The sequence below is a fragment of the Equus przewalskii genome, chromosome 1 (genome assembly GCF_037783145.1).
Source record: "Equus przewalskii isolate Varuska chromosome 1, EquPr2, whole genome shotgun sequence".
In the NCBI taxonomy this organism is placed as follows: domain Eukaryota; kingdom Metazoa; phylum Chordata; class Mammalia; order Perissodactyla; family Equidae; genus Equus; species Equus przewalskii.
In genome coordinates, this window is record NC_091831.1 from 53,011,583 (window position 1) to 53,083,671 (window position 72,089).

General features: G+C 41.4%; 2 pseudogenes; both read right to left on the bottom strand.

Annotated features, from left to right (window-relative positions):
• Window positions 1–12,421: 12,421 nt before the first annotated feature.
• Window positions 12,422–15,079, bottom strand: LOC103551079 (UDP-N-acetylglucosamine transferase subunit ALG13 pseudogene; annotated as a pseudogene).
• Window positions 15,080–15,587: 508 nt separating this feature from the next.
• Window positions 15,588–15,932, bottom strand: LOC139083475 (mitochondrial import inner membrane translocase subunit Tim9 pseudogene; annotated as a pseudogene).
• Between the last annotated feature and the right edge of the window lie 56,157 nt (window positions 15,933–72,089).

Sequence of the window (72,089 nt, forward strand, 5' to 3'; positions counted from 1 at the left end):
TCTCTTCAAATCTATTTCAAAGATAAATGCCTCCTACAAGTCTTGTCATCAAATACTACTCAATAGATTCATGTGTGCCTGGGGCATTTTGAGGGATGTTTGGGGTGGGTAGAGTTTTTATTTTTCTTTTGTGTTCTCTTCTCTCCTAACCGTGGTGGTGGGTGGTGGGTGGATTAGCAGGTAGTGACTCTCTCCTCCCCCAGGACTGGACACAGAGAAGGTGAATGCTGTCTCCACAGAACCCCCTTCTTTAAAAAGTGCACAGCCCCTTCTTTTCAGGGGAAGAAGTAGGGGAAAAACAAAATAACAGAACACAGCCAGCATCCTTCATAATTGTTTATATTGGATGTGTGTGAAATAATAGGAAATATGTATATTGGTCTCTGCCCCAAGCTCCTGACACAGAGCTCCTAAAACCCTTGTAAAGAGGGATGCTGGGAGAATCTCTTTTTCTAACATTAAGTCTTTAAGCCCAGTTACTGACACCGAGCTCCTAAGCCCTAGGAATTTCCTGGGTGATAGCAGGGGTGTCTTTTGTTCTAATAAGGTGACTCTAGGTAGGCTCCTGGATGGGGATTGTCACCAGAAGGACCAAGCTATGATTAGAAGCTTGGAATTTTCAGCCTCACCTCCCATTCACAAGAGAGAAGAGAGGGGCTGGAAACGGAGTTAATAATTGATTGTGCCTACTGTGATGAAGCCTCCATAAAAATCCTAATAGCATGGAGTTTGGGGAGCTTCCAGTTTGGTGGACACATCCATGAACTGGAACGGTGGTGCACCCCAACTCCATGGGGACAGTAGCTCCTGTGCTCAGGGCTCTTTCAGTCCTCAGCCTATGCACCTCTTCATCTGGCTCTTCATCTGTATCCTTTACGACATCCTTTATTGTACAATAACCTGGTAAACATAAGTGTTTCCCTGAGTTCTGTCATCTGTTCTAGCAAATGAACAAATCCGAGGAGGAGCATCATGGGAACTTCTGCTTGAAACCAAATTGGACAGAAGTTGTGGGAAACCTGGGGCCTCCTAACTGTGATCGGCTGAAGTGGGAGACAGCCTTGTGGGACAGAGCCTTTAGCTTGTGGGGTCTGTGCTAACTCCGATTAGTTGTAGAACTGAATTGAATTGTAGGACACCCAGCTGGTGTTGTGGAATTGTTTGATGTGTGGAAAACCCACACATCTGGTGTCAGAAGTGTTGTTAGTGTGGTAATATTGTGAGAGTAAACACAGGAGGAGTGTGTCTTTCTGATGCAATATGTGATCGTTCTATTCCACTTGATGTTTTCTGCAGAGTTTGACTATTAAATAAAATATTTCCTTTGGAAGAAGTGATTATGAGATGTGTTGAATGTCATTGTCTCCATCATTTTGTCCTTTCTTAAGCAATCTGATTTCTTACCTGAATTGCTGTTTTCTGCATAATGAAATGTATAAATAAGTAAAGATCAAGTAAAACTTACTTTCACCCCAGACTACAGGTGACTAAAAGTTCGTATTTCATAAAAATGAATGTAGTTTTAAATCTTGGTTGGAAATCATGCTTTTCTCTTTTCTTCTTTCTGGTAAAATTGACTGACACTTTTGCTACAACAAAGACAAGAAGCAAATAATTAAACTCAAATGAGAACTTAGCCAAGAAAAGACTTTTTTAACAGGCTCAAAAATAAAAATTGTCCAACAATCTAACTTCCGTGTTGCACTTCTGCTTAGCAAGATAAAGTGTACTGATGACAAATACTGAAAAAACTGTGGCCAAAAGAAAAGTTTTTTCAGTAGAAGGAATTTCCCTAGAGGCAGGGACACAATCTTAGTCTGAGATAAAAAATATCATCATAAAATAGACTCCCTCTATTTTCACAGAAATTGATGATTATCAAAAGAATTTTCGAATTGCTAAGAAAAACTTATGCCAATAGACCTGAGGATGGGGAAAGGGCAGATACTTAACTAAATTCCTTTACTTGGGTCATTTGAAGGTCTGGAAGAATTGATTTGTTACATTTGTCTTTAAACTCTCTCTCTTCCTCTTTCTCACATTGCCTTAAATTTTCTGTCCTTGTGTTTTTGGCAGCTGTTAAGAATGAATGAGCTTGGTTGATAGTTAGGCTACATGATTCTTCCTTGGGTGTCATTAATCAACAATGCCACATTTGTGGTAGAAGGACTCAGTCCAAAAGAACTTTTTTGAATTCCCTGAAAGACAGGCTCCCGTGTCTGTTGAAGGTGATTGAAGAAGAAAGCCTGGCTATTCGGAATGCTTCAGTGCTGTGTGCAAGAAATGTGAAAAACTGCCTAGAAGGGGTAGAAAGAGTGGAATGGAGTACATGTCTATCTTTTCTGCTCAGTGAATGTAAAGTACATCTCTTATTTTTCTATGCAGCATCCATGTTTTAGGAGATTTGCCCCTCCTCCACTCTATGTCATTCTGGTGGGGCTCTAGGTCATGGGACCTCACCCATGACCATTATGAAGCGGGGCATAGGTGGTAGGCACCTGACTCAAGCTAAGCCAATCAACATCTTCTTCTGGAAGTTTGAATCATTAGAGAGGATACCAGATAGAATGTGGTTTGGAACTGGGTCACCCATGGTTGGAGCCAAAGCAGCTATGCCTGAATCACCATTCCTCAGGTGCCTGGCGTGACCCTGCTTCTTGTTCTGGTGGCTGTGGTGTTCAGGTCTTCCTTCAGAATGCTGAGCTACCCCAGAATATTTCCAATAAACCCCTTTTTCTTGCTGAATACGGAAGGATCAATTCCCATTGTTTACCACAAAAGAACACAAGCCCAACTAATACTTTAAGGTATAAAAACAATTTCTGGATTAGAAATTAAATTTAGTACCTGCATGAGAGAAAGAAACTATACAGTACAATGGCTCCAAATCCTAAGTAGCTGATCTGCAGGCCTGGGCCGACATTCTGCCACCAGCAGGTTCTACATCAAGTGGTTTTTGTAACTCCCAGAGCTCAGTTAGTGCAACCAGAGAAGCTAGTGGGCAGCGAGGGCTAGTGCAGTGTTTCCTAGTGTGTTCTGAAGAACACCAACCCCTTGAGAAACTCTGTAAACAAACAAACAAACAAAAGCATTGGGTAGCCAAATAAGATGGAGAAGCAACTCACCTAGTATGTGTTTTATGCAGATTTATGCTGCTCATAAACATGGAAAAGGCTCTGATGAGTTGAGTGGGAAAGGAAACTGTTTAACTTTGTCTAACCCAGCATTTCCCAAACTGGCTTGAGTATAAAATCCTTTTCCCATAGACTGCCTATTAATATCTCTTGCAACTAGAATTTTGTGAAATATATTGGGGTAAACAGGTGTAGAGGAATTAGAAAAGCTAGGTTTTAGATAGATAAACATTTATTGGGTGGAGCGAAAATGGATGAAGTTTTACTTTATTGCCTATTTCCTAAAACAGTATTTCATCTGTAATCATGTGTTTCTTTGGGATGTTGATTTGGAGTATTTTACTGGGATCTTATTTGGGTCATTGAAATGGATATTTAATAAAATGGCTATTATGATTTCAGATACGCAAACATTAACTCCTCATTTCCTGAAAGAGATAAGATAAATTCTTTCCAAGATCATTAACCAAAAGAAAACAAGCTGCAATTTTATTAATCTGTGTATGTATTTTAAACCTGGGACTTTGAGTGAGTTTATTACTTCTTAATGGAGAAAACTAACGTATATCAGTTAGAGCAATGATTCTCAACCTGGGGCTATTTTGTCCCCCAGAGGACAAGTGGTAAGGTCTGTAGATGTTTTTTGGTTGTCACAACTGGGTTGGGGGGAATGCCACTGGCATCTAGTGGGTAGAAGGGATGCTCTAAACATTCTATAAGAGGGTGACAGCCCCTGGCAACAAAGAGTTGTCTAGGCCAAAATGTTAGTAATAGTGCTGAGGCTGAGAAAACTTGAGTAATGCAAGTGCTCCTTGAGAAGAAACAGTCTCACCTCAAACTTCGATCAAGATGGAAATAGAGAGCCCTTTAAGGCATTACTATATTCCTAAACCACTAGGTTTAATGGCATACTCCCCATAGGCTCTGTGTCTTTATGTTTGACAAGTTAAGTCTAGACTTGTCATTAACTGAAATTTGACCTGTGCAAGTAATGTGGGGTCTCAGTTTCTTTTCTTGGAAAAATAAAAGATTAGATGAGATGATTGAGAGGTTTCTTGTGATGTTACAATTCATGAAGAATAATCCTAAATCTTGAATACCTGTAATGTAAGATAAACAACATTGGGCTTAGGCATTGGGGACATTTAACTGCGTAGAGAAGATCTGAATCCAATGATGTTGCCTCCCTGTGCCTGGACATACCTGGTACAGTCATGTAGTGATCATGAGCTAGGAGATGAATGATTCGTTGTGTCTCCTGGAGAGCCTCATTGATGCCTACTGCTCCACTCATCCCTTAAATGAAAGCTCTGATCTCAGCCTTCTCCTCAAACTATACCCATCTTTTGGCCACCTTGTTCTCTTTTATTACACTCAGCCCTCATCGCTATGTTAATGTAAAACTCCTCAAACTCATCTTTCTCATGAGCACTGATTTCCAACAGTCTTTTAGGCATCTCGACATGGAGGATGAAGATAATAATAATCGTAAAAATAGCTAACAGTATTGACTTCCTGCTATGAGCTAGGTATTGTGTTAAGCTCTTTCATTAGTTTATTTAACCCTCAGAGGCACTCAGGTTAAGTAACTTGTTAAAGATCAATTAATATATGGTAGATCTGGGACTCAAAATTCCACGTGTCCCTAGTGGATCGATCAGCTTCTCTCTTACACAGTTCCTCTTGCTGTGTTCGCTGAGAGATGCCATCAACTCTACTGGAGTTCTTAGATTCTTCTCTCATATTCTTACATTTATAACCAATCAGTTTCCAAGATTTTAACATCAAATCCATGTTTTCTTTCCCGAACCACTCCTACTGTCATTGTCTCCACTGCAGATCTTCATCACTCACCATTTGACATGTTACAATAACCGCCTAATAAAACGACCTACTTATAAACTTTTCCTTTCTATTATTTATTCTGCGACCTTATTTTTCCTTATATAACAGAAATCTATCACTTCATGCCATTCTCAAGAACTTGTAATGGTCTTTCCTTGCTTATAGAATAAAGAATGCAGTCCTTACTCTGGCACTCAACATCCTCCATGACTGAGGCCCAGCTGTGACATCAGCCACAACATCCACCAAGTAGTTTTCATTATTCCTTTGGTTATATCATGTACTTTTTTCCAATTATTTTATTGAGGTCATAATGGTTTATAATATTGTACAATTTCAGGTGCACATTGTTACTTACCAGTTTCTGTATAGACTGCTTTGTGCTCACCATCAATAGTCTAATTTTTATGTCACCATATATATATGCCCCTTTACCTCTCTCACCCACCCCCCACCCCCCTTCCCCTCTGGTAACCACTAATCTGTTCTCTGTATCCATGTGTTTGTTTATCTTCCACATATGAGTGAAATCATGTAGTATTTGTTGTTCTCTGTCTGGCTTATTTTGCTTAACGTTATACCTTCAAGGTTCATATATGTTGTTGCAAATGGGACGATTTTGCCTTTTTTTTTAATGGCTGAGTAGTATTTCATTGTATATATATATATATATAAATCTCTTTGTATTGTTGATTTCATGTTCTTTGGATAAATACCCAGTAGTGGGATAGCTGGGTCATATGGTATTTTTATTTTTTTTTAAAAATATTGGCACCTCAGCAAACAACTGTTGATAATCTTCTTTATTTTTTTAATTGCTTTTTCTCCCCAGATCCCCCTGGTATATAGCTGTATATTTTAGCTGTGGGTCCTTCTAGTTGTAGCGTGTGGGACACTGCCTCAACATGGCCTGATAAGTGGTGCCATGTCCATGCCCAGGATCCAAACAGCCAAAACCATGGGCTGCCGAAGCACAGCACGAAACTAAACCCCTTGGCCACGCGGTCAGCGCCCTGGTATTTCTATTTCTATTTTTATTTTTTTGAGGAAGATTAGCCCTGAGCTAACATCTGTCCCCATCTTCCTCTATTTTATATGTAGGATGCTTGCCACAGCATGGCTTGATAAACAGCGTGTAGGTCTGCGCCTGGGATCAAAACTGGTGAACGTTGGGCCACTGAAGCAGAGCGTGCGAACTTAACTGCTATGCCACTGGGCTGGCCCTTATTTTTAATTTTTTGAGAAATCTCCATGCTATTTTCTACAGTGGCCGCACCAGTTTGCATTCCCACCAGTAGTGTATGAGGGCTCCCTTTTCTCCACATCCTCTCCACATTTGTTATTTTTTGTCTTGGTAATTATAGCCATTCTGACAGGTGTGAGGTGATCTCATGTAGTTTTGATTTGCATTTCCCTAATAATTAGTGATGTCGAACATCTTTTCATGTGCCTGTAGGCCATCTGTATATCTTCTTTGTAAAAATGTCTGTTCAAATCCTCTGCCTACTTTTTGATTGGGTTGTTTGTTTTGTGTTGTTGAGTTGTATGAGTTCTTTGTATATTTTGGAAATTAATCTCTTGTTGGATATATGATTTGCAAATATTTTCTCCCAGTTGGTGCATTGTCTTTTTGTTTTGTTTATGATTTACTTTCCCTTGCAGAAGCTTTTTAGTCTGATGTAGTCCCATTTGTTTATTTTTTGTTTTGTTTTCCTTGCCTGAGTAGACATGGTATTTGAAAAGATCCTGCTAAGACCATTGTCAAAGAGTGTACTGCCTATATTTTCTTCTAGGAGTTTTATGGTTTCAGGTTTTACATTCAAGTCTTTAATTCATTTTGAGTTAATTTTTGTGTATGGTGTAAGATCACAGTCTGCTTCCATTCTATTGCACGTGGCTGTCCAGTTTTCCCAGCACCATTTATTGAAGAGACTTTGCTTACTCCATTGTATCTTATTGGCTCCTTTGTCAAAGATTAACTGTCCATAGATGTGTGATTTTATTTCTGGGCTTTCAATTCTGTCCCACTGATCTGTGTATCCATTTTTGTTTCAGTACCATGCTGTTTTGATTACTACAGCTTTGCAGTATGTTTTGAAGTCAGGGATTGTGATGCTTCCAACTTTATTTTTTTTTCTCAGGATTGCTTTGGCTATTCGGGATCTTTTGTTGTTCCATATACATTTTAGGATTCTTTGTTCTATTTCCATAAATAGTGTCATTGGGATTCTAATTGGGATTCCATTGAATCTATAGATTGCTTTAGGTAATATGGACATTTTAACTATGTTTACTTTTCCAATCCATGATCATAGAATATCTCTTCCTTTCTTTATGTCTTCTTCAATTTCTTTCAACAATGTCTTACAGTTTTCAGTGTATAGTCTTTCACCTCTGTGATTAAGTTTATTCCTAGATATTTCAGTCTTTTTGTTGTGATTGTAAATGGGATTGTATTCTTGACTTCTCTTTCTGCTGGTTAGTATTTAGTGTATAGAAATGCAACCGATTTTTCTAAGTTGATTTTGTACCCTGCAACTTTGCTGTAGTTTTTAATTATTTCTAATAGTTTTCTGATGGATTCTTTAGGGTTTTCTAGTTACACAATCATGTCATTTGCAAACAGCAGGAGTTTCACTTCCTCCTTTCCAATTTGGGTACCTTGTTATTTCTTTTTCTTGCCTAATTGCTCTTGCCAAAACCTCCAGCACTATGTTGAATAGGAGTAGTAAGAGTGGGCATCCTTGTCTTGTTCCTGTTCTCCGAGGGATGGTTTTTAGTTTTTCACCATTAAATATGATGTTGGCTGTGGGTTTGTCATACATGGTCTTTATTATATTGAGGTACTTTCCTTCTATACCCATTTTATTGAGAATTTTTATCATAAATTGATGTTGGATCTTGTCAAATGCTTTCCCTGCCTCTATTGAGATGATCATGTGAGTTTTATTCCTCATTTTGTTAATGTGGTGTATTGCATTGATTGATTTGCAGATATTGAACCATCCCTGCATCCCTGGTATAAATCTCACTTGATCATGGTGTGTGATCCTTTTGGTGTATCATTGTATATGGTTTTCCAATGTTTTGTTGAGGATTTTTTTGCATCTATGTTCATCAGTGATATTGGCCTGGAATTTCCCTTCTTTGTGTAGTTCTTTCCTGGTTTTGGCATCAAGGTAATGTTGACCTCATAAAATGAGTAAGGAAGCATTCTGTCTTCTTAAAATTTTGCAATAGTTTGAGAAGGATAGGTATTAAATCTTCTTTGAATGTTTGGTAGAATTCTCCTGAGAAGCCATCTGGTCCTGGACTTTTGTTTTTTGGGAGGTTTTTGATTACTGTTTCCAACTCTTTACTTGTGATTGATCTATTCAGATTCTCTATTTCTTCTTCTTCTTCTTTTTTTTTTTTGGTGAGGAAGATTGGACCTGAGCTAACATCTGTGCCAATCTTCCTCTACCTTGTATGTGGGATGCCACAACAGCATGGCTCGATGAGCGGTGTGGAGGTCTGTGCCAAGGATCTGAACCAGAGAACCACAGGCAACTGAAGCAGAATGTGCGAACTTAACCACTATGCTACTGGGCCAGCCCCAAGATTCTCTATTTTTTCTTGATTCAGTTTTGGGAGGTTGTATGAGTCTGAGAATTTATCCATTTTTTTCTAGGTTATCGAATTTGTTGGCATATAGTTTTTCATAGTATTATCTTATAATCCTTTGCATTTCTGTGGTATTTGTTGTAATTTCTCCTCTTTTATTTCTAATTTTATTTATTTGAGACTTTTTTTCTTAGTGAGTCTGGCTGAGGATTTGTCAATTTTCTTTATCTTCTCAAAGAACCAGTTCTTAGCTTCATTGATCCTTTGTACTGTCTTTTTGGTCTCTGTTTCATTTATTTCTCCTCTAATTTTTATTATTTCTCTCCTTCTGCTAAATTAGGGCTTTGTTTGTTCTTCTTTTTCTAGTTCTGTTTGGTGTAGTTTAAGAGTACTTTTTGAGATTTTTGTTGTTTGTTGAGGTGGGCCTGTATTGCTATGAATTTCTCTCTTAAAATCACTTTTACTGCATCCCACAAAAGTTGGTATGTTATATTTTCATTTTTGTTTGTCTTCAGGTATTTTAAAATTTCTCCTTTAATTTCTTCATTGATCCAATTGTTGTTCAGTAGTATGTTGTTTAGTCTCCACATATTTGTGACTTTCCCAGCTTTTTTCTTGTAGTTTATTTCTAGTTTCATAGCACTGTGGTCAGAAAAGATGCTTGATATGATTTCAGTCCTCTTAAATTTATTGAGGCTTGCCTTGTCTATCTTTGAGAATGTTCTATGTGCACTTGAGAAGAATGTGTATTCTGCTGTTTTTGGATGGAATACTCTCTCTATATCTATTATCTATATCTATTAAGTTCATCTGATCAAGCATTTCATTTAAATCCACCAATTTTTTTTATTGATTGGCACCTGAGCTAACAACTGTTGACAATCTTTTTTTTTCTTTCTTTCTTCTTCTTCTTCTCCCCAAAGCTCCCCCCACCCCAGTACATAGTTGTATATTCTTGTTGTGAGTGCCTCTGGTTGTGCTATGTGGGATGCCATCTCAGCATGGCCTGATGAGCAGTGCCATGTCCACATTCAAGATCTGAACCAGTGAAACCCTGGGCCACCAAAGTGGAGTGCGTGAACTCAACCACTCGGCCACAGGGCCGGCCCCCCTAAACCTACACTTTCTTTGTTGATTTTCTGTCTGGATGATCTATCCATTGACGTAAGTGGGGTGTTAAGGGTCCCTACTATTATTGTGTTGCTGTCAATTTCTCCCTTTAGTTCTGTTAATAGTTGCTTTATATACTTTGGTGCTCCTGTGTTAGGTACATATATATTCATAAGTGTTATGTCCTCTTGACAGAAAGTTCCTTTTATCATTATATACTGCCCTTCTTTGTCTCTCATTGTCTTTAGTATCTTGAAGTCTGCTTTGTCTAATATAAGTATGGTAACACCTGCTTTCTTTTGTTTGCCATTTGCTTGGAGTATCATCTTCTGTCCCTTCACTCTGAGTTTATGTTTGTTTTTAGAGCTAAGATGTGTTTCCTGGAGGCAGCATATTGTTGGGTCTTGTTTTTTAATCCATCCAGCTACTCTGTGTCTTTTGATTGGAGAATTCAATCCATTTACATTTAGAGCTATTATTGATATATGAGGGCTTAATATTGCTATTTTATTTCGTTTTCCAGTTGTTCCATATTCCCATTGTTTCTCTTCCCTTGTATTTCTGACTGCCATTTCAGTTTGGTGGTTTTCTGTGGTGGTTTTCTCAATTTTCTTTTTATTTGTGAATTGTGGCTCTGCTCTAATTTTTTGTTTAGTGGTTACTGTGAAGTTTATATAAAAGATCTCATGGGTGAGATAGTCCATTTTCTGATAGTCTTTTATCTCCTTAGCTTAAGCAGGTTCCATCCCTTCCCTCTTCTCCTTCTGAGTTATTGTTTTCACAAATTGTTTTTTTCTGTGCTCTGAGTTTGTGACTAAATTGAAGTGTTTATAGTTATTTATGATGCTTTCCTTCCTTTATCTTTTATATCAGAATTAAGTGTTTGCTAACCTGTTCTGATAGAGAGCTACAGCTTTCTGATTTTGTCTGTCTACTTGTCTCCTTGCTCAAAACTTTGCAGACCTTTGCCTTTTTGTTTCAGGTATGAGGGCTTCCTTTATCTTTTCTTGTAAGGGAGATCTAGTGGTGATGAACTGCCTCAGCTTTTGTTTATCTGGGAAAGCATTTATTTCTCCATCATATCTGAAGGATAGTTGCACTGGATAGAGTATTCTTGCCTGAAAGTTTTCATCTTTCAGAATTTTGAATATATCATTCCATTCTCTCCTAGCCTGTAAGATTTCTGCCAAAAAATCCACTGAAAGCCTGATAGAGGGTCTTTTGTAGATTATTTTCTTCTGCCTTGCTGCCTTTAATATTTTTTCTTTGTTATCAACTTTTGCCAGTTTCACTATAATGTGCCTTGGAGAAGGTCTGTTTACAATGATGTAATTAGGAGTTCTATTAACTTAATGTATTTGTAAGTCCAGTTCTGTTCCCAGATTTGAGAAGTTCTCACCTATTATTTCTTTGAACAAGCTCTCTGCTCTTTTCTCCCTGTCTTCTCCCTCTTGAATACCTATAATCTTTATGTTGCTTTTCCTAATTGAATTGGATATTTCTTGAAGAATTCCTTCATTTAAAAAAAATCTTAGTTCTCTCTCCTCCTCCATTTAAAGCATGTTTATATTTCTATCCTCAAAATCGCTAATTCTGTCCTCCATAATGTCAGCTTTTAAGTATTCTAGATTATTTTTTATCTCATTAATTATGTTGTTCATACTCAGAATTTTTTTTATAGTTTCAATCTCTTTGGTGAAGTATTCCTTATGCTCATTAATTTTATTCCTGAGCTCATTGAACTGTCTTTCTGAGTTTTCTTGTAACTCGTTGAGTTTCCTTATGACAGCTACTTTGAATTTGCTGTCATTTAGATTGTAAATTTCTGTGCCTTCAGGGTTGCTTTCTGGAGACTTGTCATTTTCCTTCTGCTCTGAATTGTTACTGTAGTTTTTCATGGTGTTTGATGAACTAATCCTTTGCTGGCACATTTGCGGCAGTATCAGCTTGCAGATTCCATCTGCTACTGCTGGTGGGAAGCAGGAGCTGTGTTGCTTTCTTTTTTGCTTTTTTCTTTTTTAAAGATTTTATTTTTCCTTTTTCTACCCAAAGCCCCCCAGCACATAGTTGTATATTTTTAGTTGTGGGTCCTTCTAGTTGTGGCATGTAGGATGCTGCCTCAGCATGGCTTGATGAGCAGTGCCATGTCTGCGCCCAGGATCTGAACTGGTGGAACCCTGGGCCACCGAAGCAGAGTGCGTGAACTTAACCACTCAGCCACGGGGCCAACCCCTCTTTCTTTTTCTCTTTTTAGGTAATTATTTAACTTTTTATTTCACAGAACACAATTCATCATTTTTTGTTCTTTTTTGTTTTTTAAAATTTCGTTCCTTGGGTTATGAAGCTAAAGATGCTCTCAATTTTTTTTACAAGTTGGTAGTTTCATTTTTTTTTTATTCTAAGGAACATCAAACTAACTATGTTTGAGGTTCTTGTAAATATTTTCAAATTTAATTCATTTTTTCATGATTCCAAATCCACTTGAGATTCTAGGATAAAAACTATGAATGCTCACTACACACTTCTTTTACTAAATTTGAAGGTTAAGAAAAAACCTAATGAATTTACTAAATTGCAATTAGAATTTGGGCTCAAATGCTTATATTCACAGCATAAAATTTTCTATACATTCTATAGATGTATGAAGTTTATCAACATATTATTCTGCAAATCTATATTATATATTTAATTTGAGTTAACCACATTCCATAGGTTGCATTTAAGGGGTGTTTTTCAAGTGTTGACATTTTAATGTTTAATTTTGTAATCCAACAACTTTATCCAAAAATGAAAAAAATTTTTCTGGCTGGCCAAGAAGAAAACATTTCAGTGTTGATAAGTCCATTGACAGTAACTGCCCCGGCGAGTGCTGCAGGTTCAGTAGAAGAGATGCCCATTTTGTGTAGCTGCTTTGCCAATTCCAGCTGATGATTGTTCATCAACTTTTCATTTATAACCACAACAAGTGGCTTTCTTTTTTCCAGAGTCTCCAAATGGCTTCCTGCATCTGTGTGACTAACAACATGATCTGCTTTCTGAAGGTCTTTCAATGAATCCTTGTACCTGTAAAGATCTAGGGTTAATGACTCAGTACTGAGTGGTTCAGGTACCATCTTCGCTCCACCTATTTGTAGGACAAGTCAGCTCTTGAGTATTTGAGGTAAAGCTTAGGGAGTTTCTTTCTGAGTGCTGCAGTCAGGCAGGGTTACTGAGGCTGGTGGTAAGGCTGGCAGTGGTGAGTGGCAAGCAAAACACAGGGAGCCAAGCCACTGCCTGCCCACCCACCACCCATACTCACTTACAGAGTGTTGTGCACTGATATACATGCAGTGAGGTCATCAAAGCTGGTGGTCCCTACCAGGAGCTGTGTTTCTGATCCCACTCCATCTGCTGGAAGTTATGTGGGTATGGTGGGTGCTCCCCCAGGCCAGGAAAGCCTTCGCGTGTGGGCAGGACTGCCACTGCCTCTTCTTAGAGTTGTGCTGAGGCACGTTCCCTCTGGTGGGGCTGCAGTGACATGGTAGGTGCTCCTACAGGCTGGGAAAGTGTGCATGTGTGTAGGGCTGCTGCTGCTGCTTCTTACAGTCCTGCCAAGGTGCATCCCCTCTGGTGGGGCTGTGGTGGCACAGCGTGCTCTCCTGTGGGCCAGGATTGTATTTGCCTGCAGTTTGGGTTGATCCTGCCTGCTTTTAGAGCAGCGCTGTCTGCTGTGAGAGGGGCTGTGATCTGGCTCCCTGCTGCTGGGGAGCAGTGGGGGAGTGCTCATCTATTTCCAATGCTTCCTGGGGATCCAGGCCATCCACCTTCAGGTGTATAGCTGCATGGGTTTCTCAGGCATCCAATTGTGCTGTGTGGGTATCCTCTGTTGGTCAATGAATGTCTGTTTAGTTGTACTTTAGAGGGAAGAAACAAAGGGAACAACTCACTACACCATGTTGCTGATTTCACTCCTCTCCATATCATGTACTTTTACATCTTAAATTTCTTGAGGGTAGCGGCTATATCTTCTTACTTGTAATTCCAGAGCATAGTTCTCTTTGTTGAGAAAAGCAAGCTTGCCTTTCCCTTGCACTCCTCAGGGCAACGCATTGACTCTGTTTAGAGGGCATAGACAGGCTTCTTGAGGTTCTCAGAATGGATCTGCTTTCCTTTCTTTATTCATGCTTCATTACCCTAGAATGTCTGACCTCAGCCTTCACCATTTCTCTGACCACCAAAAATCTTTCAAAGCCCAGATTTAAGGCTTCTTCCAGTTAACTTTCTCTGATATACCCTCCTCAAGTCAGAAGTATTTATTCCTTCTATGATCCCAAAGAATATTTTAATGTTTGTTATCCCTACATATTGTAAGCTTCTTGAGCAGGGACACGGTGACATATTCATTTTTGTATTTCCTGATCTATCATCCATTACAGGGTGATATGGATGTACTGCTGACATGTAGAAAGGGCTCAGTGAATGTTTGATAATAAAATAATATTCTTGAAGTTCATTTCAGTTCTGTGATTATAAAATTATCATTCATTATTTATTTCTTTAAACATTTTATTGCATTAGGATAAATAGTTCTCCCTGAGGGTAGAAATACATTAGAGTTAATCTGCAAACTAAAAGCAAATAAAGATTTTAATCACGGTATAATTAAGACTTAGGGTTTTATGGAAATGCCAGTGAGTTTTACCACAAAAGAATAATCAGCTCCTTTCTCATGAAAACAATATATTCTGTGAAGCATTTCTTTTAAAGAAAGTGAGAATTGTGCTTGAAAATTGTCAATTTTATTACCATGGCAATTAAAAATTTTTTATTTTGTCTTTATTTACTGTACGAAACTAACCTACACGAGATATTGGTTAAGCATGAAGTCAGGACTCAAGATATCCCACGTATTTATTTTAGGTTGTTCGTATTGGTAACTTCAATATGTACTTAGAGGAGAGAAAATGAAAGTTAGTAGTGCAGAAGCTGGCCCTGTGGCCGAGTGGTTAAGTGTGAGTGCTCTGCTTTGGCGACCCAGGGTTTCACCAGTTCATATCCTGGGCGCAGACATGGCAGCGCTCATCAGGCCATGCTGAGGTGGTGTCCCACATGCCACAACCAGAAGGACCCACAACTAAAAATATACAACTATGTACTGGGGGGCTTTGGGGAGAAAAAGGAAAAATAAAATCTTTAAAAAAAAAGTTAGTAGTGCAAACTAATATCCAGTTCTCCTTTCTTTCTTGGGAATACAGGGCTACAATTTCCAGGCCACTTGTACCTAAGTGGAGCCATGTGATAGTTCTGGCCAAGAAAATATGAATGGGAGTGGTACATGGCATTGGAAAAGGCAACACTTTTTTCCCATTCTCTTCTCCTGCCTTAGCAATCATGGAGGAGCGCCACATGTTGAGAGCCATACGTTAAAGCAGCCTGAATTTTTGTTTTTTTTTTTTTAAGCAAGTAACTATTTTATGTATTAACTAGCAATTTGAGGCAGACATAAATGAACAGGAATACTTGGAACATGATCCCTATTGAAAAACATTTCAACGTATCCAGTCTAGTCAGAATATTATGGTACTATAAGTATAACCAACTACTCAGTGATATTTCCATTTATTTCACTGTGAGTAGTAAAAAAATTTTTCTTTTTCATACATAGTTGAACACATATTTTGCTTTAAAATTAATAGTCACAATTGAAAAAACAATGGTTTATTTTTCTAAACAAGTGACCAAGCTGTTGAATCTTAAGCCTTCAACAAATGTTGCATCTTATTATTTGCATTGAACAATAAGACCTTCTATTTTGATTATTCCTGGTAAATAGCTATTCTGTTTCTCCAGCGGTTTCCATTTGCCAAACAGTCATGACAGACAGTTTCACACAGCAGCTACTGCTTTCAGGGGATTCTATAAGATGAACCCATGTTTCCAATGCAACAGATGTTGGCAAGCCTTCATTGAAAGTCCGTCCATCAGGACCTCTCTATTTTGATTGGCCACGAGCCCTTATTTGGCTGCCAGGGCTTCATTCTCCTGTCTGTGATATTCCTGAAATCTCATGGATATTCTTTGCATCGTTTAAAAATATTTCTGTAAGGAATGTTCTGAACAGGTGGTCTCCTCAGGTTTTACTTTTGATGTTGTGAAGTCTTGAACACAGTCCAAAAAGCAGGTTTCTCTAAGTTTATTGTAGATTCTAAGAAATTACTTAGACTGTTTTATCTGGTCAGATTCTGGTCTTTGTGCAGCCATATTCTTTGGTATGTCTATTAGTCACCTTTTCTTAAATTTTTTTTTTGAGGAAGATTAGCCCTGAGCTAACTGCTGCCGATCCTCCTTTTTTTGCTGAGGAAGACTGGTCCTGAGCTAACATCTGTGCCCATCTTCCTCTACTTTAAATGTGGGACGCCTGCCACAGCACGGCATGCCAAGCGGTGCCATGTCCGCACCCGGGATCTGAACAGGTGAACCCTGGGCATTAGTCACCTTTTCTGATGCATGAGTTTCCTTTCTGTTCTGGAAAAGCAGTTGTTCAACCTTTGCTTGAAGGTTTCCAGTGAGGCCTCATTTCTTACTTAAGCATAGGCTCTCCCATCCAACTCCAGTATGAAGCTGGGAGGCTGTGCTGACAGTTGAGTCTGAAGGTAGAGGATTGGGGTCAGGTGGGCGCCAGGCTGCTAGATGGCAGAGACTAAAGCAACCTGAATTATTGAGTCACCACATGGGGGCAGCTGCCCTGGAGTGTTGCTAGGATGTGCAGTGGTCTTTGCTTGAGTGAGAAACAACTTTTATGTGTTTAAGCCAGTGAGATTTTGGATTAATTTGTTAGTAAAGAATCTCTTGGCCTAATCTGACTAATACAGGAGACATCAATAATTGTGGTTATTAGAGATAAGAGAAGAAAACCAATAATAGCAATAGCTAACCTTTATTGAGCACTGAGTCTCCAGGCTTTCTCCTATTTATTTGAATGAATTATCTTGTTCAACTCCCACAATAAGCCACTTAACAGATGAGGAGCCTGAAGCATAGAGAAATTTAATAACTCACCTAGGGTCAAAGAGTTCATAAGGTTTAAAGCTGGGATTCAAACCTATGTCGGATCTGATACCAAAGTTCCTCTACTTCCTGAGTATGCTCTGGAGTCATTTGGTTTATTCACATGGTTGTAACTTTCTAAGTAAATGCAAAAGTAGAGCTGGGTTCTAACATGTCAAGTATGAAGTTTTTTAGAGGAGCATGGTAGATTTTATCTTCTGGGAAATTCCTCAGGATTTATGGAAATTTTATTTCCTTTGGGGCAAAAGGGGAGATTTCTGGTTCACATGTCCTACTTTGTTTTTATAGCATCCATATGTTGGGCACAGAGTAGGATTAGAGCGAAGTCCTTTCATGATTTAGGATTGCTGATGTGATTGCTATATCCTGATTTAACAGTGATGACAGCGTAGAACAATTAGCAACTTAATAAGTTAAACTGCGTTTCTATGTCTTCTGGGAAGGACTCTTGGTCAGATTAAGCATAGCTCTGTGCCTTGATTGCCTCTGAAGTTATGAACTGAGCCTGGCTCTCCCCTGTGAGGGTCAAATCCCAAAGTCCTGGCTTTACTCACCCATCATTTCTTTGACTCCTTAGGGATTATAACTTTAATGAATACAAATCCTATTACTTTAAACTTCTATTCTTGATAACAAAAATCCAACCAGGACCCTAAGAAATGAACTGGCAAATTATTTTACTATACCTTGTTAAAGATATTTCTTGGTATTGGTGGCTTTTGGGACATTTTATTATACATTTTTTGTAGAAATATAAGAAATACTGATTCTTCAGGGCTTCCTCAAGAATCTAGGAGCAGTCTGCAGGAAGGGAAAATATGAGATGAACTGAGACATCTTGTTGGACGAGAAAGTAAGGGAAATACTCACAGACTAATGGGGGTGTGTGTCAAAAGAAGATTCAAGTCAGCTTGAAGGGGCTCCTATTGGCAAACCAAGGGACTATTTGAACATAAAAAAGAATAGTGACTGTGACATTGTAGAAAGAGAAGAGGAGACTTTTATAGGTATCTTAAACTTAAGGGGAACAATTTACTGTAGAAACAGTGTATGCAGGTTAAGAGCTTGGTCTGGGTTTGAATCCTGACTCCGTCACCTCTTTTGCTGTTAAGTTCTTAAAACTTTCTATGCCTCAGTTTCTACACATGTAAAATTGGGATAATAATAATAATAATAATAATACCTACCTCAGAGGGGTGGTAAGAGGATTAACTAAGTAAAGTGCTTGTAACAGTCCCTGGCACACAACATGTGCTAAATAATTGTTATTTGTTATTATTACTTTTTTATTATTGTCTATAATACCCATCACCCATTAGGGAGCTGCCATACCAGCCCTACACTTTTTTGTGTGTATGTGGAAAATTGTTGAATTTGTTTTACAGCTTTATTGAGATATAATTGACATATAATGTTGTGTAGGTTTAAGGTGTACAACATATTGACTTGATACACTTGTATATTCTGAAATGATTATCACAGTAGTGTTAGTTAACACCTCCATCACTTTACATAATTACCATTTCCTTTTTGTGGTTAGAACTTTTAAGATCTTCTCTTAACAACTTTCAAGTATGCAATACAGTATTGTTAACTGTAGTCACCATGGTGTACATTAGATTCCCAGAACTTATTCATCTTATAACTGGAAGTTTGTACCCTTGGACCAACCTCTCCCCATTCCCCCATCCTCTAGGCCCTGGCAACCACCATTCTACTCTCTTTTCTCATAATGTCTTTATCTGCCTTTGGTATCAGGGTAACGCTGGACTCACAAAATGTGTTTGGGAGTGTTCCTTACTCTGCAGTTTTTTGGAAGAGTTTGAGAAGGACTGGTATTAATTTTTCTTTAAATGTTTGGTAGAATTCACCAGGGAAACCATCTGGTCTTGGGCTTTTCTTTGTTGGGAGATTTTTGATTACTGACTCAATCTCCTTCCTTGTTATTGGTATGTTCATATTTTCCATTTCTTCGTGATTCAGTCTTAGTAGGTTGTATTTTACCAGGAATTCATCCATTTCTTCTAGGTTATCCAATTTGTTGACATACAATTCTTCATAGTAATCTCTTATGATCCTTTGTGTTTCTGTGATATCGCTTGTAACGTCACCTTTTTCTTTTTGATTTTATTTGAGTCTTCTCTCTTTCTTCCTTAGTCTATCTAAAGATTTGTCAATTTTGCTTATCTTTTCAAAAAAACAGCTCTTGCTTTCATTGATCTTTGCTTTTGTTTTTCTGATCTCTATTTTATTTATTTCTGCTCTGATCTTGGTTGTTTCTTTCCTTCTGCTAATTTTGCAGCCCTTGGCTTTCTTATTCTGGACTTTTTTTTTTTTTAACATGAATGACTCCTCATTGGATCTTTGTTACAGCTCAGTTGCTATCTAATACAGTAAGTCATCTCAGAGCCCACTGTGATACCAGGAAGACGGTGAAATCAAAAGTTGTGAGAAAATCTGCCGAAATCCCACTACTATGTTAAGAGCAGTTCCACAACTCACCACCCTGTGACACTTCAGACCCAAGCAAAGGGATTGGGTGAGAGCTGCAGAGGAGGGATCCCAATGCAAAGGTCACAGCTGCCCTTGGCAATGTCTCCTAATGAGAATCAATACTGAAGATGGGAAAATGCTCCTAATGGAGAGCTGATTGAAGGATGAGGGAAGAAATCCCAGAGGCCCTAGGGTCCGAGGGGAGCAAATAGAAGACTGGACAGGGCCACTTAGGGAGAAGTGACCATGAAGTCAGTGAACCTCCAGTGGTGAGATGACTTGGCCCTTGAAGTTTGCCTGGCTGTTCGCTTGCCTGCATGAATCCCAGGAAGTGCCTTATCAAGAAGCCTGTGAGGAATCACGTCCTTACCTGCCCTTCTCTCTTTCTGGAATATTTTAAGACATTAATCTTAATCCTATTTCAATTAATGTTCAGTGGAATTGTATTTGAAGTAATATTAGTTCACCATAACACTTTTTAGGCTTCCTCTAAGTCATTTGAAAAATCTGTGGATAGGAGAGGAGAAATAAAATTTTTGTCTCAAGGTCAATTTCACATTTCACTGTTTAAAAAAACCTATGTTTCTAGAAATCATATTTTGGTACCAAATGCAGCTTCAATTTTCTAATGTAAGACAATGCCAAAGGTGGGGTTTGCAATTCAGATTTTCACTTAGTGCAAAACTTTCCTGGGACAGAGCGAATGCTTAAATCAGGGGAGAGCCACGTTAGTCCTTATTTTAAGCTTTTGACCAGTGTAGTCAGCAATATGAAAGAGTTTGAAGGTCAAAGAGATTGTGTTGCACTTGGGTAAATTATTTAGTCTTTTTGAGACTCAATTTCTCCATATGTCAAAGGGCGCACATGGTGACTGTGACCACGCTACAGTATCTGTTCAGTTCCCCTTTTTCCTTTTTTTTTCATTGAGACAATTTTTTTAAAGCAGTTTTAATTTCACAGGAAAATTGAGGGGAAGGTGCAGAGATTTCCCATATACCCCTTACCCCGACACGTGAGTAGCCTCCCCCATTATCAACATCCCCCACCAGAGTGGAACATTTGTTACAGCTGATGATTCTACATTGACACATCATAATCGCCCAAAGTCCATAGTTTACATTATGGTTCACTCATGGTGTTGCACATTCTCTGGCATTGGACCAATGTACTGTGACATGTATACATCGTTATACTATCATTTGGATTATTTTCACTGCTCTAAAAATCCTCTGTGCTCCAACTGTTCACCCTCTACCCTACCTGCCCCTTGGCAACCACTGATCTTTTTACTGTCTCCATAGTGTTGCCTTTTCCAGAATGTCATATAGTTGGAATCACACAGTATGTAGGCTTTTCAGGTTGACTTCTTTCACTTCGTAATATGCATTTAAGTTTCCTCCACGTCTTAACAACTCATTTCTTTTTAGTGGTGAATAATATTCTATTATCTCAATGTATTACAGTTTATTTATCTATTACCCTACTGAAGTCATCTTGTTTGCTTCCAAGTTTTAGCAATTATGAATAAAGCTCCCATAAACGTCTGTGTTCAGATTTTTGCGTGGACATAAGTTTTCATCTCTTTTGGGTAAATACCTGGGAGTGAGACTGCTGGATTGTTTGGTAAGAATATGTTTAGTTTTGTAAGAAACCGTCAAACTGTCTTCCAAAGTGGCTGTACCGTTCTGCATTCCCATGAGTAACGATTGAGAGTTCCTGTTGCTCCACATCTTGTCAGCATTTGGTGTTGTCAGTGTTGTGGATTTTGGCCATTCTAATAGGTGTGTAGTGGTATCTGATCTTGTTTTAGTTTGCATTTCTCTGATGAAATATGATGGGGAACATCTTTACATATGCTTATTTGCATCTGTGTATCTTCTTTGGTGAGGTGTCTGTTAAGGTCTTTGACCCATTTTTAAATTGAGTTGTTTTCCTATTGTTGTGTTTTAAGAGTCTTTTATATATTTTGCATAATAGTCCTTTATCAGATGTATCTTTTGCAAATATTTTCTCCCAGTTTGTGGCTTCTCATTTCTTGACAGTGTCTTTCACAAAGCAGAAGTTTTTAATTTTACTGAAGTCTAGCTTATTAATTATTTCTTTCATGGATCCTACCCTTGGTGTTGTATATAAAATGTCTTTGCCATACCCAAGGTTATCGAAGCTTTCTCTTATGCTGTCTTCTAGGAATTTTATAGATTTGCATTTTACATTTAGGTCTGCGATCCATTCTGAGTTTGTTTTTGTGAAGAGTGTAAAGTCTGTGTCTAGATTCATTTTTTTTGTGTGTGGATGTCCAGTTGTTCCAGGACCATTTGTTGAAAAGACTATCTTTGCTCCATTGTATTATCTTCACTCCTTTGTCAAAGATCAGTTGACTATATTTATGTGGGTCTATTTCTGGCTTTCTATTCAGTTCTCTTTTTTTTTCTCCTGTAAATTCCTCTCCTCTCTTCTGTAGCTTGCCCAGTGGAAATCATTGGCTTTATTTATGCTACTGAGTATGCTGTCCAGCTCCCATGTCAGTGTTTCAACATATACAATTTATTTCATGAAGGTTCATAACTTGAGACTTATCAAATTTCCACCCGAATTCAAGGTCCTTGGTAGAATACACAAGTGGCATTGTTGCTCTTCTTAAGAAATCAACATTCTAACAGGAAAAAATATCCTTGAGAGCATCTTGCTTCTACTTTTTCCCTCAAAGTCTATCTAAATTATATGTGGCAGGTAAGGGTTTTTCAGGAATGCTTAAAGAGAGAGACGGACTCTGTTTCTTTTTCTTTCTCTGGCTTTGTATTCCTTTCTATATTTTGTCTCCATCTCTTTGACTCCCTGTCCTGCATTTGCAGTAATATTCCTCTCATGCAATATTTGTATACGTGGAATAATTTCCATAATTTGTCCTGAAACTGTAAGACTTTTGGTTTACATTTTATATAAGCTGCAGTCAGTGTTCATATGAATTTCCAGTTGCTGTCGATGGAAATAATTTTAAAAAGGCATACCTGGGAGTTGGGAAAAGAAAAAGAAGAAAAACCAGGTGGCAAAGCAGGAGCAGGAGTGTTTGTTGCACAGCCCTGGGGAAGAGCCAGGAAGCGAGCCAACGTACACCTGAGCCAGAGGCAGCCGGGCGAGGTGAGAGAAACTGCTGGAGCTGGCCCTGGGGTACTTCAACCTTCGGGCATGTTTCTAGCCTGAAAGTATCATGGGGCCGCTAAGGCTGAACAACCTAGAGCATCTGTAGGAAATCTGAGAAATACCAATTCAGTCACAGGGAAAGCTAAATGATTTACAGAAAGTTTTCTCAAAGACTTTTAATCTCAAGATTCAGATAACTATGGATACCGCTGGTGGCCTACTCACTACTAGGCTCTTTTTCATCCTTACTACACAGAACCTTCTCTTTGATCAAGGTGGCAATGCATTAGCTGAAAAACCACATCACCCAGACTCCTTTGCAGTTAGGGGTGACATGTGACTAATTCTGGCCAGTGGATGTGGGTAGAAGTTGCTGAGTGGACGCTTCATGGAAAGTACCTTGGAAAGGTCTAACTAATCTGCAAGCTCCTTTTGCCTCTCTCCCCTCCTATCTGAAACAGAGTGTGGCCACTGGAGCTGTTGTGGCCATTTTGTAAAAGTGGTGAGACCTTGAGGTTAGAAGACATGAGCTAAGGCTTGTGCAGAAAAAGATAGGAGGCCAGGACACCGACGACATCGTGGAGACACAATATCAACCAGGGAATGCCTTCCTCTTTACTTTATTGGGTCTCTGTCACAGATTAATGTAGTTTCTAATGGACAGAGATTCTTCACCTCTTAGGCCATCTTGAGATATGGGAAGGAGAAACCCCTCATTCTGTGTCATAAAATCGTAAAGGCATTTAACCTTGAATAAAGCATCAGACACTGGAAAGTTAATCTTTTTCTTTCCGATTAGAACTCTCTATTTTTCTTTCAGATCATAAAGAGTAATGAATACTTGTTATAAAGAAGAAATTCAAACAAAACTAAAATGTACAAAATGAAAAGCAAGAATATCTTCTAATTCCACCCTCCAGAGTAACCACTGTTAACTGGGTTTTGTATATTTCGAAAAACTTTTCCTTTTTGTGTGTACACATATAAAAATATAAAATAAGTTAAAAATTATTTTTGACAAGCATGCTTCTGCAAGGAAAATAAATTTATAAGCATCTTGGGGGAGATCCTGATGTTGAAAAACAATTGTGACAATTAAATAAAATTAACTGTACTGTAACTATTATTACTATGTTAAGATATGTAAAATGTCATTGATAATCTCATTTCCCTAAGTAATGATTTCAAACCTGAGTTCTTCAGTGTCAGCAGATAACCTGACCTACTCTTCCACAGAGAAAATAGAGCTTACCAGTGAAGTGCTTTCCAGTTGCCGTCCTCCCCTCTACCCATGTGCATACCCCATCTTCCCTCCTTCTCTTTGGTCTGAGCAGACATGTGCCTTTCACCTGTACACTGATTCCTTCCCTCCCATCTCCTGTAGAACTTGCACCATTCCTTATTCTCTCTCCCCTAGGTCTTCACCTTCTCCTTCTCTGTTATTATTCCCCTCAACATATCCAAATGTTCAACTTTTCTTCATCTAAAGACATGAGCACAAAGATTTTCCCTGACCTTATGTTTACAACTAGCTATGGCTCTTTCTCCTTCTCATCACAGCATCACACTTGAGAGTGTGGGCTACAGTAGCAGTCTTCTCTTCCTTACTTTCATGGAAATCTAGCTGTGGTCTCCATCATTCAAATGATTTCCTAAGTGATCCATTCAGTGGGTATTATCTTGTTTTCACTTCAGCAGCATCTGGTTCTGTTGGCTACTCCCTCCTTAAATCATTCTTCCTTTGTATTCACAACACCACAGACTTTTGTCTTCTACTTCTCCAGTCATCTCTTTAGGTTATTTTCAGATTCTAGTGTTTTTAATCCTTATTATTTTTTGGCCCCAGAATTTCTATGTAGGAGTGCCTTCTTGACCTGGAAAAAGGAGGATAGTGGGTGAGTGCATAGGCAGATTGAAGCTGTGTTTGCATAGCACTTTACATACACTTGAGAAAACATCAGTTGCCATATCAAAGGCTGGGGGTGTGGCTAAGTGAGAGTAAAGGGGCCAAAGGGTCCCACTCTTTGCATCATTATTGGACATCTAGCCTATTTCCAGTTTATCAACTACACGATAATAACAGCAAAATATATTGACAGAGTAAAAATCAGCCCAGGACTAGAAAAGTGAACACATGCCTAGGGCTGAGTAAGTAAATGAGTCCTAATAAGCAGACTGTAATAATAGACACATATATATATAGAATTAACTGCAAAAGCAACAGAAAACATTATTTCTCCTGAGATCTCACTGCAACTGTAGAATGCTGTAATGTCCCTTTTCTTTTGAGTGATTATCACTTCTTTACCAATGACTCCCAAGTCTCTCTCTGTTTCTTCTGCCTTCTGAACAAAGACTACTGATACACAATTACTACTGTTGTCACTTCATGATAGCTTCCAATTCCAAAGCAGATCCCCATTTCTCCTAGTCCTTCCTCAAAAGTCATTAAGAGCGAGCCCTAACCCTACAAAAAGTTCCTCCCTAGTCCTCTGACCTAGCTGCCCAAGATTTCTCATGGTGTATGTTCTCCCTTGTTGCAGCAAGTTGAATAAACCTAACTCTGTTGGACTACATTTGTGTACTTGGGGATTTTTATTGGATTGGCTTTACTGCCATAGTTCACATTCCTGATTCATATTCCTGCTACCTACTGGATATCTCCACTTGCATGTTTTACCAGTGACTTGAATAAAACATGTCCAAAATTGAACTCTTCATTTTCTTTTCCAAATCTGTTTGCTTCGTATTTCTCTTCTCTGGGCTAATGATTCCATTATCTATCTAGTTTCTTAAATAAAAATTTTGGGAATCATTCTAGACTCTTTCCTCATTTTCGTCTCACTAATCACCAGATTCTATTAGTTACACCCCTCAAATGCATCTCAAATATGTCTTTCTTCTTCATCCTCATCATCATGAGATTGGATCCTCATCATCATGATATTAGGTGTTCATCATTTCACACCTAAAGCTCCCCCTACCTCATTTCCAGTATTATCTTCTCCAGGAACTAGTGTTCTGTTATTATATGTGAGTAGTTTTTGTTAAATACATACAATTGCAGGGGAGGAAGACATTTCCTCTACCCACTGTGGGTTCTTCTGGCTGGAGAACGAATCAAATTCACATAAGGCAGAATAACAGGAGAAAATTAAACAAAGCTTTATAACATGTACACGTGCGAGAGGCTCAGGCAAGCTGAGCAACTCGCCAAAATGGCTGAAGCCACCACCTTAAATATCATCTTCAGCTAAAGACAAAGGAGGATGTTGGTGGTGGGGGGAGTCAATTACAGGAGGCTATCAGACAAGTACAGTAAAAAAAGATGCAGATTTATATCCTTGCCTTTGGCATTGTTAAGAGTTTCTAGAAATAAGGTCATCCCCCCTTCTTCCTGGTACAGAGAGGGAGACACCTTTACAGACGGAGATTTCCTTTACAATGTAAATGTCTCCTAACAAAGGGCAAGAAAATTCTACTTTTCAGTTGCTTTCCTGTCTGCAGTTTATTAAAAGTAACCAGCCCCAAATAATCCTCATGCCAAACAGACATATCTTGGGGTGGTCAATTCCAGGCCACCACACAATTGTCATTAAGCTCTCTAGCCATGTGGGTTAAAATCCTACTATGTTGAAGGCTAGTGTCTTACTTGGGTCAGTCACACAAGGAAGAAATATAACTCTAACTAGAAACAAATGAACAAAGAAAGATGGAATGCCTCAATGGGCAGCCTACTGGAAATCGGGCTCACTGGTATTTGCCCATGAAGGTGTTGAGAGTCTAGTAAGAGTGGTGGCTTGTAATTCTTTTATAAAGCCAGAACTGGACCTGGAGGTAGTTATGACAATTCTTGGGTCTCCTGTGAACATGTCTCAGATGGTGTGTGTGGCAGAACAGTACCTGTGAGATTCAGGAGTAAGCCTCCTAGGGAAGTATATGAAACCTGTAAGTGACAAGTCTGTCCAGTCATGATTCTATTCTTCATGTTGAATTCCCTTTTATTCTACCTTAGAATAAAATGAATTCTCTTCAAAGGTTCCCCAGACTTCTTTGCTTAGAGTATAAGGAAAAGAGTTTGTATCTATTTCTAAGCCAGGCTATAAAGGCGATCTCAATACCTGGGGAGAAAGAAGGAAGGAACATGAGGAACCACTTGGTTAGTCTTAGGAGATTTTACTTCCAAAGCTAAATCTTGGAGATTTTGGGTTTTGTTAAGTTAAAAGATGTGGGATTCTCTGATTAAAATCTTTCGATGAACCCCTTTACATTTCATCAGGGTAAAGCAAGTCCTTAGCCTAGCTTATAAGGACTTTAATATTCTACTCCCAGCCTATTTTTTTTGCTGTTCCATTCTTCTTCTCTCTCTCACACATGCACAGACACACAGACACACACACACACACTCCAGCCATCTAAAAATATTGAGGTCTCATAAGAGCATGCTTCCCTCTCTCTCTGCCTAATTTTTCCCAGCTTCACTGCTGTACTTTTATTTCTTATCACAAACTTTCTTGCAAGTGGTGAGATACATGTCTACTGACAGCTCGAGAGCATTACACTTTTTAACTTCTATTCTCAGATAGGGACTGACTTTTGTACTTTCAGTTACAGAACTCAGAGGCAATGTCTTTGGTTGGTTTGGGTTGGGTCAAATGCCCACTTTGGACCAACCATTTAAACTAAGGGGGTGTAAGATCAAGTAGAACATGGCAGAGCCCACTTGAACCAAATGGTAGAGTAGGGGGAGGAGTATTATTCAGATGTTAGCAGGAGGTTACTTTTGCCAGAAGGGGAGGATTCTGGACAGGCAATAGTCTGAGTTCTCTATTCTCTTCTGCTCTGTGAAATAAGGCTGTATTTTGCTTGTCTTGTACCCCTAAAACCTAGCATAAAGTATATGATATGTCTACTGGATGCTTCTGCCAATAAGTGTTTTCATTCAGAAAAGGAGAAGTGCTCTGAAGAGGACTAGAGAGGGGTAGAGAAGTACAGGAAAGAGTTGAGTTATCGTTCTGAGACAGGAGTGGCCATTGCCTGTTTGAGGGGGCATTGAGAAGATAAGGTTAATATAGGGGTAATTCCTATGGTGTTCCTTTTTGTGGCCAACTATATATTGGATGAGGAATCAGAGGGCTTTTTGCAGATCAAATTATCTCTTCAGCTTCAGTTTCCGACTATTTCAGGTCATCTGGTAGTTGATTATTTGTCTGTTGTTGTGTTCTACTCTCCTTCCCCTGCCTTCCAGGACACATTCTTTATTCTTTCTTGGCATTTCACTCAGTGTTTGTTCAATAAGTGCTATACAACAGCAAGGTAGCATCCGTGTTTCTATTGGTATACTTTGATTTTAAAAACATCCCAGGTAGTTAATACTAAGTTTTTAGAGCAGACCATATAGGTGTGTTTCTATCTTGCAAGATCTAGAAGGTTAATTTCAAGTTGGATAAACTTTTTCAATTTCTCACTAATGAGTTCAATCCTTTTTTAAACCGATGAACTTTTCATGTTTCTTGGTTTCTGTGAGTTCATGCTGAGTTAAAAGAAATTTCACGCCACCATTCATTCAACCATTTTACTTTTCCATTTTTATTTAATGTAGCAGAAAAAGCACAGAATTTTTCAATCATGAAAAACTGAAACATCAAAGGATATTTGATGTCCATGCTTTCAATTTCATGATTTTAGGAGAAACTCTTCCCTAATGAAAATGGCCCATTCTGGGCTCCCTGAAAATGTAGCAATGGAACAACTTCCACATTCAAGCAGCTGCTACTTTCCATTTGTAAATTTATATTCAACATTCTAATTTGGTATTGAAAAGATGGTTTAGGGGTATCATCATCTACCGATGTTTATCTTTGCTGAAAAGAAAGCTGAGGACTTCCTGGTTGAAATTACCAAATATGTAACGAAAGCAATTGCTTCCAGGAAAAGGCTTCCAGAGGCCCTCTCTTGAGATGAAGAAAAGCAAAAGCTATTGGAGAAGGTGTTCTCCACGATAAATGCCTTTAAATAGGAGAAAAAATACAGAAGATCATGACTTTACCCTTTCTGCTAAGTTGTCTGTTTTCAACTTGGAATCAACTCCATACTGGGGGTTGTATGATCTCTTTTTTAGGGCAGACAAGCTGGGTTTCCCAGAATCCTCTTCCTTCTTCTAACCCTGAGGCTGGGTTAGAGTCTGACAATGAGAGGAGGCTGAAAAGTGGGAGAGGAGAGCCCATTATTCTCTCAGGAGGCGCTGAGAAAGATGAAGATGTGCAGTTTGAAAGACCTTCTTGGTGAGCTTCTTGTAAGACATTCAAGTCCGTGCTATAGGCTCAGGTTTTTAGCAACGAATTTCCTGAGTTTCAGTCTCCCAGCCCTTCCAGCTCCTCTAATTCCTTGTATTAAACCCTCCATACTTTAAGTGCATAGAGCGTCAACTCTTTTCCAGACTTGATTTTTTTTCCCTTCTTCTTCTTCTTCTCCCCAAATCCCCCCAGTGCATAGTTGTATATTCCAGTTGTGAGTGCCTCTGGTTTTGCTATGTGGGACACCCCTCAGCATGGCCTGATGAGCAGTGCCATGTCCGCACTCAGGATCCAAACTGGTGAAACCCTGGGCCGCTGAAGCAGAGCGCGCAAACTTAACCACTCATCCATGGGGCCGGCCCCAAGTCTTGATCTTGACTGATACCCCCTTCATGCTAGTTACCTCAATTTTGCTTGAATATCAGGCTTCTCCACTTCCCCAACATTTGTCCACATGGGTGTTAGAATTCTCCAGGACAATGGCAGAATTTAGAGGAGGTTCAAGAGCCAATACCTAAAGTTTCTCAAGAAAGTAAAAACATGAACAGGAAATTGGGGCATGGCAGCTTGAGGAGGACGAGAGGTGATGTGGGGCTATAGAGTAAATATTTTTATGTTTCTATATGCTTAAGGCCTTTCTGAGCAAAGAAATCTGGGATCTGAATAAAAAGACAAGTCTTGGTATCTAAAGGGTGATTAGATAGTGAGAGACCATCCTGAGAGGTGTACTTCCCCTGAGGTAAACGCTTACTCTTCAGAAGAATGAAACCCAGGACCATGGAGACATTCCAGGGATTGTGAACTTGGCGATGCTTGGCCTTCTCCTGGAGACATTTATTTATATTCCAAGAGGCCAGAATTCAGGATCCTTCCCTTCTCTTCCCAAGGAGAATTTTTTCTTTCTTTATTTTTTTGGTGAGGAAGATTGGCCGTGAGCTAAGTTTTGTTGCCAATCTTCCTCTTTTTGCTTGAGGAAGACTGCCCCTGATCTAACATCTGTGCCAATCTTCCTCTATATTGTATGTGGAACACTGCCACAGTGTGGATTGACAAGTGGTGTGTAGGTCTGTGCCCAGGATCTGAACCCGCAAACCCCAGGCTGCTGAAGTGGAATGCTACTTAATCGCTACACCACCAGGCCAACCCCCAAGGAGAATTTTTTTACATTAGGGAGAAAAGTTTTCTGTCTCTCAGGAGGGAAGTGGGGACAGGTGTCTTTATCCTAGAGAAACTCACAGATGCATATGTTTTGGGTTCCTTGTCTCTGTGCTACAGATCTTGGCACAGCTAAGGTGACACCTGGTTTGCATTGTATAGCCTCGGAAGGGAAGAATTGAGACAGAGGAGAAGTGATGTGGTTATTGATGCAAGTAATAATAACTGCTCCAGGAAACTCGTGTCTACTTTCAGGATAATATAAATAAATATAGATACCAAAAACTTATCAGGTGCTGGAATCTGATGGTTTGAGCTTCAAGGGTGGAGATGAGAGATTTTGAAGAATCAATGAGAATGACCTAGAGAAAGCCCCAAGGAAGTTGTCAAGGCTGATCCCAGGGACTGTGGAGCATGATGGGGATGGGCAGCCTCCCCTTGAGGGCTGTGAGAGAACTTTGTGCCATCACCCTCAGCTCCAATGGAAGAAGTCTTATTGAATGAGAGGCTTCAGACTTCAAATGGACTTTATCCTCACATTTATGGGGAGGCAGTATGCATAGTGGTAACGATTATGCAATTTGGATTACAAATGCAACTCCACCCATCATTCATTTAGGCAATGTTTATTGAGCATCAATTCTGTACATGGCTATTCTGCTGGGTGCAGGAAGAGGGATGATCTCTGCCCTCACGCAATTTACAGTCTAGTGCAAAACCCAGATAGACCATGGGCATACTTCAGAGATATTGTAGGTTCAGTTCCAGACCACTGCAATAAAGTCAATTTCGCAATAAGGTGAGTCATACAAATTTTTTGGTTTCCCAGTGCGTATAAAAGTTATGTTTACACTACACTATAGTCTGTTAAGTGTGCAATAGCCTTATGTCTAAAAAACAAAGTTTATGCCTTAATTAAAAAATACTTTAGGGGCTGGCTGCATGGCTGAGCGGTTAAGTTTGTGCACTCCGCTGTGGCAGCCCAGGGTTCGGATCCTGGGCGCAGACATGGCACTGCTCGTCAGGCTACATTGAGGTGGCGTCCCACATCCCACAACTAGAAGGACCTGCAACTAAGATATACAACTGTGTACGGGGGTGGGGGGTGGGGGTGGGGAGATAAAGCAGAAAAAAGAAAAGATTGGCAACAGTTGTTAGCCCAGGTGCCAAAAAAAAAAAACAACAAAAAAAACTTTATTGCTGAAAATACCAACCACTATATGAGCTCTCCACAAGTCATAATCTTTTTGTTGGTGGAGGGTCTTGTAAAAGAGGCAATTACCTGCAAAGAGCAATAAAGCAAAGCACAATAAAACAGGGGAGGCCTGTAGAAGTAAAAAGAGGAATAAGTATATGCTTACAAACTATGATCAACGTGATGAAGGAAAAGAAGAGGGTGTTGTGAGAGAAAATCAAGATGACCAACTTTAGACTGGATGGCCAGGGAAGGCTTCTCTGAGAAGGTGACAGTTGAGCTAAGAATTGAAGGATGGGAAGGGGCTGGCTACATGGAAAGGGGGGCGTGAGCTTCCCAGACACTAGCTCAATATGAAATGCGGCCCCTCAGAGGAGTGTCTGAGCGAGGCATTTAACAATGGGGGCATTTCTACACGGTTTGTTGTTGGCTCTGTTTCACCATCTATGTAAAGTGGATAATGACACCTACCTCCCAGGCAGGAAGCTCTGCTGACCAAGTGAGATTGGTCTAGAAATAGCCACGTTCCCCCAAATTCATGATCCAGATAAATTCTCTTCCTTATCTGAAGGCGAGTGAACATCGTACCTCAGGAGGGGAGTGCGCTGTTGGGGAAGTTTGTTTGGAGGTGAGGGACACAGCCACAGATGAGTCCTATTGCCATCCGAGATCTTGCTTTCTGATAATGCCTTTTTCCTTCGGAAGAAAATTTTGAAGATAGGATTTTCAGTTTTCATACAAATGCCAGTGAGAGAGAATTTCCAAAGGCTGGAGGCTCTTCTCCAGGTCTCTCATTGTGCAGACGACTATCAATCTCACTGACGCCTAAGGCTGCTTTGACTTGGTCTTCTGGGCTATCTCCTTTCACATGTCTGGCTTCCAGGAAAGCAGACAGGCAAGCACAATCTGGGGAGGCTTGGAATGGGAAAGGCGGAATTAGGGATGACAGTAGAGGGATGGAGTTGTGGGACCCTCTTCATCTCTGCATTTATTTCTAGATCTCTTTCACTTGAGTTGCTGTGCTCATAATGTATACAAGTATTGAATCACTATGATATATACCTGAAACTGATAGGATATTGTACGTCAATTATACTTTTAGAAAAAAAATAGTTCCTGTGAATGCATTTCTTTTCCCTACAATGAGGCAGATGTGCAGTGGGATTGGGGACTACAGCAATTAATTTTAAGAATCTAGGCAAGGCTGGAATCAGAGGGAATTCCTGCTATGATGTATACATTGATGAATCAGGAAGCAACGTGGCATTTGTAATGGCGTCTCAACTATGATAGTGCGGGCTGTACCTTATTGGAGTCATATGTCCCTGGGAAGTGTATTTGTATCTTGTTTTGCTTAGATAAGTAATGTCCCTAATGATCATGATAGAATCCACTAATCTAACTTTGAAAAGATTAGACACTGGCTATTATGATTTCATTACTGATGGTTATTTTGATGAAGAAGGAACACTCAGCACAGGGAATGGGAAGCAATAATAACTCCCCTGACCAGAACCATTTATTTACTGAATGCTTATGCAAAGGAAAGACAAAAAAATTTACTAGATACACCTCACATTCTCTGGTAGTTTTCCCCTTTGCTTCTTCCCTTTATCTTGACTTGAGTCCTTGGAAATACAAATACATCACTTAAAATTGTATGTGCTTCCCAGAATTTAAAATTTTCCACTTCTTCAGAGAAGGAAGTAGAACTGTCCCCTTCTACATTCATTCTTTCTTGGTATCTGTCATTGTCAACGAAAGTCAGAGAGGACTAGATTGGAAGTCATACTCTGTGTCAGTTAGAGCCTTTCTCCAGCCACAACTCAGTCTTAGTATTTTAAGTGTCTTGGTGGATACTTACTCCCATTTCCCTCCTACACATAATCAATAGCTTCTTCCTGTGTGCCCCCATCAAACTTAGCCCATCATTCATTCAGGAAATATTTACTAAATCCTAACACTATGCCACTAATGTGATAGTCATCGGGTATACCCAATACTGTCTCTAACCTTCTCTCTCCCTCTCTCTCGTCTAGGGAAGAAGACAGACAAACAATACAAACAATTATTATAAAAGATGGTATATTCCATTGTAGAGGAAATAAAGTATGGCTATTGTAGCACATAACAAAAATAACCTAGTTTGGGGAGTCATAGAAGGAAGTGATGTTTAAATTGAAATCAGAATAAGGAGGTGGCTAGAATATGGAAGAGAAGTATGTGTCAGGCACATAGAATTGCTTGGGGGAAAGAAAGAATTAGCAGCAGACCTGTAAATGAAGTGGTTGCATCCATATTTTCGAGGCCTTATATGTTAAATCTGTGCCAGATTTTCTAATGTTGTAATTTTATAATGTTATAATTTTCTAATGTTGTAAGAAAAGATGTCAGAAGCTGAGTTGAAGGTCCCACATCTCTCTTGCTTTGCCTGTGTCTTATGATTACTTGTCTGCTTGAAATTAGTGGTGTTGATGTTCAGTAAGGTCTCTGATTCTTGTGCATCTGATTTGACAATCTGATACGGTAGCAATGAAAATGCGCCTCTCAGATCTGCTGCGGCAAAGAGAGTTGGCTGATAGCCTCAGCTGTTCTTCTGGATCCATCATTGTGTTCACACTAAAATCACACTTCCCCAAAAGATGCCTGGTCAGTGATTGACTGAGCACAGTGCGGCTACTAATGCAGGCCATGCCTACAGGACACACGACTCCTCTTGTGGACAACTTTGCCTCAAAGACTTCCCGGAGAACCGGCCGAGAACTTCTTGGAAATGCACTGCAGTCTGAGTATTTTATACCTAATCCTCCCTACCCGTTCTTTCACAGATACCAGACCTGCATCATGGTCTGAAGGTTCTCCCTGCTGCCAGGTAAGCCAGCTAAGGGTGAGGAGAACATAAAGTGGGTAGAGAAGGAGGGCAAGAATGACTATTAATTGTGGTCCTGAGATCAACTGCAGTGATGGCAGCTGTAACTGATCTCTCTAACCTGCCATTTCAGTTTCCCCTTAGGAAGGGAGGTCCCTGGGAACCATAGAGGAGCTGCTCCTCAAACTTGCATGGACAAGTAGATCTGGCAGGTGTAATATGTATACTTTGGTGGCCATGAAAATGCACCACTTTATCTCCTGCTGTGGAGGGGAGCATAGTTGACTGGTGGCCTACTGTCCCATCTCTGATCTGTAACTGAGTTTACACCAAGGCACATCCTCTGGGCTGATCCCAGCCAGTCACCGAGTCCACTGGGACTAGTGGTGCAGGCTCATCCCTGTGGGATGTGGGATTCCTCTAAGGGCCAACTTTGCCTTGAGGCCTCCCCGTCAGCCTGGCTGAGACTTTCTCAGAATTGTCCTGCAGGCTGAAGCTCTTCCTACCTAGTCCTCTTTCCTTCTCCCTATCCTTTCAGAGGTGTTAGAGCTGCGCTGCAGTCTGCATCTCTCCCTGCTGACTCCGGCTTCCTCTCCATTATCCTTCACGGTCATTTCCCCAATAAATCTCTGGCATACATACTCCCATCTTGGATCTGCTTCTCTGTGGGCCAGATCTAACAGAGATCAACATGTTTGTGGAACTGAAAGGAGTAAGAACAATATGCTGAAGAGTGACAATGGGAGTGGAGAGGGTCAGGAGGACCAGATGGTGAGGGGTTTCATCTGCTATGTAAATCCTTTTGGCCACTGTTCTCAGGTCCGTGGAAAGCCACTGAAAGCTTTTAAAAAGATGTGTGACAGGTTTTAGGGAAATTACTCTTATTCAGGGTGGAGAATGAATTGGAAGGGAGCAAGATGGGAGGCATATGCATGTTGTAGTCTCCCTGACAAGCAATGATGATGGCCTGGAGAGTAGTTCATTGTATCGACTCTCTTTGGCCTGGGAGATTGTGAACCACCTGAAGGTCAGGACTCAGTTTTCCTGGTCTGCCCTAGCACAGTGGTAGCTACTCAACAAATGTTTGCTGAGAATACTACATTTTTTCTCTCTGTAAAAATATATTTTAGCTTTTTTTTCTTTTTCTGTATGTGTGTTGGCCTAAAATTAATTGCTGTTCTCATACTGAGCTGTCAGCCTAAGCTGTGAGGCATTTTATTAAATTGTCTATGATCACTGTTCTTTGCAATTCTGATTAACTTTCCCACAGAATCTACCCTGTTTTGGTACCAGCTTGAGGAAAAAATATTAGCTATTACTTTTTGTCTTAAAAGTCAGTTTCAATTTTGCTCTGTTAGGTACTTCCAGAAGTGATTTATTTGTATATTCAGCCATCCTTTTTGGTTTTAAGGACAAAATAAATGCTAAATTGGCAAGGAGAAGGATTTGGTAAGAAAATTTGTTAACGTGGCATTTATCCTCGTAAAAGATGCCTTTGAATACTTACACAAGCACAAGAATAGGCTTTTTGTATATCATCTCATCTCATCTCTTCTCATCTCATCTATCATATTCTACTTATCTATCTACTATCCCTTTAAAAATATATAAGAGCTTCTGTTATTAATAATATCTACATTCATTTAAAAGTCTGGAAAATCATACTATGAGTAGCCAATGGAAATTTTTTCATTAAAAAGGGAAGGACACTTAAAAACTCAGAATCCAGTGATTAAGGGTACTTGTACTATGCTCAGCATTTCCCCCTCTCATTGTGAACTTGTAATTTTGAACCAAAATTACACTCACTTCCCCATCGTCAGCCACTTCTTGACGTCCAGAAGTAAGTCCAGAGTAGCTCTCATTGTCTATTTTATATTTGTCAGTCAGATTTAAGCCGAATAGTCTGCTTCCATTGCTTATTCTATCTCCAGAGGCATCGAGTTGTCATAAGGGCATGTCAAGAATTTATTGGAATCTTGGCTCTTACCAGATTTTGACTTTAGGCAGAAAGCAGGCTTATAGTTGTCTTGTTTTGCTTATTGTGGCATCGTGTGCTTTAATTTTGTTTCCCTAGCTTGACCTTTAGGTGTGCAAGGAACAGGACTATGCTCTCCTGTATCCTAACTATGCCCTAAACAATGTTGAATGAAACAGAGATTCTCATTTCTCTTCGTACTTAGAATTGTTTCCACTTAGGAATTATTAATATTTTCATAGAATCATAGAATGTCAGAAATGGAACAGATCTTAGGCTCATTTTAGTCAATTTCTCATCTACAGATGACAAAACTGAGGCTCAGAGATGTCATATGGCTTGCCTAAAAGGTCACAGTTGTATTAGTGCAGTGTTTTCATCTGGACAGGGCTATCACTGCCAAAAAAACAACTCTTAAAGCTTAGTGGCTTATGAGAAACAATAAAGGTTTATTATTTACTCACATCGTAGTCTATGTGGGTTCTTGGGAATGAGGTCATGTGTTGCATGCAGTCATTTAGAGATTCAGTGTTTCCACTGTCTTATAGGGTCTCAAAGACTGGATCCTCTGCATCTAGCCAGCAGACAAGGAAAGAGAGAGACAGTATGGAAAAGGCACACTTGCTCTCAAGTGCCGCAGACCCAAAGTGACAAATCACCTCCGCTCATATGTATTGGTGAGAATTAAACATATGGCCCCATCTAGATGCAAAAGAGGCTGGGAAATGTAGTTTAGCTGTGTATCCAGGAAGAAAGAACAGGTTTGGTGAACAGCTAGCCAGGTTCTGCCATACTCAGTCTTTCCATACAGGAGTGACTTTCAAAGTGTCATCCCAGCAGCATCAGTCTCACCTAAAAACTTGTTAGAAACGCAGACTCTCAGGTCCCACCCAGACCGACAGAATCGGAAACTCAGGGTGATTCTTGTGATTTTGATGCCTGCTAAAGTTTGAGAACCACTGACATATTCTATTAGACATAGTTCCGTGGTTCTCAACTCTGGCTACACATTAGAGTCACCCGGGGAAACTGAAACCAAAATAAAACAAAACAAAATTGCCCTGATCCTACCCTGATCAATTAAATCAGAATTTCTAGAAGAGGACCCAGGCATTTGTATTTTAGAATTAAAGTTCCTAGTTATTCTAAGTGTGGCCGGGGTCAGGAACTATTATCCTGGATGATGAAAAATACAGTTTATATTTCTCGTATTGTGTAGTTCAGCATGCAATTTATTCCCTGCGGAACCTCGGATAAGTCAGTTAACTCCTCCGAACTTCTGTTTTTCTCATCAGTAAAACGGAGCATAATCCTAGAATTTACTTTACTGAGCTGTGAAGATTACGAGAAATTGTATTTATAAAGTGCTTATATAACAGCTGGCACACAGTCAGTGCTCACACATAAAAAATAAAATTGTTATCACATTTTGATTGCTCTGTTGAGAGAACTATAGAGAGAAAATAGAGTTGTTAAATCAGAAGTCAGGAGAGTATTTATCATCTTCCCTTACTTTTTTAGGTTATTTTCTCTCTCTCTCTCTCCCTCTTTTATCTTTCACTTAGACTGAAAATTTGAGATTTGGACTTGGAATTATTCACCATTTGGGATTGTCCATATTTTTCTTTTCTTTCAGTGGCTACATTCCCATTGCTTCCTATTAGATCTGTTTCAAGCACTGAATTTGGGCAGGACGTTGATCTAGCGTGTTAAGTGAAAGCAAGGGAGTGGCTTCTCTCACCTTGAGGTCTGCTTGGCAACCACGTGGTTCTTGATTGGCAGCAGGACACTAGGGAGGCATGGTCATCATTGGTGAGTGACACCTCTGTAGTGTCTGGAAAAATATGTGCAGATGCTTGTCTCTCTGTATTTGGTGTGCTGTTGCAAAAGACAAAAGAAATTACGCCACGTGGTTGCACAGGTTTTCACATACATGCAGTTTGCTGATAACGGTGAAATTTTAGTAGAGTCTGGATCACCCAAAAAAATGCTCAGGAAGTTCATCCATCCACTGGGACCTTCTAGTGGGATAGCTTAAGCCTGTAGAATTTTCAAGCGAAATATTTCTTTGGCAGAGCAGAATAGCTAGCTCATTTGCCTTTATCTTAATGGAATTAAGATTAGATTCTGTCTCTACTTAGAATTAACTGTTTTTTCTGGTCTATATCTGCAGGATTAGCTAAAATATTAGATGAAAGCTTATATTGGTTAGTGAAACTCTCTTCAACTTGTTTTTGAAGTAACTGCACTTAAAAAAAATGCTTTGGATGACAGTTGGTGATGGATTAAACCTGAAAACAAGACAGAAATTGGTGCTACACCTGATAGAGAGTAGATGAATCATGTTAGGATTAATATTCTGACAGCAAAATGCTTCCATTTAAACTTCTGAATGGATATAGATGGTTTGGTCTATTCAGATATCCTGACGAGACTGAGTTAGGATCCTGGTAGGATGCTGGTTTGTGAGCAGCGTAATTTTCAAGGAAGTAATCACAAAGCTGGGTGTTGACAGCTCTCTCTATAATATTACATAAATCGCTCAATTTCTCTGGGGATCTTCTTTTACTACCTGTGAAATACAGTTCACCATGCTTTTCTCACATATATCTCATTGTAGTTCTCACTCAAATACTTCATATTTCAAGGATTAGGAAAGAATTAGAAATATTTGTTGCCAAATTATAGTCATTCAGAGGGCACATAATTTTTCTCTAGAAAACTCTTTACTCTCTTTGCCTATTAGAAAAGTGAGGAAGTCTTAGACCAATTAGGTACTGGAAACAATGTGAAGCATGAGTTCAGGGGAAGATGTGAACCAAGTCCCACTCCAGGAGTTAGACATTAGCGTTGTTATTCACTTGGCTTTGATCTTTTCTGTGAGCAAGGGGAAAATCTGACTTTTTCAGAAAGCCATTTTACTCTGTGGGTTCATTATTTTGGCTGACAAATGGAGAGGTAAATTGACAGTGACTTCCCAGCTAAGAATACTGTGTATATTTACCACCATAGGGAGCTGGAATTTTGTCGGTTAGCACGATGTCTTTTTAGCTTTGCTTACTAAGGTTTCCAACTGAAAAAAAAAATCAAAATTCTATTCTCTCATTGAAAAACGTCTTGAAAGCTGGGGAGGTTCATGGTTGGCACTGGCTGTTCCTGTGGAGGACCTTGATGAGACAGTGTTAAACTCATCAAGCTGGCTTCAGGCATAACGGGGAAATTCTTCCACCATCAGCAAACACTGAGTCCACTGAGTGGACTGTGTAAAGGTCTTGGAGTCAGGCAGTGGGGGTGCGAAGCATCCTAGGGAGACAGAATAGCATTGTATGCAAAGGACTAACGGGCTATTCTTTGGGAATCGGGTAGGCCTGGGAGGGAATCCTGGCTCAGCATCCAGTATACATGCAACTTCGGGCAACTGACTTAACTTCTTAAGTCTAAATGAGCTCATCTGTAAAGTGGGAGCATTATCATCTACCTTGTAGGTTTGTTGTGAGGATGACATTAGGTAATGTATTCCAAATATTTGGCAATGTCAAGGCCTGGCATGTAGCATGTGTTCACTCTTGTCAGGCAGCCCTCGTATTGGTCTTTCCTTTCTGGTCTTGTTTATAAATGACAATTAAAAATCCCTGGTGTTCACTGCTCTGGGGAAGAATTTTGGATTTTCATTTACATTTTCGTATAATTTCAAGTCACTGATCTCCCTCTACCTCCATATGTAGCAGGAGTCTTAACTTGGGTTTAGATACAGCACATGCTATAACTCAGTCATTTCTGGAAGAAAAGCTGGCAGCCTCTCGGGAGTCAGTTGCATGAGATTCTGAGTCAGAACTCATCTCAAAAGAAGTTAGAAATGAGTTGGCCAGGTTTGGTTCAAGCAGTGCCCAGGAGCCAAGGAGGGAGCTGATTCCGAGTATAGCACTATGTTAGACTCTCAGGCCTGAGGCTATGCTCCTTAGCACCCCCGGACCCTGGCCCACTGCCCTTCCACAAACCTGAGGCCTGAGGTGGCTGTCACTGGGGGCTATGAATAAAATGCCCAAAGCAGTTTCATAAAAATATTGTTTGGACAATGAGGACACCAGATATAGGGTACCACTGGTTTGAGCAGTGCTGTCAGTAATGAGGAGTGGTGTCTGTGACTTTATAGTAATTCTCCAGTAATGGGTAATAGCATTGTTGGTAATAGCAGCAATGGGAGATGGCAATTTCAGCATAGACGTTAGCACAATCAACATAAGGTATTGTGTCCCTTGGACAAAGTGATTTTAGGCTTCTGCAGCAATGATGGCAGCTTTTACAAGCTTTGGTGGTAGTGGTTTTGGTGGCTGCAGGGAATTAAAGAAAACCTCAGATTTTTTGCCACCCATTCCAAGAGGTAAAGTTTATTTCCCATTCCCTTGAATCTGTATTGTCTTGGGACTTTCCTGGACAAATGGAATGAGACAGAAACAATGCTGTGTAACTTCAGAGGTTGGACTTAAGGAGATCTGCAACGTCAAATTTCACTGCTTGAACACTTCTTCTTGGAATCGAATCCCTATGCTTTGAGAAAGCCCAAGCAGCCACGTGGAGAGGAGGAACCGAGGCTCCTGGCTGACAGCCAGCACCAGTTGCCAGCCATGAGTGAGACCATTTTGGCCCAGGCCATCCTAGTATCCCAGATGACACCATGTGCAGAAGAAGAACCATGTGGCCAAACCATGGATCAACGGAAGTAATAAATTCCTGATGTTTTAAGCCATGAAAATGTGGGTGGTTTGTTGCACAGCAATAGAATAGTGGCAATTTGCAGTGCAAGAGAGAGTACTCAAGAGCTGGGAGAGAAAAGAAGGAAAATAGCAAACCTCATGAAACAGTCAACAAGACTAGTTAAGAGAGCTCAATTGAGATGCTTTCAGAGGACTTGCAGGATGTAAGGAAGAAACTTTTTTGAGGAAGAGGAGATGGGATTCCTCCTTTATGAGAAGGAGATAGTAGTACAACCTCTTAGGGTTGTGGTGCAGATTAAGTGGGATCATGTATATGAAATAACTAGTTGCAAACTCGGGCATAAATACACTCCACCAGTAGTAACCATTATTGCTACTCTCATCTTATCTGAAGCTGGCCCACTAATTTGACACTCAACAGAAAACAGCCACGTTAATTTGTATACATCTTATTTCCACAGTTAAACAGAAGTTCTCTTAAGGGCAGAGACTAGTTTATATTTCTTCGTATGATGTAGGCTCGGAATAAATATTTGTTGGTTGATTGGCTGGCAGTAGGACAGATTATATCACATTTCTTTTAGGATTCTAGGCTCATTCACATTAGGCCCATGTGTCCGTTTGTAATCTTAGGTAAATTTCTAAAACAGAAAGATAAAAACTGATTGAACTTTGACTAACATGGGCGCTTACTGGAAGGATACATGGGTGTCTCAAGTGTGTACTTCAGGGGGTTCAGTAAAGCCAGGTGCTCTGTTGTCAGGGAGGCTTGTTTCATTGATAGTCCCAGCTGAATCAGCTACACACCTGTTGTGAGCTCCAGGTTGCCTGTCTCTGGAGATATGGACAGCTTTGTTCAGTCAAGTTCAGGCACCAAAACAGACCCATAATTACTGGCAGAATAGTCTCATCAGGCCTTGTAGAGCAGAATCCTTGTAAGTGGTCATGAAGCTATGATGGTACGTGATTGACCCTTTCAAGCACTGCCCTTTACCTATCGGCTGTTACCACCTGTACCATACTTGTAAGCGGTCCCAGGGTCTCCTCAGCCAATCAGCTGAATGGGTTTGCAGCACTGCTCTGTTGTTAGTCAGCTGGAGGAGTATGTAGTCTTAATCCATTATGGCAACAGCAGGGTGTGTGTGTGTGTGTGTGCGCGCGCGCATGCATGTGTACGTGGCAAGCCTTAAGCATAACAAGGCTCTCTGACCAATACAGCCCACTCTAATTTCTTTTAGAGTCTGACCTCTTATATCTGTCCATGGGAAATTCCCTGTGTGTGGGGCAACTGGAATTTTATCATTTTCAGGAAGGACAATAAATGATTTTAAACGCCTGTTTAGACAAAGCATCTAAAGTCTCCTCCAACATATTCTATTCTTCACCAGCGATTTCTGGCCTAAGAAGAACGAAACGACTTAGTAAATGGTTTCTCTAAATAGGAAGTGTGAAATGATGAGCTGAGGCTCTTGACATGTACAGGATGGAGAGGAGTAAATTATATAAAGAATTTGAAGCTAGAAACTCTCCCTTGAAATTCAGATGAATGATTGGTTTTACACTTAGACAGCGTCCTTCGTCCAGGAGCTTAAAGCAAGGCCGACTTTATAAATTTAACAACTAATTATTCATGTGGTGTGATTTGGGAGGCACCAAGAAGGATTCTCTGCCTCAGGACAGTTTCTTTACCCAAACGATACAGGCTTTGAAATTCCACCATTAGAGAGATTCGTTCTTTTAGGTTAAGTATCATCTCCTTAACTAGCCCTCTTTGTTACAAGTGGATAATTCATTGCACCATTTATATTTTGGTGAAAATTCTTCCGTTAAATATTCCTTCACCCCTTATAATGATGTGTGTGTGTGTGTGTGTGTCTGTCTGTGGTAGTCATAGGGTTACCGCTGTATACCTAGAGAGAGGGTTGGAGGTGGGCTGGGTAGGATGCATCTGTGAGACATATTTCAAAAGTTTGCACAAAGCCTTATTTTTAGCTAGGTCTCTTCTGAGGGTACAGCCTTAGAATTCTTGGTATAAGATAGAGAAATGTCTTTCTCTCAGTGATCGTATTTTAAAACTCAGGTAAAGATTCTGATTGGCTTAGCTGTCATAATGTGCCCACCTCTGGGACCAATCATTGTGACCATGGTTTAAAGATTTGTGACTGGCCAGTGTAGGTCACATGCCTCAGACACCCTGAAAGCAGTGGGAGGTGGTTCACGTGATTGGCAGCCTGACATGAACCATTTGGAGTCCGGGAAGAGAGTTCCCCAAAGGCAGGTGGGGTTGCTATCTTTGCTAGAAAAGGGAGGATTGGAAAAGTCCTGGGAGGACACAAATTGATATTGACCCTGATATCAGTTTCCCCACATTAAACCCAGCATATATGGGGTTAAAACCAAAACACTCATTCCCTGCTTACTCTCTGGCTTCCTGCCTCCAGAATCCTCTATCCTCCATGGAGAGGACACCGTTAAGGACAAGCACCTGGATCATCTCCTCCCTGCAAAGAGATACAGGCTGGTGGGAAAGCTGCTGACCAGCAAGGTCACAGGCTTCCTCCTCTCTGCAAGTGTCTCAAGGCCAAAGACAGGCTGATGGGAAAGCTCTGACCAGCAAGGCCATATGCTCCCCCTCCCCTACCTAAAATCCCAAATAAAAACCCTTCCTTTTAGCTTTTTGGGGAGTTTGGGATTTCAGTGTTAGCTGCCCTCTCTCCTTGCTCAGCGCTGTGCAAAAATAAAATTCCTACTTTCTTCCACCACACCCGGTGTCAGAGATTGGCTTGCTGCGCAATGGGTGAGCGAACTCACTTCAGGTTTAGTAACAAAATGACAGTAACCACTAGACTATTCTGGCTAAAAAGCATCTCCACTTTGAGTTTATGGTGTAAAACAATTCATTCTAATCTGAAGGGTGTAGACAGTGCGTGGGGGTTACATGTTTGAAATTTGTGCACCCCAGGGAGTGGATGATTCTGAAACTCTGCCTCTTTGTGATTGAGACAAAAGAAATCAACACCAAATTGATGCATTTGGCCCAATGACGCTATCACATAAACGTGGATCATCTGTGAATGTGCTAATAATGACATCAGATGTTTTATAATTCTGCATCAAATGGGTATCTTCTAGATTATCCTTCTCAATAAAGGTGTTACTGCCTCCAAGGGAGTGCAGATTGGTTTGTGGGGGGCAAAAAACTCATATTACAATGGTTTATGACCTCCCAAGGGGCTACATTACAGAAGCAGATACACAATATCATGAGGGGAGTGTGGCAACTAGGAAAAAATTTCTAAAAAGACTTCTTAAGGGGACAGTAATAAAAAAAAGTTGGAGAAACACTGTCTTAGATCCAAGCAAGTTGATGTATCTTAGGAAGATGTGAACCAGAATGAAACAGATGCTATGAAACTTGTGATCAGAGATGCAGCACGATTTGTGAAAACAACCCACTTTCTGGCTGAATGGAAATGGACAAGTAACCTCTCCTCTCTGCGTCCCAATTTCCTAATACTGACCTTTGCAGTCAGTCCCTCTCTCAACCGCTGGCTCTAGGCAACCATTGATCTGCTTTGTGTCACTACGGTTTTCTAGAATTTTATATAGATAGAATCATATTGCACGTAGTTTTTTCTTCTGATGTCTTTTGCTCTTCATGCTTTTGAGATTCATCCATGTTGTTGTGGGTATTAGTATTTCATTCCTTTTTATTGCTAAATTGTATTCCACTTATCAATTGATGGGTATTTGGGTTATTTCTAGTTTGAGGCTGGAAAGCATTTTCAATAACGTTGCTATAAACATTTGTGTACGAATCTTTGTGGACACTTCTTTCCACACATTTTTTCATACTTCTTGATTCTTGCTGCCACATCCTACTAGATATGCTATTAGGTTAATACATGCATAAACTATATCATGAAAAACAAATAAAAGACAAAAAGAAGCAAGAAAAAATATAAATGGGTGAATTTGACAAATAAATTCTTTTTGAAATGCTGCAGATTTTACAAGTATTGATTGCTGGAAACAGCATATTTCAAAAGATACTTGAAGTGTAAAAATGTGAAATGAAATAGAAAAAGGCAAGCAAAAATGTATAAAATAATCATAATTGTGGTAAAATGCTGAAAAATTAATGCATAATTACATAAAATACAAAATTAGGTTCAAAGTGTCTTTGGGGCAAAATGATTATAAAAGTCTTAATTTATAACCCCTAATTCAGAATTTTAGGCAAAAAAACCTTTAGGAAATTGATCATTAGCCAAATAGGTTTCAGGCAAGCAAATTTTAGGCAAATTCACTTGAGGCAAATTTCGCTGTTACTGGAATGGATTTGTGATTAATTGGCAAAAGGAGAGGTTGAACCTGGGCTGATTTTCAGATTTCTCTTGTGGTCTACCACGTGGAGGTGTCATTCATGTGGACAGGACATCCAGGAATGGAAAGAGGACTCGTAGTGGGGTCCAGAGGGCGGATATTGAGTTCAGGTTTATTTGTGTTGTGTTTGAGCTGCTTGGGAGACATCCCGGTAGAGGCATCCAGTAGGCAGTTTGATTTATGGGGCTCAGGGCAGAAATCTGGCTTGGAGATGTGATAAAGCCGCTAGCACAGGTGTTCAGACATATGAGGGCACATCAGGAAAATTGTCGGGGCTGGAGGAGTCTGTAGGAGACTCTTATTCCAACAAGGGTTTCCCTCTGACCTTGCCTTCAGGAAGCTCCTCCAGACGTGCCAGTGCACCGACATGCCCCCATGTCTCTACGCCTCAGGTGCCTGTGGCTTTGGCTCACAAGAAGTGGGTGGTGTGATGTTCTCTACATTCGAATCATGTCTGAATTCAATGAATATTTAGGGGTTGGCGTGTGTTGGAAGCTATGAAGAAAAACTGAAAAGAGTGATTCTCTGGAAACAACATTGGGGCCTAAGTGTCACTGCTTTGGGGCTCCTTCCACAGATGGTAACATAAAAAACATAAAAAGGGAGCGAGAGTGTGTGGCAGATGCCTTTGGTGCCCATGTCATCTTCCTACTGCCTACCTTTGGTGGATGGCTCTGGTGAACTCAGACTCACCTCGTCACGTGTCTGATGTCTGCCTTGGGGCTTTCTCTTATTCTGTAGAAGCCTTCTTGGCCCGTAAGCAATTGCAGCCGTGAAATGGGACCTGGATAACACATCTTTAAACTTTCTTCTCTTCTTTTCCTGTCTTGCTCCCTCATTCTTTCACTCTAAATTTCTGGAGCACCTCCTAAATAAATTACCTGTACCCGAGTCCTTGCTTCAGGCTCTACTTTTGGGGGAACTTACCCGAAGATGACCAGCTTTGCCCACTCTGTAACAGAACATCGTCAGCTTGGGTGCCTCCCATCATCCTCGACTGAGGGAGGAGACTGTGGTGCCCAGCAGAAACAGGATGCCCAATGGATGCAACATCCAGCCAAGGGGGACAAGAGGTGAAGGTGGAAATTGAGGTTGACACACGGCAGCTGTAGGACTGTGGACCGGATTTGTCATGAGCACGTGTGAGTCACTGCCAGGGAACTCCAAAGGCGTTTGGTACCAACTTTACTGGAGGCTGGGAGTCTGCATTGTCAGGAACGGGTAAGAGACAGTGAAACACCAGTTATGGTAAGATTTAGAACTGTCCCGATACGTGTGGTTGTGGAGGCAGTGACCAACGACAATGAGTAAAATTTCCTAGGAATAGTGCAGTGGTTCTCAACCTTTGGTGAACATCAGAATCATCTGAGGCACTTTCAGAAATCCAGATGTCCCCAAAGTATGGGTCTGGTCATGTGCATTTTCAAAAATTCCCCAGCTGATTGATGCCTAATAAATTTTGTGGACCTCTGTTCAAAAGTAGGACCAAAAAAATAAGGCCAGGGACAGAATCTAAGGAGACATTAACACTTAAGATGTAGGTGGAGAAAAATGAGTCTGCGAATGAAGGTATGGAGTCTTCAGAAAGGCAGGAGGAGAAAGTCTCCAGGAGGTGGATAGGTCCAGGAAGGGAAAGTCGGAAAAGGACGTTAGGGGGCGACACTGGCAGGGGCAGTTTCACGGAAAGAGTTGGGGCAGATGTCAGAGCAGAACGGATTAGGGAACGAATTGAAGAGGAAGAGGTTGACCTATGCCACTATGTGCACTATGTCACTTTCACGTGGCTCACAGATTGAACCCTGCTCCCACCCAAACAGAACCACTCTGTGGGCCATCACATGAGATAGTGAGCGTGTAACCTGGGAGGTTAGCACACTCCCCAGCACCAGGCAGACTGTGGCCATGCCACCTCTAGAAAAGGACCCATGAGAATCTCTAGTAGAGAAAAACCTCCAAGAAACTAAGAATTAAACAGACTTCAGAAAAATGAATCATTTCAAAGCGGTAGACACAAAGAGTAGGAGTGCATTTTGATTTTTTTAAATGACGTTTGTCTAAATAACCCCCTCTCCCCTCTTGGACGGCTTTCAGGCTGTCAGTCCCTAGCATCATGCCCCGTGGGAACTGTGGCGCCTGGGAGGGAAAAACTCCCGTCAGAGCATCTCGTGGGTCACACGTGTCTTGCACTGTGGCCCTGAGGCCTCTAGATGGCGATAAATCTCCTTCTTTGGAGCCTCCCTGCCCTGGCTTTCCATCCCTGGGAAAATTCCTTTCTGGTAGAGGAAAAATGAGAGGCATTTCTTCAGAATTGACTGGAAGCTGCTGAGAAAGCTCTTCTTTGCCTCTTGGTTCTTCAAAGTCTTTGAAACACTGGCAAGAGTCCAGTGTTTGGAATATTGAAATCTCAGCAAGGAAGGAGCTGCTGCCTTCAGACCGTGGAGCCAGGATATGTGGGTAGGAACGCAGGCTGTAAAGAGATCCCAGGGCAGCTTCCGTGCTCCTCAGGATCCACCTCTCCCCCTGTGCCCCGTGCCTACCACTTCTCGCCCTTCCTAGCAGGAGAACGGCGTTCACTCCTCCGCAGGGCGGCTAACACTAACACGAGCCAACCTTTCTGATTCTGTTTTCTACGCATATCTGCCATATGTCACCATGTGCTTTAGAAATCTCATTCAACCCTCCCAGGTAGGTTCTATTATTATTCTCTTATTTAAATAGCTGAAATACTTGGTCAAAGCCAGTCAGGGATTAGTGTTACTGCTGGGATTTGAGTCTAGAGCTTGAATTCTGAATCATTATGCTATATTGCCTGTGAGACAATGTCTGCCAACATCCTCAGACCTCTGGGAAAGGAGGCCGGTGATGGCTCGATGGCTCGGGGATCAGTAAAGCGACCCTAGGAGGCGGGCTCTGGACATGGGGCTCAGGCTGTCTGAAGGGGGCATGCAGGCACCCTGGAGAGGGTAAAGAGTTTCCGAGAGAATCCAGGTGTGTGGGGGAGCCAAAGACGAGATGATTCTCCCTCCCAGTACTGCCAAAGGCCAGCTCCGCCTGTGATTTGGCACTGGATTGTAAACAGTGGGCACAGAATGCTGCCAAATGCATTCAGACTTTTTAGTTAGATAGTTAACGACTTTCTTGGAAAGCAGTCAGCAAATGGCCTGTTCAATGCAGTAAGCAAATGGAGATCTGATCCAGAAACGGAATTGGCAGTGGCTGGCCTGTTGTGTCTTAGGGTGGGGCCAGCATTGGTTTCCGGCTGAGGGTCAGAGAAAGGTCTCATGTGACACACGAACCAGGAGAGCTTGGGGTCAGGCCTGCTGCCGATGTCTCTACTGTGAACCTCTTACAGGGGAATCACCAGGATGAATGCACAGGTTTTCCTTTGGAGAATGTATTCAACAGATTTGAGGCCATATTCCCTGCCCTTTCCTGGCTTTGCCTTTAGAATGATTAAAAATTGTAATTTATTGATTATGTGCTTACTATGTCTCTGGCCCTGTGATGAGCCATTTGTGTGCACTGTCTCAGTCTCACACAACACTATCAGGTGAATATTATTGTCTCTCTTCTACAAATGAGGAAACTGAGGCTCAGAGTGGTTAAGTAACTCCCTCAGGGTCACACAGAAAGTAAGGGGCAGAGGCCTGGTCTTACTCCTCTTTGGTTCATTAGCTGGGACGTCAGAGTGTTGTGTCGTGTGACCACTCCCAGAGGCAGAAGTGGAGACATAGGCGCCGTCTTTGCTGGAACTCTGAAATCACAGGCTCCTCTGTGCCTCTCCAGGGCTGACAAGATTCAGGCTGCAAGGAAGTGAGTGAAATGTAAAGGGAACTTTTGAAAACCCTAGAACTGCCAGACCTGAAGGAATGACAGCATTTCTGCTCACTGGCCGCGACTGTGGGAGACAGATTTGCAGGCTGGGAGGCAGGCCCTGCACTTCTCAATGAAATCCTGAGGTCGGCCACCTGCTTCTAGTCCTTTGCCTGGCTCTATGGCTATCGGTAACTCCATTGGTACTTTATTCAACTGAATGTATTGAATAGCAACATTAAGACTCATGACACCTGGATAGCAGCAGGGGGTGTAGTGGATGGGACGGCTCAATCCTGGTGACGAATGAAGTGCCTGACGTGGTGGCTGCATTTGTCTCGCCCCCCGGAATGCTCAGAGTGCCCTTCCTGTATTATCAACATCCACCCTAAAAATGCCATCAATAGCTATTTTTCCTTTTTCCTCAAGGATCCTGAAATGCTTTGCATGAGTTCCTCCTTCTGAAAGATAGAACCACGCTGTTACAGTTTAATCCCCATTTATTAGATGAATAACCTTAAGAACAAATTGGAAGCTGAGATGCGCCTCCACACAACATCCTCCTTTCATACCCTGTTTCTCTCCGGAGATATAAGAATATACAGAAATACAGAAGCCTTATTTATGGAAATATAGAGGAAAACGTTTTGAACACTCACTTTTATCGGCACTGCAGTTTTCTTCCTGACATTAATCCTTTGGTTCATTTGTATTCTTTACTAGAAACACACACCCATGTTAGCAAAGAAAGAAAATTAACATCTTGTCAATCATAAAAATGAGTTGATTGTCTAACTGTTTTTATCTAAATGGTTTTATCTAAATGTGTTTTTCTGCATCTTAGCCTGATTTTTCCTCTCCATGTACTTGAAGAAGAATTTGTGTTTCCTCAACCTGTCGACTAAGGTTTATCAAGCTCTTTCTGTGTATACGGCACTACTCAGGGCTCTGTGTACATTTTCCCTTCCTAAAAGAGCTTACAGTCTAGCTGGGAAGAAACCTGCCCATCCATGGCTGTGTCAGCAGAGAGTCATTGCTTCTATTGTTAGTTGTCACGAATGAGAGACACATGGGTCCTGTAGAACTTCATAGGAAGGGGAGAGCTCCATGAGCGGGCCGTTCAGGTGGGCTCCAGGAGGGGGGATCATTCATTCATCCATTCAGCAAATATTTGCTGTGCCAGCCGCTGAGCAGCTTGCTGGAGCTATGGTGATGGGTTAGAAAAGCTCTTCGAGAAACTCACACGTGGAGGGGGAGACAGATGAATACATAGCCCATTATCATCCAGGCCCGGGTGACGGGGACAGACTGAGCAGTTTGTGCACTCAGCGTGGCCCATGGGGAGAAAATGGAGGCGAGTGGGGCTGATATCCAGCCGCTAGCCCCTCCTCAAGGGGAGCCTGGAAATGTGAGTACTATAGGGAGTTTTGTCACCTGAGGGGGCACCTTTTTGCAAATCTTGCAAGGTGCCATATGTGTTAGTGTCTGCCCTGAGGTGTGAGCCATTTTTTTCCATTTTAAAATTTATTTTTAAATTCATATGCAATAAAATCCACTCTATTTGGTGTACAGTTTTATGAGTTTTGGCAAATTCATAGTCGTGTAACCAACACCACAATCACGGCATAGAACAGTTTCATCATTCCTCTAAAAAAATTCCGTCCTTCTTGTAGACAAACTGTCTCTCATCCTCAGCCCCTGGAAACCATGGATCTGTTCTCTGATCCTATAGTTTGTCTTTTCCAGAATGTCACATAAATGGAGTCATACGGAATGTAGCCTTTTGAGCCTGGCCTCTTTCACTCAACATAACGCATTTGAGATTCATCCACGTTGCTGCATGTATTGACTGATTGTTCCTTTTTCACTGCTGAGTAGTATTCCACCAAGTGTACGTACTACAGTTTGTTTATCCATTCCCAAGTTGAGGGACATTCTGGTTGTTTCCAGTTTTTGTTGATTATGCGTAAAGCTGCTAAAAACATTTGCGTATTGGTTTTTGTGTGAACATAGGTTTTCATTTCCTTTGGGTAATTATCTAAGAATGGGATTGTTGGATTGTATGGTAAGTATACATTTAACTTCATATAAAACTAGTTAAAGATAAAATAAAACTAAGATGAAAACAAATTGCTTTATAGTGGCTGTACCAGTTTGCTTTCCCACCAGCAATGTATGAGAGTTCCAGTTGTTTCCATCCTCATCAACACTTGGCATTGTTGGCTTTTTAAAAAAAATTCAGCCATTCTAATAGTTGTGTAGTGGTATCTCTTTGTGTGTGTGTGTGTTTTTTTAAAGATTTTATTTTTCCTTTTTCTCCCAAAGCTCCCCTTACATTGTTGTGTATTTTTAGTTCTGGGTCCTTCTAGTTGTGGCATGTGGGATGCCACCTCAGCATGGCTTGATGAGTGGTGCCACGTCGGAGCCTAGGATTCAAACTGGCAAAACCCTGGGCCCCCAAAGTGGAGCATGTGTACTTAACCACTCTGCCACAGGGCCTGCCCCTCACTGTGGTTTGAATTTGCATTTCCCTAATGACTAATTATGTTAACATATTTTCATGGGCTTATTTGCCATCTATATATCTTCTTGGTGAAGTATCTGTTGAAATCTTTTGCCTATTTTTAAAATTAGTTTTGCTTGTTCATCTGTTGTTGGGTTTTGAGAGTTCTTTACATATTTTGGATACAAGTCCTTTGTCTGATATGTAATTCACAATTATTTTCTCCCAGTCTATGGCTTATCTTTTCTTTTTCTAGCCGTGTCCTTCTCAGAGTAAAATTTAAAATTTTGATAAAGTCCAATTTATCAATTGTTTTCTTTTATTGATTACATTTTTGGTGTCATATCTAAGACTCTGTCTAAGTTAAGGTTATGAAGACTTTCTCCTGTATTTTCTTCTAGATGTTTTATAGTTTTAGATTTTATATTTAGATATATTATCCATTTTGAATTAATTTTTATATATAGTTTAAGATATGGATTGAAGCTCCTTTTTATGGCAAATGGATGTCCAATTGTTTCAGCTATTGTCTCCTCTTTATTCTCTCCTCATTAAAGACTATTCTCTCCTCATTAAATTGCCTTTTTGTTAAAAATCAATTGGCCACATTTATGTAGGTCTATTTCTGGATTTATATCCTGTTCCATTGATCTATGTGTCTATCCTTTCTCCAACATGAGTGTAGTAAGTCTTAAGTTAGAAATAGACACAGAGCGAGAGGGGGGCACATGGGAGAGGATGATGTGGGAGGGGCAGGAAGCGTTGAAGCCTTCCTAGGGGATACAACCTTCGAGCTGAGAGCTATGTTGGCCAAAAGCAAGTCAGGAGAAGAGGATAGGCAGATATTATAGGTCATTGCAGGCCTTGGGAACACCATGTGCAAAGCCTGGAGGGCAAGAGAGAAGGGGGTGTGGCAATTGTATGACTCTCAGGGTGGCTGGAACAGAGTGTGGGAGATGGGCTGGAGATGTCCCAAGCCAGGGTCAGGTCAAGGGAGGAGTGGATTTGATCCCAAGGGTAAGGTGGACACATTCATTTCAGAGGAGGGCATTTAAGTAGGTCTCCAGGATGAATAAAAACACCATATTCAGGAGTTCTCTTTTTGGTTTCTCAAAGCAGACCCATAGCAAACTAATACTCCTGCGTTTGGACAACAAATGAACAAAAATACCTGTTGAGTATAAGATGGACAATATCCTGCTAACAGTGTGTGATGGCAGGGGAGAGAGAGGCTTCCACTAATAGTATGTGCTATGTAAGTCCATCATGTATTTGACGGCCAAGAAAAAATACAAGTCAGAAGGAATTAGTTAAGATCTGATATTTGAGGCAGCAAGGTCTCTGCGTCAGGCACAATGGTTTGTTCCAACCCTGTCATTTCCTAGTTGTGTGACTTGGGCAGCTCATCTCTCTCTGTGCTTGTGTCCTTCTCTGTAAAATGGGAATAACATCTACTTCGCAGGATGGGTGAGAAGACCTCAAGAAAGAATAAATACCAAGGGTTTAGGGCAAAGCCTCGTATGGAGAAAACAATAAATGAAAGCCCCGTTTTTTTTAAATTAGTATCATCCTTACCCTCGTTGTTGGAGGATGAGAGCCTCACTCTGTGTGGGGATGATCAGATCACATCTGAGTATCAGTTTTGGCTCTTCAAACCCACTTATAAAAATATGATGGTAACAAAAATAACAGCAAGTCCCATTTACTTGAGTAACTGCTCTGTGTTGTGCTGTATTTCACCTCTTTAATTTAATCTTCACAACCCTGCTTTAAACGATGTGTCATTATCAACATTTTATAAATGAAGAAACTGAAATGGAAACAGGTAAAGCCAGTAAGTGGTGGAGGCGGGATTCACAGCTGGGTGTGTCTGACTCCAGATGATTTTCTCTTCCCTCTCCTGTGTGCTCAGAGCAAGGGGACTTGAAACAGTATCTAATGAGAAAAACGACCTGAGGATGGGAATGAAAAACACTCCTGAGAACTCAGCATTGTTTAAAAATATTGTAAAGTCTGTTACTGAGAAGATGGATTAGGTTTTATGTAATCAATAGAATCCAAACTAGGAGTGGAAGTTAGGGGGCAAGCATAGAGCTCAACATAGAATTTTCTAGAAGAATAATTAAAAGATGGCATAGATCTCTTCAAGAACATTCACATGAACTCTTGGCAGGAATGTTGCAAAAGTTATTTTCAAGGATCAGCCAAGCAGTTGTAATCGGTGATTTTTGGGGTCCCACACAGACCTAAAACAATCAATGAATCTATATCCACGTATCAAGGATGCTCAGGCAAGAGGAGTACTGAGAAAGGCAGGGATCTAACAACTTGCAGTTACCGAGAGTCCTAGAAAACCGTGAGAAAAAAAGCAGACCCAGTCCCAGCTGCCCAGTCACCTCCCAGACGGAACAACCCCCTCAGCCCAGGACCGACCCCACCCTATTTATAAGGTACCTGCATGAATGCAGTTGCTCCGTTTTCCCCTCTTGCCTCTGACTCTCCAATGAGGCTTTGGTGAGTCGCTGTGCGCTTCCCGGAACAGGCCTGCAGGTGGCAGCAAAACCACGGCTCCCCAGGTTGAAGCCGCTCAGTTCTCTGCCTTCAGTTTGGAGCAGTTCTAACATTGCAGTAATTTGGTGTCTGCATAACAGCAGGCTCGTTTTTAAATCCCCCAACCCTGGAAATAATATTCTCTAAGTCTTTTGGAATCAAACCTGCCAAATAGAGTGTAACGTGTTTCCTAATCATTTGGGCCGCATTCTCCCTTCTGAATGGGTGTTGGTTTCAGTGGGAATGTTTTCTGCCGCTGTGGATCATTGAGAAGATGGTTCTGCTTTGCTCTGGTAAGCTGAAGAAATAGCTAAGCACAGGGCACGAAGTGAAATAAGGACAAAAGCAGGAGATACCCCGGAGGCAGGCAAGTAGGGACAAAAGAAAGGCTGCAAGGGCAGGGTGGTGACCCAGGTGCCCAGCTGCCGATCATTGTTGCTGAGGCATCCCTCAGCCAGGTGAGCCTCTCCCTCAGAGAATACTCCTCCCCACTGCCCCTGGCTTCCAGAATTCCATCATAGAGGACAAAGCTTTTCACAGAATTCAACTGTTACTTCCTCAAGGATGTCATCTCCCAGCATTCTCCCTTCCCCACGTCACCCACTAAACCAGGATATGCACTCGCTCCCAGCGCTGTGCAGCTCTCCCTCATGGGACTTTCCACAGTGTGTGATAACATATTTAACATCTCTACCCTCTACTAGATGGTCAATCACAGGAAGGCAGGGATAGTTTTGTTTTGTCTAATTCTGTATCCCACAGGCCTGGCAAAGCTCCTGGCACAACTATAGCATAATTATTTATTGAATGATTCCATGGTTATATAAATGGAAGAGGAAGTGTAATATAGAGGTGAGGAGCCAGACTGGTCTGGGTGGAAATCCCGAGTCTATCACTTAGCCACTGCGTGTACTTGGATATGTTGCTTAAGCTGTTCAAATTTCAGTGTTCTCCTCTGTAAAATAAGGAAAATAATGTCTGTTTTTCAGGGTGGTCATGAGTATACACTGAGAAAAATCTATGTAAAGTGCTTAGCACAGTACTTGAAACTGAGTAAGCACTCAACTATGATAGTTACTTTCATTTTTATGGAGGAGCCTTCATATGCAATTTGCCATGGGAAACAACATGGATTTGAATTCACAAGGAGATGAAATGACTAACATGAGAGCTTGTCTTAAAGTTTTGATGGAAGGGAGGAAGAGAGTTGTTGGAGGTGATGGTGCTGCTGCTGAAGTTGCTGAAATGAGTGACTTGGAAGTCCTAAAATGGTTAAAATGTTTTGTGCTAGGCTGTTGAGTGGGAAAATACTGCTCTGAGTCAGAATAAATAATCAGCTGATTAGGTGAAGTCATAGGCTGGTTTAAAAAAAGAAAGCAGTTGGATTGTTGATATAAATGTCAAGGATGTAAGGCTGAGCAAAGCAATCAGACATTTAGGTTCCAACAAGCCAGATCTAAAGAACTGTGCTCCACGCTGTTCTCCACAGTGGAAGCGTGGTTGGGGGAAGGAAGCTGCAGGTGAGAAGGGTGAGACCTTCCGGAGGATGTCCTCTTCCGGAGAAAGGCTTTCCTGTTGTTGCATACATGATTTACGTTACTTTAAAAGCAGATCTTTTACAAGTGCTTTTAAACATTTTTACCTCCCCAAACCACCCCTGTACACAGTTGTATATCTTAGTTGCAGGTCCTTCTAGTTGTGGGATGTGGGACGCTGCCTCAATGTGGCCTGACGAGTGGTGCCATGTCCCCACCCAGGATCCGAACCCTGGGCCGCCGCAGTGGAGCATGCTAACTTAACCACTCGGCCACAGAGCTGGCCCCCTACAAGTGCTTTTAAATATTAGTCATAGTCATAATAGCTAAAAAGTAGAAACAATCCAAATGTACATCACTTGATGAATGGATAAACAGAATCTGGTATATCCACATAACAGTATCTTATTCGGGCATAAAGAGGAATGAAGTCCTGATAGGTGCTACAACATGGATGAGCCTTGGAAACATTATGCTAAGTGAAATAATCCAGACACAAAAGAACAAATACTGTACGATTCCACTCATATGAGGTACTTAGAATGGTCAAATTTACAGAGATGGAAAGTAGGTTAGTGATTGCCTAAGGCTGGGGGTGGAGAACAGGGAGTGACTGCTGATGGGTGTGGGAGTCTTTTTGGGGTGATGAACATATTCTAAAATTACACTGTGATGGTGATTTTATAACTCTATGAATATACTGAAAACCATTGAAGCATACACTTTAAATGGGTGAGTTGGTTGGTATGTGAATTATATTTCAATAAACGTATTAAAAAATCTTAGGGCTAGATCATTGCAACCCTGGCTATACATTACAATCACTTGAGGAAGATGAAAAAATACTGATTCTCTGAGTTCCGCCTGCAACCAATTAAATCAGAAGACCTGAGCAGTGGGGCATAGCTCTGGGCATTTGTGAACCCAAAGCTGAGAGCTCCTGGATGATCGAGAGAGTAGATTTTAATTTTTCTACCACTAGAGTATCTGCTGTGGGCAAGGAATGGGACTCAATTCTGTTGTTGTTTTTATAAATCTGCGTGTCTGAGGTAATTTCCGTTTAGTTTTGTGTGAAGGCAGAAGAATGGCTGAACTATGTGGCCTTACTAGATTCTTTCCCGTTTTAGAATTTTGTGATTAAATTCATCAGTTGCAAATATGATAAAAAGAGACAAGCATTTGTTCTGGTAATCTCTGGAGCTTTCGTACAACTAGAAACATTCTGTTCATTTAAATTTAGTAAACAGAGGTAATGACACGGGTAATAACACAAATATTTTCATGCCAAAATTGTACTTCCCACTTAGACAAGTTAAAATGATTAAAGTTTAGGAAGAAATTTTTGTTTCAGTACTGTTGTCATCACTATCAATGTAGTGATAAAAGGCAATTGTCTATTTATTCTCCGTGCTGCAGGGGACAAGTCAGACATGTCTTGTTAGGCGAACCACTGTATTTTCTGAAGAATAGTAATGACCGAATGTCCCTGTCAAAATCCTTATGAAAGCTGACCAGAACTTGTTTGAATTGCAATAACCTTTTAAAGAAAGGAGAGGGTCAGTGATATCTTGAATTTTGCAGTGCAGGAAATAACGTTGGAAACTTTCAAAATAAACACCTTAGAATAGAGAATGTCATCCTATTAAATTGGATTTTGGAAGTTCAACTCTAGTTGAACTCTAGCATGAAAGGAGGAAGAAGAGACAACGGAAATTTCCATTTATTGAGCTTCTACTATGAGTCAGTCACAGAGCTTCATGCCTTATGTACAGTATGTCATTTCATTCTCTTCCCCATCATCTCTTAGGTAAGCTTTTCCTCTTTTTGCAGATGAGAAAATGAAGCCAGGGAGGCCACCTATTTTGGCCCAGACCCCAAGCTTATAAGTGGAGGTCTTGACCCAGCTGCATGAGACTCTGCCGACCTGTCATTGTGAAGAAAGGCCAGATTGTTTCTAGCTGACAGCTTTGTGCAGAAAGAGCACTGAACATTAGATGACAGATTTCAAATTCTGTGTGGTCTTGGGCAAGTCACTCCCTCCGTGTCCCAGTTTCCTGGACCATAATTGAGGGTGAGAACATTTGCCTCATGGGATTGTTAGGAGGCAAGTGAGTTAATGTAGATGAAAGTGCTCAAGACCTTGCTTGGCACAGCATAGGTGGGACGTTACAGATGTCAGTCTAGCAACTTTGACTTTGGGTTTCTAAGCTGTGGAGTAGCTTCTGTGGAAGAGGTGACCCGTATTGGTAAAATCCCAGCCTCGCTCTAAATACCTTTGAAAACCATCTGCCAGAATTGGGCGTGAATGCTCAGGTTGGAAAAGGCTCCCAGTGGGTTCTGTCTGTCTGGGCAGGTATTTTGGTTTTCAAAGGAATTATTTTCCTGGCTTGAGTTCTTGCAGATGCCCATTAATCTATGATCCAAGAGGAATGTATTCAGCACCTGCTCTGTGCTAGGTGCTCTGGGAAATCTCTCTGTCTTTAAGGAACTTAACATGCAGTTGCAGAGGGCAGAGCAAACACAGGAGAAAAATAGTAGTACCAAACGGATGATATTCCTTTAGAAAAAATCACCCACACAGTGGAAATAAACAGCGTTAAAGGTTAGATGGAAAGCCAGTCCCCCTTCCATCCTTGCCTTTCTTGTTTCGGTTCTGTTCCCCCAATCAGTTTCTTTGCACTTTCTGGAGAGATTCTGTCTATATGCAAACATATAGATACATATAGCATCTTCCTTTTTGTCAAAATACCAAATGAGAGACATACTATAATACTATTCTGCCCTATGCTTTTTAAAATTCACAATAGATCTCAGATATTGAGCTATATCGGTAAGTATTGATCTCCTTCATTCTCTCTAATGGAATTCCTTTGTACGAATGTACTACACTTTATTTAATGGCCCCTTATCAGTGGTCTTTTAGGTTGTTTCCAGGCTTTTGCTACCTGAACAATGCTGCAATAAATTCTCCTGACAAAGAGCCATAATTAAGGGCTAAATTGTGTGGTTCAGACTGTAAGTGATTCCCATTTCACAGCATAGGTGCTAATGGCACTTTAGGTGGGACAATTTTTTTTGTCCTGCAGAACTGCCTTGCCCTCTGCGTGATTTTTGGCGTCTCTTCTCCCTCCTCTTACCCCCCACCCCAACTCCTCCAGTTCCAGTATGTTCCCATTGTGGCTATCAAAAATGTCTGCCCCTCTTCATTTCTAAATGTTCTCTGGGGGGATGCTATTGGCCAAAGTGGGAACCATAGCAAACGTAGGGAGCTAAGAGTTGGAAGTCTGGGCAGGGGAGGGGGAAAGGGTCACATGAGCAGGACTCTGAGGACTGGCACAGGCTTTGGGAACAACCTGAGAAAGGACCAGCGGCAGAGTCACGTCATTGAGGGATTTCCTTTCTCTCTCTATATCTACTTGCTTACTCCCAGAGAGACGGGGCAGTGTCTGTAAAGCTGATCGGCCTGCCAAGTGGTCCTTAGCGCCTAGTGTGGGTCCTGGAGACACTCCTGTGTCCTTGCTTCATCTTCTTCCTCCAGGCTGCCACGTTGTCCCCGGTCCTCAGAGGCCTCCAGTCACAGGAGTTGAGATGCTGGCCTGGTGACTGTTCACAAATAGAACAGGAGAGTCATCAATACAGCTAGATGGGGCCACTGACCAGGCTGGGGACAAATTACACAATGCTTGAATTTTCACTCTGCCATTTCTGTGCCAGTGAATCATAAAGTCCTAGGAAATCAAAGCTGTACATCATGCAGCCCCTCTTGATTAGAAAGAGGGAGTCAGATTGACGTAGGCATCAACTCGATGCAGGTGAGGGGTGTTAGGACTGGGAGGGGCGAGTAGAGACGGCTGACTGTGGTGGACTCTGTGCCAAGGGAAAAATGATCAAGATCAGTGGTTTCCTAACTGGTTTTACATCAGAATTACTTGGAAAAGTCTTTTTATAGAGAAAACAATGCAGATTCCTAGGCTACACTGCAGACCAAAGGAATTCGACTCTCTAGGACCAGGGTCTGTACTTTTATTATGATCCTGAGGCAATTCTTATTCCCTATAGTGGCCGATCAAGCTCGGTAAACTGATTTAAATAGACTTCAATCTAGTCATTCCCACATCACAAATACGAGTCTTAGCGGAGCCTGGAGCGCTGCTTTGCTGGCCATCTGCCCTGTTGGTAAAGGGAGGGAGCAGATCATATGCTAGATAGTTAATTATATTGGCATTTATTTATTCTGATGTGTTTACAAAAGCAATTAGAAGTCAGATTAGTTTTGATGCTCAATGACCTTTAAGGAAGGGCTTGGCTTGGAACAACTGAAAAAAAAAAAGAAAAAAGAAAGAAAAAAAAGAAATTCCTGTTTTTAATCAGAGCAAAGCACAGCATGATGAGCTAGGATCTCTCACTTGCAAGAGAGGGTTTTATTTGGCATTAAGGATGAGAGTTAGGAAATGGAAGATCATTACCCCTGGTTTGTTGTTTTTCTGGAATGTGAAAGCAAACTTCTTAGAGATGAGAGTCCTCTTAAGTATGAGCCTGGAGTGGAATTGGTGTTCTGAGAATAGACACTGATCAAGTCTTTTCCTACACTTGAGTCTTTCCTGGCTGGTTTAGCAGTTTTCAATGTTTTGCGTGTCTTGCTGGGGAGATCTTTTCCATTGTAAATTCAAAGCTCTTGCTCCAGGGGGCAGATAATCAAACTCCACCTTTGTCTATTCTCATCTCAAGGCCTAGAGACTATCACCCTATCTTCTGATGGTACTAAATCCTCCAGGCCTACAGAACTGCTCTCTCCCTCCCAGGGATGTGTATTTGGGATCCCAGGGTGGCACTTTCTTGTCAATGGGGTGAGGCTGACCAGCTATGTGACTTTTGGCAAGTCTCCCAACTTTTCTCTATTCCCCTTTTGCCTTTCCTCATCCATTACACGCCGTTCTGTGCCCTGGGAGGCTGACTCCCGTAGACTGCATCACTCAGGCTTCCTTGCCAGCTGACTTCCAAGGAGTCACCCAGTGGGAGTCCCTTCCCTGCCTGCTTGGTTGCTCTTGCCCTAGAAATGCCGTGACCCTCCAAGACGACATCTTCCCCTGGGCAGCCTCACCTCCACTTCTGGGGCTCCCATGACTTTCCTTCCTAGGGGCGGTAGTGGCTTCCCCTGTGGGTAGTCACTGGATACTTCATTCACCCTTGATGTTTCCCTGATTCCTGGGCATCTCAGTAAATAAGCCATTTAAGAAAGTCTTTTCAGGGTTGGCCTGGTGGTATAGTAGTTAGGTTCATGACCTCTGCTTCTGTGACCCAGGGTTCCTGGGTTCAGATCCCAGGCACAGACCTACGCATCGATTGTTAAGCCATGCTGTGGTGGTGGCCCACATACAAAATAGAGGAAGACTGGCACAGATGTTAGCTCAGGGCCAATCGTCTTCACCAAAAAAAAAGGTCAGTAGCTCGCCTTGAGGGGGAAATTGTTTTTGTTCGATCCCTGCCGAATAGACTTTTTGAAAGCTATCAAATGGGGAAGAGACCTTCCTCTGTCTGTCTTGGTGTAACTGTGAGGATAATGTGAGATCCTGTGGGGCAGTGTGCTTCAGAAGTGGAAGGATTCACCTGCAGGTGGCATCATAGTTACTGCTGTGGTCAGGTCTGAGACATCTTCATAACCCTAAGGCATTTTGGAGTTTTCGATATTTGAAATTTGCATGGTAAATACTTGATTAATTTAGGGAGCAAAAAGTGGGGAGTGATGACAAGACCATCTCCTATTTTCAAGTATACAGACTCACTATGTTTCTGGAAGATACAGGAGTGTCTAGTTTTATTGTATTGGGTATTTATGGAAATTCCTCCCACATTCTGGTAACAGGTTGAGAGATATATACATATACACATACTGTATATAGCCTTAGTTTTCAGAGTTGCATTAAGTTTTGGTTTATGTCTGGATTCCATAGGTATTTCATTGAAAGTTAGGAGAAGATATGTTAGAGGTTACTGGCAAGATTTCATTTTAACCTAAGAAAACCTTGAAAGCATAAGCTTTGAAATGACTGCACACATATGTCATAATTTATTTAACCATTGCCCCATTGTTAGGGAATAGATTGTTTCCAGTTTTGCTCTATGATGAATAGTGATGGAGTGACCATTCTGGTTGGTACAGTAGTCTGCACGTCATTCCACAACGCTCAGCACTGCTCAGGTTAGGTCCTGGTGGATACAGCAGCTAAGGAAGCAAAGCCCTGCTCTCCTGAACTTAGATTCTAGTCAGGGAGAGTGACAATAAACAAACAGTTGAATACAAAGGGTAAACCAGGTAAGGGAGATAGAGAATGAATTGCCTATTTAAATAGGGCAATCATAGAAAGCCTTTCTGATAGGATGATATTTAAGCAGAGATCTGAATGACATGAGGGAGCAAGCCAGGCACATATCTAGGGGAAGGGCATTCGTGGCAGAGGGAACAGCAAATGCAAAGGCCTGGAGGCAGGAATGTACTTGGCATCCTTGAGGAACAGCAAGGAGGTCAATGGGATTGAGATGAATGAGTGAGCCATAGTACTAAGAGCTGAAGTCAGAGGGAGAACTGGGGGTAAGGTCTTGAAGGGTCTTAGCCATTGGAAGGGCTCTGACTGGTCCTTACAATGGTGAGAGACCCTGGAGGGCTTGGAGTGGAGGAGTGACATGGTAACATTTTCATTTAAAAGGCTCTCTTTGGCTGCTATGTGGGAAATGCTCTATGGGGGCCATGGTAGAGTGAGGGTGACCAGTTAGGAGGCTTCTGGGGTAATTGGAGGAGAGATGGTAGTGGCTTGGACTAGGGTTGTTGCAAGTGGTGGTCATGAGAAATGGTTGGATTCGGGGTATATTTTGAAGGCAGGTGTGGGAGATTTTAATCATGAATTGGATTCAGAGTGTGAAAGAAAGGAGTTAATGATGATTCTGGGTTTTGCCCTGAGTAATGGTGGTTGAAGGATAAATAAACGACTGGACATTTGGCAGATAGTTTTGTTTGTCACAACTGGGGTGAGGGGTGTGTACTACAGAAATCTAGTGCGTAGAAACCAGGGATGCTGCTAAACCTACAACGCGTAGGACAGCCCCTCGCAATAAAGAATTATCTGGCCCAAAGTGTCCATAGTGCTGAGGCCGAGAAACCCGGAGTGAGGGAGATTGCTGCCTTCTTTCCTCAGCCTCTTTCTTCTTGTGGCTTTGTTCTCTCCCCTCCAGATGGGTGTCTTTGCGGCTTCTTATACAAGTGAAGAAATGATTGGCCCAGCTCTCCATTCTCCCTCCCACCAAATGTGACCTTTAAACTCCCACATCCAAATTCAGCTCACTACACATAGCCTCTTTGTCCCAATTCCACATTTTCAGGAGAGAGAATTTCTTTTTTCTTTTTCCTTAAGATTTAAATTTTTTTTTTCCTTTTTCTCCCCAAAGCCCCCCGGTAAATAGTTGTGTATTTTTAGCTGTGAGTCCTTCCAGTTGTGGCATGTGGGACACTGCCTCACCTTGGCTTGATGAGTGGTGCCACATCTGCGCCCAGGATTCGAACCAGTGAAACCCTGGGCTGCCAAGTGGAGCGCGTGAACTTAACCACTCAGCCATGGGGCTGGCCCCTCAAGAGAGAGAATTTCATTGGCCCAGGTGTTCCCTCTGTTCCAATCAGACATGTCAGAAGGTGGGCTGACTTGGGTCCTCGTCCATTTAACAAAGACTGCAGGAAAGGTCTTCTGACAAAGAGTGAGGGTTAGATAAGAAAATTAGTGGAAGTGTCTGTTGTATGAATTTGGAGAATTCAACCTAAAGACCTGACTCCTGGGGGCCCTGCTTAGCCCACAGAATTGTCCAGGCTTCTATAATTTTAGCCTAGTCCTTTAAAGCTAGCAGGAGAGGGAAACAGTGGGAGGGGAGGGATGGCTCAGGATGTCCTGGACTGTATTTGGAATTTGGATCCCCACCGAACTAGACATAAAATAGAAGGCTGCTTGCTGTGTGTTTCCTTTCTCTTTTTAACTGAATTTGAATCAGGCGTATCTTCAGAGGAAATCGTCTAGAGCAGCACTCATCACTGGTGATGGGCATGAAAAATAATAGTAGGGAGAGAACATGGAATGCAATGTGCATTTATTGCGACATATGGCTCTCCTCCTGGATTTTCATTGACTATATTATCCAGGCAGGAACTTGTTTTCCGAGAGAAAAGGGTATTCTGCAGATGGCAGCATATTGGAATCATTGTCAAAAGGAGGAGAGATTATATCCGACTCATGTTGAATCAGATGTTCAGTTAAGAGTCAGTGTGAGGTCATTTTTCCATGCAGTAATGCGCGTGTTAAAATTTCCAGCCTGCTGTTCCACCTGACTAATGCACTGCTCACAAAGGGATGTCTCTGAGGGCCTCAAAAATAGGCTAATAAAAACATTGTGGAGCAGAATGACCATAGCCTGGAGAGGTGGCCCGAGGAGGCCCAGGGAAGTGCTGGCAGACTCCTGGCCTGGCAAAGCAGGAGACCATGGTGTGGGCAAAGCAAAATGTCCCATTTGCTCCTCCTGCCCATTGGAATCCCTGCATTTCTCAGACCTTTGAGGTAAGGCTTTGAAAGTCCCTATAGAGGGCAGATATCATCTAGTAATTAAGCCATGAGAGGCCATTTGCATTTTTTTAAAAAACAATTTTGTTGAGATAAAATTTACGTATAATACAATTCACTCATGTAAAGTGTACAGTTCAGTGGCTTTTAGTCTCCTAAATTGTGCATCCATCACCACAATAAATTTTAGAACATTTTTATTACCCTTAAAAGAAAACTCCATACTCATACCCCCCCAAAACTCCAGCCCTAGGCAAGCTTTAGTCTACTTTAGGCAAGCTTTAATCTACTTTTTACCTCTTAGGAAAATTTCATATAAATGGTGTCATGATATGCAGTATTTTGTGTCTGGCTTCTTTTACTTAGCATAATGTTTTCAAAGTTCATTCATGTGATAGCATATATCAGTACTTAATTCTTTTTTAGGGCTGAATAATATTCCACTGTGTGGATATATCACATTTTATATATCCAATCATCAGTTGGACATTTGGGTTGTTTCCAGTTTTGGGCTATTATAAATAATGCTGCTGTAGACATTCTTGTATAGGCCACTTACACTTTATGTGTGGTTTCTTTTTTTTTTTTTAATTTTTTTTTATTGAGTTAATGATAGGTTACAATCTTGTGAAATTTCAATTGTACATTAATGTTTGTCAGTCATGTTGTAGGTGCACCACTTCACCCTTTGTGCCCACCTCCCACCCCACCTTTCCCCTGGTATCCACTAAACTGTTCTTAGTCCACATTTTTAAATTCCTCATATGAGTGGAGTCATACACAGGTTGTCTTTCTCTCACTGGCTTATTTCACTTAACATAATTCCCTCAAGGTCCATCCATGTTATTGCAAATGGAATGTTTTGCAGCTGAGTAGTATTCCATTGTATATATGTACCACATCTTCTTTATCCATTCGTCTGTTGCTGGGCACTTAGGTTGCTTCCATGTCTTGGCTATTGTAAATAATGCTGCAATGAACATTGGGGTGCATAGGACTTTTGGGATTGCTGACTTCAAGCTCTTTGGATAAATACCCAGTAGTGGGATGGCTGGATCTTATGGTAGTTCTATTTTTAACTTTTTGAGGAATCTCCAAACTGTTTTCCATAGTGGCTGCACCAGTTTGCATTCCCACCAGCAGTGTATGAGTGTTCCTTTTTCTCCACAGCCTCTCCAACATTTGTTACTATTAGTTTTAGATATTTTTGTCATTCTAATGGGTGTAAGGTGATATCTTAGAGGCCACTTGCACTTTAGCATTAATTAACTCAAAAAGACAGCTGCTCTAGAAGTCTGCCATGATCTGCCCTCTTCTCTCTTTGCCGTCCATCACTGCTGCAGTTAATTACTTTCTCCATTCTCATACCTTCTTGTACGTCTTTCCATTATTAGTACTTGTTGTGCTCTAGGTGATGGTTTTCTTATTGTCACACCTGTCACCTCTGTGAAAGCAAGGGTCATCTTATTCATCTTTCTGTCCCCCACACCTAGTAATATTAGGTGTGCAACTACTTCTCCTTCTTAACTAATTGCTAGATTTCCAGGTATGGCCTTTAAAAACAATGAGTTTTTGTATCTTACTCTTTAAAGGATTTTCAGAGTCTCAGTTTGACCTGAAAATTCCGCGTCATTTTCTCTGGTCTCCAGGGATCCTTTTTGGCCGTGGCCAAACCCAAAGATAGCTGGAATCTTCTGTTCTGGTCATTTAAGGTGAACCAGAGGGAAGCACCAAGAAGACTTGGAAAATCAGATTTTTTGGCCTATCTTTATGATGAGTTAATCTTTTTGCGTCTCTCCTTTTATTTTTTTCCTTTTTGAGCTCTGAAGGCTGGGGAACACCTAATGGGGGTGTTGATTCAGTGAAACATTGGGTAGGTGAATAATAACCATCATAAAAGTGTGGGGCTACAGCCAGAAGAGAGGCTTCTGGGACCTGGCAGAAGACAACGTTGCTGGTTGAGCCATCTCTTGAGTATCTGCTGAGCTGGAGCTGCCATCTTTTGTACTTTTTACAGCAAATTATCAGATCTTCCTTTAGGACCTCAAGGCTTTGTGTGCTCAAGGTGGCTTTTGAAGTTGATGCAGTCCCTCACAGCCTGTAGACAAATGTCGTATGGATTAGACTGAGTCCTCTGACAGCCTGGCTTTTGGGCTGTCATGGCCAAGACCATGGCTCCTCACTCTTAGTTCGCTGCGTCCTGCTCAGTGCTCCTGGGTCCTTACAGTGATGGGAGACCCTGGAGGGTTTGGGTAGAGGAGTGGCGTGATAACACTCGTTTAAAAGGCTCTCTTTGGCTGCTGGGTGGAAAGTGCTCTGAAGGGGGAAGGGGAGAGTAGGGGATGACCAGTTAGGAAGCTTCGGGGGTAATCTGGGGAGACATGGTGGTGGCTTGGACTAGGGTTGGTGCATTGGAGATCATCAGAAATGGTTGAATTCTGGGTATATTTCGAAAGCAGAGGTGGCTGATTTTAATCATGGATTGGATGCAAGGTATGAAATAAAAGAGTTCAGAATGACTCCAGGTTTTGCCCTGAGTAATGGTGGTCGAAGGATTGATAAGTGACTGTGTAGTGAGGGCGGTGGTTCTCACACTTACATGCCCTCTCATGGCACTCGTCTCCTGTTGTGAGACTGTTCGCTTGCTGGCCCGTGGCCTCGCTAGACTGCATGGTCCTGGAAAATCAAGAGTTTTCTTCCGCTCTGTGTTTACAGTTCCAAGAACAGTTCTGGGCACTCCGTGGGTTCTCAGTGGCTGTTTTTGAATAGGCTACTTTCTGGCATCCCTTTAGGGCTTGGTGGGGATGTAGAGGGAGGGGGTCTCTGGATGTGGGAAACAAGTATCTACAAATGTAGAATGAGACTGGAAACCTTGGCACATATTTGCTTAGAGAGGGGCAATCCTGGAATTTAAACTTTTGTTTTGGGGAGCTTTTGTTCTGCCGGTCTAAATAACATTTTGTGTCTTCTAGTTGGATGGTATCCCTCCATCTATTCTTGGGGTGCTAGGCCTATGCATAGGGCTTCTGGGATGATTTCCAGCTCTGAACTTTCAGAAAAGGCGTACGACTTCAAAATCATCTTCCTCTCCTGATCTGGAGTTGCCTCAGCTTGTTGAAGGCGCCTTAGAGGACATAAAAAGTAATCCCCGGGCATGTGACACATCTGGTACTTTTATCGAGTACTTTTAGAGAATTCTTTCATGGGGTCCACACAGCCCCATGGGGCTGAGGCCATGCCTCATCCTGCTGTCATCCTGAATGCTGACGTGATGCTGCCTAGCTGGAAGGTGCTCAGTACATCTAACTTGAGTCAGCATGTGGCAAGGATTGCTTTTCCATCTTTACAAATAAAGCAATGAGGATTAGGGACATAGCAGCTATTCAGAGCCAAATATAGGTTTTGTTTATCTTTTTTCACCATACCGTCCCTCTCTAATTACTTTGCTGATAATTTGTTTTGACGACATGGCGACTGCTTTATTTTATTTATTTATTTATTTTTTAATTTTTTTTTCTTTTTGCTTTTTCTCCCCAAATCCCCCCAGTACATAGTTGTATATTTTAGTTGTGGGTCCTTCTAGTTGTGGTATGTGGGACGCAGCCTCAACATGGCCTGATGAGCGGTGCCATGTCGGCGCCCAGGATTCGAACCGGCGAAACCCCGGGCTGCCGAAGCCGAGTGCATGAACTTAACCACTCGCCACGGGCCCTGCCCCAGTGACTGCTTTAGATAGTTGGTATATTCTGGTAATAAATCCATTCCTGTCTTTTCTTTGGGCTCACTCTTTGGATTTCCTTTGCTTCCCCATTCTGTTGCCTTTCCTTTGAGAATAAACAGCCAGGTAATCAAATCAGTGAGGTCTCTCTATAAAACAATACAAAACACCCAAAATAAATGAGGGGGATGTTTATCCGCGGGTTTTGAGAGAATCCACCAATCAGAGGTGCTAACATACTGAGCAAAATTGAGTTCCAAGGTTCAGAAGCCCCATCGTTCTATTCCATAGCAGCACCAAGAGACTTTTTAAGTGCATGGAACATGAGGAATAATGAATGTGGATTCTGCCTTCTCTTTTAGGTACCCACTAGTGATAGCAGTCACTGTGCAATTAATCAAATCCTGGTTGGGGGGTTGTGCCATCTCTTCTGACGTGCACTTATCTTTGCTGCCTCCAAAGACTGTAAGACTGTGAGGCCGTGTCTTCTGTATCTATACAACTCTCTCAGTGCCTCTCATGTGCTGAAACCCAATGAAGAGCTGATTTCAAATATTTATATTAACTGGATATTTCCATCTGAATATTCCACCTTTACTTGAAACTCAGTATGAGTTAACTTAGTCCCTTCTTTGTTCCGGAAATGGTTTAAGTCAGCTTAGGTGGATGTCATATGGCAAGATAACATAAATTAGAGAAGGGTAGGACCAGAAAGTGGGGCCCCCATGAGGCACATGTGCTACAGGTGAACCACAAATTTAGCTTTACAAGACTAAATAAGAAACCTGCCTGGCTACACAGTTCACTGTCTGTACCATAAAAGCAAGCCAGCTTCTCAGGAGGAGCCAAGCCACTGGACCCTAGCCTAAAGGAGCTTCCCAAAGGCTGTTCATGAGATTCACAGCTCTCTGCCTGCAGGGGCTCTCCAAGGCGCAGATTTTGGAGTATAGACAAGAATGGGTGGACTACATATCTTTCAATCAATCCTTCATAAATTTTATTTCTCTCAGCTGAGCTTTTGTTCAAATGCAGTTTATTTTTAAGAGAACATATCCATCTTGCTCCCAAACTAACTCTCCCTTCTGCCTCTCTCTTTTTGAAAGAAAATTATAATCCGCCAGCCGCGTGAGTCTCTATGGTTCTAGTTGTACAGGACTCCTTTGCTTGTTTCTTGTCATATCCACCTAATCATCAAAATCTGGTCCTTTCTTCCTTTCTTTTCTTCTTAGTCCCTCCCCCTTTCCCTCCCTTGCTGCCTCCCTCCTTTCCTTCTTTCCTTCATCACTTACTATGTACCAGGAGCAGACTATTCATATGAAGACATGATGTTAAATATATGTGACAATTGGCAAGTGGACTGACCAATCAAAAAGAATATCAGCTTTGGCATAGGAGCAAGGTTCTCAAAGCCTTCTTCTGTACCAGGCTCTTCAGTCGCTGCACTGGGGAGGGGAGGAGTTTTGAGGAATTCCAGGACGGGGCTGGAGTGGTGGAGTAGGCATGGGGGTGAGTGGGTGGTGGACTCAAGTAAGGGGCTGCTTATGCACAAGTGTCTCAGTATTTTAATAGCTGATACGGCTGCATTGTTGGATGCTGGTGCATATCAGCCCTGGGTTTTTGGGGTCACAAAGATGGCTCAGCCACGGTGCCTCCCTAGAGGGCATTGGAGTTCACTATCTTCAGAAGGTGTTTCAGAAACATCTTTTCTTCTTTCTGTCCGTTGTCATGACTGTAGTTAGATCCTCGCTGTCTCAGGCTTCATTGATTATAATTACCTCTTAACTGGTCTTCTGAATTTTAATTTATTTCCTCTTTTATTTTCCCTCTTTCCAATGTTTCAAGTATGTGCTGTCAGAGAAAATTCCCCCAAATACTGCTTTTATCACACTATTACTTTCTATTCCAAAACTGTCAATGGGTTTTCTCTCCTTTTTGGAAAATATTCACACTCTTTAGCTGGACATTTGAGGCCTTCTATTTTGTACCTATGCCGCTGCATCAAGGGATATGGTGTCACAGAAAGACAAGCCATGATCCTCTTTGTTCTTAAGTAGCTTAAAATGGGCAGTGAAGGTATGAAACAGATGTTTGTAGTGATTATTATGTGGTAAAAGTGAATGTGGGGCACAGGTAGGAGATGGGGTGTGGGGGCGGGGGCAGGCTGACATCACTAACAGGATTGGACAGTCAGGAAATGAAGTCCCTTCAAGTCTGACTTCTCTTGGTAAGCCGAGAACAATGGATTCCTAGGCATTGGCCCCTGATTTCTAGGTGGTTAAGCCTGGGATGGACGGGAGTGTTTGTCAACCTCAAAATGAAACTTGTTATATTTTCTGAGATGCAAACCCAGGATGCAAAGCCTTTTCACAGTTTAAGCACCTGAGTAAATTGCAAGCAGGGGCAGCGTAAGAACGTTTGAGTCTCACTTTCACATATCTTACCACCTCCCTCAGAATTTTGCCCTCAGCTCTCAGTGGACATCTGGCAGCCCTGGGCCTGACTGGATTCATAGGACAAGCTCTGGGGGGAGTGTCCAGGGTCCTTTTGCTGAGCTGTTCTTTAAGAGAGAGCTTGACTCAGTAGTCCCTGGCCTAGACTAACAGAAATCGTTCTGACCTACCATGTACCGAGAGCCTACCATAGCCTTACTTGGGTACTGTAAGTTAGGCCTTTTGCTAACGTTTCCCCACACCATCTCGCTTAATCTTCACAATTATTTTGTAAGGTAAGTATTATCAATAAACAGAGGTCCAAAGGCTAATTTATCCAAGATTACCCAGTGGGTATATCGTAGCGTCAGGTTTGTAGGGCTACGAGAATCTAGGCTTTTTCCACTCTGTCCACTTTGCCTTCTAGAACTAATACTTTCTGGGAGTGTTGGCAGGACAAGGATGGCACATGACCTTTATCTGGCACAGGGGGAATGAGAATTTTAAGCCCCTAAACCCCACTACTATTTCCCCTTATTGATAAAGGCTGTTGAATGAATGTTCTGCCCTGGTGAACAAGGATACCTTCCTTCTCTGGCAGAATTGCCTTTATTTCATGATTGAGCGACCACAGCAAGACTGTCTGAAGCCCTGAATCATATTTCTCTACGTTAACTTAGTGCCTTTTTTGGTTTTAGACGTTGAAGTTCCTTTTAGAGAGGGCGTTATTTTCTTACTTGCCAATATCCCCACTATTAGCCCTGGTTTACGTCAATCATTTATGCTACTTCTGTTTGGAATTTGATTTCAGTTGTTGTGAAGTTTAAATTAGCCAGTGCATGTAAAGTGCTTAGTACAGTGACTGGCACATTTCAAGAGCTCAGTAAATGGTAGCTGCCATAACAGTTCTCACTGAGTTGAGAATACCCCATAATCACAAAATCAGCCCTCAGTCCTCATTAGTTCTTCAGATGAGGACTGGTCGCCTGGCAAGACTCTGAGGAGATGGGGTACAAGTCAGATAAGTTTTCAAACAGGAGAGGGAGTAAGGAAGGGCCTAATGTATGTGATGACATTCCTGGAGGATATCCTGAGCATGCAGAGGGACTATCTAAGACATGGGTCAGCAAATTTGACCCAGGGGTCAAAGCCAGTCCTCAGCCTGTTTCTTTATGACCTGTGAGTTAAGAATTTTTTTTTTCAGGGGCTGGCCCCGTGGCCGAGTGGTTGAGTTCGCGCGCTCCGCTGCAGGCGGCCCAGTGTTTCGTTGGTTCGAATCCTGGGCGCGGACATGGCACTGCTCGTCAGACCACGCTGGGGCGGCGTCCCACGTGCCACAGCTAGAAGGACCCACAACGAAGAATGTACAACTATGTACTGGGGGGCTTTGGGGAGAAAAAGGAAAAATAAAATCTTTAAAAAAAAAAAAAAGAATTTTTTTTTTCAGTTCTAAATGGTTGAAAAAATCTGAAGAAGGATGATGTTTCATGACACATGAAAATTACATGAAATTAAAATTTCAAGGTCCATAAATAAAGTTTTATTGGCACACAGCCGTGCTCCTTTGTGTAAGCATTGTCCATAGCTGCTTTTGCTCTATAATGATAGAGTATGACCCACAAAGCTGAAAATATTTATTACCTTGCCCTTTATAGCAAAAGTTTGCCTCGATCTAAGGTAGAGCAATTTAAGAAAGGGAGATGAGGGAAGACTCAAACAGGCTTAACTCACTTCACAAAGCTTCTAAGGGAAGGGCCTGCTGACTTGGGCCATGAAAGTAGATTCTAGTTTCAGAAAGTAAAGTCTAGTTTCAGTTCAGTTCAGTGAATGCTTACTGAGTACTTCCTACATAAAAGACATTTGCTCTGGGTACAAAGAATTACTCTCTGCCCTTAGAAATGTCACAATATTATGAATTCATGGAATTGTGAGCAAGAATGTGGAATCATCTAGACCTAGGTTCAAATCCTGGCTCCATGA